Source organism: Oncorhynchus clarkii, chromosome 10 (assembly GCF_045791955.1).
Source record: "Oncorhynchus clarkii lewisi isolate Uvic-CL-2024 chromosome 10, UVic_Ocla_1.0, whole genome shotgun sequence".
Lineage (NCBI taxonomy): Eukaryota > Metazoa > Chordata > Actinopteri > Salmoniformes > Salmonidae > Oncorhynchus > Oncorhynchus clarkii.
In genome coordinates, this window is record NC_092156.1 from 60,763,504 (window position 1) to 60,824,451 (window position 60,948).

The 60,948-nt window shown below is 43.9% G+C and overlaps 4 protein-coding genes and 1 non-coding gene across 6 annotated transcripts; 2 read left to right on the plus strand and 3 right to left on the minus strand.

The window, feature by feature from the left end:
- The first annotated feature begins 7,851 nt into the window (after positions 1–7,851).
- Positions 7,852–18,384, plus strand: LOC139418889 (complexin-1-like). Its single transcript, XM_071168664.1, has 4 exons — positions 7,852–8,066; positions 8,945–9,062; positions 12,795–12,973; positions 17,155–18,384. Exons 2-4 carry the CDS (start codon positions 9,032–9,034, stop codon positions 17,347–17,349), a joined length of 405 nt encoding a protein of 134 aa, XP_071024765.1. The 5' UTR covers positions 7,852–8,066; positions 8,945–9,031; the 3' UTR covers positions 17,350–18,384.
- Positions 18,057–38,842, minus strand: LOC139418888 (tropomodulin-1-like). 2 transcript variants are annotated; one of them, XM_071168661.1, is made up of 11 exons: positions 38,435–38,761; positions 33,381–33,591; positions 31,702–31,858; positions 29,234–29,350; positions 27,279–27,368; positions 26,658–26,788; positions 26,121–26,228; positions 25,707–25,850; positions 23,062–23,206; positions 21,507–21,625; positions 18,783–21,055 (listed from the first exon to the last, which is right to left on the minus strand). In XM_071168661.1, exons 2-11 carry the CDS (start codon positions 33,504–33,506, stop codon positions 21,053–21,055), a joined length of 1,140 nt encoding a protein of 379 aa, XP_071024762.1. In that variant the 5' UTR covers positions 33,507–33,591; positions 38,435–38,761; the 3' UTR covers positions 18,783–21,052. The 2 variants fall into 2 exon arrangements, with proteins under 2 accessions (XP_071024763.1, XP_071024762.1); XM_071168662.1 differs by lacking the exon at positions 21,507–21,625 and having other exon boundaries at positions 18,057–21,055; positions 38,435–38,842.
- Positions 26,422–26,494, plus strand: trnaa-ugc (transfer RNA alanine (anticodon UGC)). The gene has a single exon. It is a non-coding gene; the product is annotated as a tRNA-Ala (tRNA).
- A 910-nt stretch (positions 38,843–39,752) lies between the features above and the next one.
- On the minus strand, positions 39,753–55,540 carry LOC139419697 (tudor domain-containing protein 7B-like). The gene is made up of 19 exons (XM_071169682.1): positions 54,246–55,540; positions 53,766–53,913; positions 53,270–53,507; positions 52,998–53,050; positions 52,469–52,710; positions 51,488–52,264; positions 51,139–51,275; positions 50,672–50,861; positions 48,977–49,088; positions 48,315–48,520; positions 46,432–46,566; positions 46,218–46,301; positions 45,879–46,013; positions 45,610–45,714; positions 43,623–44,039; positions 40,909–41,030; positions 40,483–40,643; positions 40,115–40,236; positions 39,753–39,866 (listed from the first exon to the last, which is right to left on the minus strand). The coding sequence occupies exons 1-19, from the start codon at positions 54,444–54,446 to the stop codon at positions 39,768–39,770; spliced, it is 3,684 nt and encodes a 1,227-aa protein (XP_071025783.1). The 5' UTR covers positions 54,447–55,540; the 3' UTR covers positions 39,753–39,767.
- A 1,774-nt stretch (positions 55,541–57,314) lies between these two features.
- On the minus strand, positions 57,315–59,319 carry LOC139419698 (stimulated by retinoic acid gene 6 protein-like). The gene is made up of 2 exons (XM_071169683.1): positions 59,176–59,319; positions 57,315–58,264 (listed from the first exon to the last, which is right to left on the minus strand). Exons 1-2 carry the CDS (start codon positions 59,303–59,305, stop codon positions 58,020–58,022), a joined length of 375 nt encoding a protein of 124 aa, XP_071025784.1. The 5' UTR covers positions 59,306–59,319; the 3' UTR covers positions 57,315–58,019.
- Positions 59,320–60,948: the final 1,629 nt, after the last annotated feature.

Consider the following 60,948-nt stretch of genomic DNA (forward strand, 5'->3'; position numbering starts at 1 on the left):
TGACGACGAGTATGAAGTGAGGGCCAGCCAACGAGAGCGTACAGGTCGCAGTGGTGGGTAGTATATGGGGCTTTGGTGACAAAATGGATGGCACTGTGATAGACTGTATCCAATTTATTGAGTAGGGTATTGGAGGCTATTTTGTAAATGACATCACTGAAGTCGAGGATTGGTAGGATGGTCAGTTTTACAAGGGTATGTTTGGCAGCATGAGTGAAGGATGTTTTGTTGCGAAATAGGAAAACAATTCTTGATTTAACTTTGGATTGGAGATGTTTGATGTGAGTCTGGAAGGAGAGTTTACAGTCTAACCAGACACCTAGGTATTTGTAGTTGTCCACATATTCTAAGTCAGAGCCATCCAGAGTAGTGATGTTGGACAGACGGGCAGGTGCAGGCAGCGATCGGTTGAAGAGCATGCATTTAGTTTTACTTGTATTTAAGAGCATTTCGAGGCCATGGAAGGAGAGTTGTATGGCATTGAAGCTTGTCTAGAGGCTTGTTAACACAGTGTCCAAAGGGCCAGAAGTATACAGAATGGTGTTGTTTGCGTAGAGGTGGATCAGAGACTCACCAGCAGCAAGAGCGACATCATTGATGTATACAGAGAAGAGAGTCCGTCCAAGAATTGAACCCTGTGGCACCCTCATAGAGACTGCCAGAGGCCCGGACAACAGACCCTCTGATTTGACACACTGAACTCTATCAGAGAAGTAGTTGGTGAACCAGGCGAGGCAATCATTTGAGAAACCAAGGCTGTCGAGTCTGCCGATGAGGATGTGGTGATTGACAGTCGAAAGCCTTGGCCAGGTCAATGAATACGGCTGCACAGTATTGTTTCTTATCGATGGCGGTTAAGATATCGTTTAGGACCTTGAGCGTGGCTGAGGTGCACCCATGACCAGCTCTGAGACCAGATTGCATAGCGGAGAAGGTATGGTGGGATTCTGAATGGTCGGTAATCTGTTTGTTGACTTGGCTTTCGAAGACCTTAGAAAGGCAGGGTAGGATAGATATGTCTGTAGCAGTTTGGGTCAAGAGTGTCCCCCCCTTTGAAGAGGGGGATGACCGCAGCTGTTTTCCAATCTTTGGGAATCTCAGACGACACGAAAGAGAGGTTGAACAGGCTAGTAGTAGGGATGGCAACAATTTTGGCAGATAATTTTAGAAAGAAAGGGTCCAGATTGTCTAGCCCGACTGATTTGTAGGGGTCCAGATTTTGCAGCTCTTTCAGAACATCAGCTGACTGGATTTGGGAGAAGGAGAAATGGGGAAGGCTTGTGCGAGTTGCTGTGGGGGGTGCAGTGCTGTTGACCGGGGTAGGGGTAGCCAGGTGGAAAGCATGGCCAGCCATAGAAAAATGCTTATTCAAATTCTCAATTATAGTGGATCTATCGGTGGTGACAGTGTTTTCTATCTTCAGTGCAGTGGGCAGCTGGGAGGAGGTGTTCTTATTCTCCATGGACTTTACAGTGTCCCAGAACTTTTTTGAGTTTGTGTTGCAGGAAGCAAATTTCTGCTTCAAAAAGTTAGCCTTGGCTTTTCTAACTGCCTGTGTATATTGGTTTCTAGCTTCGCCTGAAAAGTTGCATATCACGGGGGCTGTCCGATGCTAATGCAGAACGCCATAGGATGTTTTTGTGTTGGTTAAGGGCAGTCAGGTCTGGAGAGAACCAAGGGCTATATCTGTTCTTGGTTCTAAATTTCTTGAATGGGGCATGCTTATTTAAGATGGTGAGGAAGGCTTTTTTTTAAATAACCAGGCATCCTCTACTGACGGGATGAGATCAATATCCTTCCAGGATACCCCGGCCAGGTCGATTAGAAAGGCCTGCTCGCTGAAGTGTTTCAGGGAGCGTTTGACAGTGATGAGTGGAGACCGCTGACCCATTACGGATGCAGGCAATGAGGCAGTGATCGCTAAGATCTTGGTTGAAAACAGCAGAGGTGTATTTAGAGGGCAAGTTGGTTAGGATGATATCTATGAGGGTGTCTGTGTTTACGGCTTTGGGGTGGTACCTGGTTGGTTCATTGATAATTTGTGTGAGATTGGGGGCATCAAGCTTAGATTGTAGGATGGCTGGGGTGTTAAGCATGTTCCAGTTTAGGTCGCCTAGCAGTACGAGCTCTGAAGATAGATGGGGGGCAATCAGTTCACATATGGTGTCCAGCGCACAGCTGGGGGCAGAGGGTGTTCTATAGTAGGCGGCAACGGTGAGAGACTTGTTTTTAGAGAGGTGGATTTTTAAAAGTAGAACTTCAAATTGTTTGGGTACAGACCTGGATAGTAGGACAGAACTCTGCAGGCTATCTTTGCAGTAGATTGCAACACCGCCCCCTTTGGCCGTTCTATCTTGTCTGAAAATGTTGTAGTTAGGGATGACTACCGAACTACCTAATACACACAAATCTAAAGGGATGGAATAAGAATATGTTCATATAAATATATGGATGGTCATGACCGAGCAGCATAGGCAAGATGCAATAGATGGTATAAAATACAGTATATATACATATGAAATGAGTATGTAAGATATGTAAACATTATTTAAGTGGCATTATTTAAAGGGACTAGTGATCCATTTATTAAAGTGGCCAATGATTTTGAGTCTGTATGTAGGCAGCAGCCTCTCTGTGTTAGTGATGGCTGTTTAACAGTCTGATGGCCTTGAGATAGAAGTTGTTTTTCACTCTATCGGTCCCAGCTTTGATGCACCTGTACTGACCTCGCCTCCTGGATGGTAGCAGGGTGAACAGGCAGTGGCTCAGGTGGTTGTTGTCCTTGATGATATTTTTGGCCTTGAGCATGCACCCTTGTGGTGCCCCGTTGTCGAGGATCAGCAAAGTGGAGATATTGTTTTCTACCTTCACCACCTGGGGGCGGCCGGTCAGAAAGTCCAGGACCCAATTGCATAGGGTGTGGTTGAGACCCAGGGTCTCAAGCTTAATGATGAGCTTGGAGGGTACTATGGTGTTGAATGCTGAGCTGTAGTCAATTAACAGCATTCTTAAATAGGTATTCCTCTTGTCCAGATGGGAAAGGGCAGTGTGCAGTGTGATGGCGATTGCATCGTCTGTGGACCTATTGGGGCAGTATGCAAATTGAAGTGGGTCTAGGGTGGCAGGTAAGGTGGGGGTGATATGATCCTTGACTAGTCTCTCAAAGCACTTCATGACGACAGAAGTGAGTGCTATGGGGTGATAGTCATTTAGTTCAGTTATCTTTGCCTTCTTGGGTACTAGAACAATGGTGAACGGAAAGGCACTGGAGCAACGAACCGCACTTGCTGTCTCTGCCTGGTCGGTTCCCCTCTCTCCACTGGGATTCTCTGCCTCTAACCCTATTACAGGGGCTGAGTCACTGGCTTACTGGTGCTCTTCCATGCCGTCCCTAGGAGGGGTGCGTCACTTGAGTGGGTTGAGTCACTAGGGTCAGTCTGTTATATCTGGAGTATTTCTCCTGCCTTATCCGGTGTCTTGTGTGAATTTAAGTATGCCTTCTCTAATCCTCTCTCTTTTTTTCTTTCTCTCTTTCTTTCGTTCTTTCTCTCTCTTGGAGGACCATGCCTCAGGACTACCTGGCATGATGACTCCTTGCTGTCCCCCGTCCACCTAGTCGTGCTGCTGCTCCAGTTTCAACTGTTCTGCCTGCGGGTATTGAACCCTGACCTGTTCATCGGACGTGCTACCTGTCCCGGACCTGCTGTTTTCAACTCTCTAGAGACAGCAGGAGCGGTAGAGATGCTCTTAATGATCGGCTATGAAAAGCCAACTGACATTTACTCCTGAGGTGCTGACCTGTTACACCCTCGACAACCACTGTGATTATTATTATTTGACCCTGCTGGTCATCTCTGAACATTTGATCATCTTGGCCATGTTCTGTTATCAGACTGGCCACCCTTCATAGCCTGGTTTCTCTCTAGGTTTCTTCCTAGGTTCTGGCCTTTCTAGGTAGTTTTTCCTAGCCACCGTGCTTCTACACCTGTATTGCTTGCTGTTTGGGGTTTTAGGCTGGGTGTCTGTACAGCACTTTGTGACATCAGCGTATGCAAGAAGGGCTTTTTAAATACATTTGATTGATTGATGGCCATCTTAAAGCATGTGGGGACAGCAGACTGGGATAGGGAGAGATTGAATATGTCCGTAAACACACCAGCCAGCTGGTCTGTGCATGCTCTGAGGACTCAGCTAGGGATGCCGTCTGGGCCGGCAGCCTTGTGAGGGTTAACACGTTTAAATGTCTCTCTCATCACAATAGCTGCAGGACGTCCGGCCGAGCTGGACCCGCCCTCGCTGGGGAGTGAACCCTTTACGCATTGCAGTGGAAGCCCAGCTAGGCAGACAGGCAGGCAGTCACACCTACTCCAGAGACCACAGAGTGCAGTTGATTGACACTAATATCAAAGCAAACGTGCCCTCCTCCTCAGCTCTGCTCTACTTCAGGAAAAGCACATAGAGTCAGAGAGAGAGGTGTCCTTCAGCTCTGCACAGATGAGGGGAATTGAACTAAGAATATCATAGGGAGTGTGATAGTACGAAAATGAATGTGTGCACTACTGTAAGTTGCTATGGATAAGAGCATCTGCAAAATGACTAAAATGTATTTGTGAAATGTACAATTGATTCATATTTCTCAGAGTGCAATGATACTGAAAACACTACAGGCTCCCACAACATTTTCCCACAATGTCAAATATCCTTTACTGATAATCAGAGCTTTTTACACAGGACTAAAAGCAACATTTCTCACATAACCAACATCTGTGTTAGCAGTCAATTAGTGAAATGGTTCAACCTCTCCCTCTCCTCCAACATTCTACAATACAGCTCAATGGAACTCCTCGAACCCTCCTCTCTGGTGTGAGTTCCGTAACGGAGGGATGTCATTTTTACAGCACACGAGGGTTCTATATAGAGAATGATGGATGTTTGTGTCAGTGTGCTTCTACCAGACACAGTCCCAGTGTCTTGATGAATGAATGGATTCTATGACAGCCCTTCTTCTAACCCTCTACTGTAGTCAGTTATTAGTATAGCTGCCTGGCTCTGAAGACTCACAGTGGGGCTTGGTATATAGGCACTAGCACTAGGCAGTGGGGCGCAGGCAGCATGTCAAGCACGCAAAGACGAAGTCACCCTTGCAGGGGCTGTTAAATAATGCAACTGTTGTTTCAGAGAGAGATGGAGGGGGGGGGGGAGTGAAGAGGGGGAGATTGAAGAGATTGAAGGAGAAAGGGGGAGAGACCGAGAGATGGGGAGAGAATGAGAGTGAAAGAGAGACAGAGAGAGGGGGGGGGCATGGGGGGGAGATAGAAGGAGGAGAGGCTGAGATAAGTGTGGCTGAGATAAGTGTGTGTGAGAGAGAGATTGAAAAGATATATAGAAAAATAAAAAAGAGAGAGAAAGAGGGGGAGAGAGAGGAAGAGAGAGTGAGCAGAGATTGAGAGAGCAGATAGGAGCAGATAGGAGATTAATAGTTAATTCATACAGCAGCTTCTGGGCATGTGCAGTGTTTTAGGAGACCTGTTTCTCCTCTCTATAGGGTTATTTAGGAGACCTGTTTCTTCTCTCTATAGGGTTATTTAGGAGACCTGTTTCTCCTCTCTATAGGGTTATTTAGGATACCTGTTTCTCCTCTCTATAGGGTTATTTAGGAGACCTGTTTCTCCTCTCTATAGGGTTATTTAGGAGACCTGTTTCTCCTCTCTATAGGGTTATTTAGGAGACCTGTTTCTCCTCTCTATAGGGTTATTTAGGAGACCTGTTTCTCCTCTCTATAGGGTTATTTAGGAGACCTGTTTCTCCTCTATATAGGGTTATTTAGGAGACCTGTTTCTCCTCTCTATAAGGTTATTTAGGAGACCTGTTTCTCCTCTCTATAGGGTTATTTAGGAGACCTGTTTCTCCTCTCTATAGGGTTATTTAGGAGACCTGTTTCTCCTCTCTATAGGGTTATTTAGGAGACCTGTTTCTCCTCTCTATAGGGTTATTTAGGAGACCTGTTTCTCCTCTCTATAGGGTTATTTAGGAGACCTGTTTCTCCTCTCTATAGGGTTATTTAGGAGACCTGTTTCTCCTCTCTATAGGGTTATTTAGGAGACCTGTTTCTCCTCTCTATAGGGTTATTTAGCTTTTTTGTATATTTTTATTATTTTCTGTTAGATTTTTCTGTCCCATGTTCTCCCTTGAAAAATGGGATAGCCTGGTAAAATAAAAGTAGAATAAAACGTTTAGTAACCTTGTCTGGTTGTCTTACGCTCAATTAGCGTAATTGAAATGATATGCACCAATGCATCAAAATGAATTGTCATGCATTTTATTTTGACGCTCATTTGACTTATAAACGGAATGGTTTCAAATAACCGACCGCAGACAAACGAAATGGAAAACACGCTTGTTGGCCCTGTGTATCCTTTTCGAAATGCGGAATGAATGTACCTAACCAAACCCCATGTATCAACACAAAGAAGACACACTTATTCCGTTTCAGATAAGAGTAGGATAAAGGTAAGGTGAAGAAATGGTTCATGACATTTTAAATCGTTTTCTGAATAGCTTTGGAGCCTGGTCGGGAATGTAAATGAAAAGGGTTGTGCCAAACATTCGCTGAAGTGCCTTCCATCCATTCGCTATATTTGACAGTGGCTTTTAAGCATTAACCAAATTCGTACTGGTCTCATGTAGTGTTGTTTTCATGCAGGTTGGCACAGTCACATTGACTGGAGGAAAACACAGGGAAATTACCATTACTATTAAATGTCGGGGTAATTGGATGCTTGACAAGAACATGACCCTGTTTTATATTTCGTTTTATATTGGATATTCGGTGGAAATTCGTTTTTTAAAATCTCGACAATAGCTATTGAACCAAGCATGCCAAGACTATGAAAATGTTATATTCCCGAATCAGTGGTGAATGAAGAACAATCTACGCCTTTTTTGTTGATAAAAAAATATATATAAAAATATATATATACATTTCGGATTTCCAGCGTGCCATGAAAACCGCTTATGCAGCAGCATTTCACCCTGCATTTCAATGCTGGCTTGCCTCTGAAGCTAAACAGGTTCGGTCCTGGTCGCCCCTGGATGGGAGACCAGATGCTGCGGGAAGTGGTGTTGGAGGGCCAGACTTCCCTCTGGTCTAAGGAGATCTCAATGCCACAGGGAAGGGGAAATTTGTCCTGCGTAGGGAGCCGTCTTTTAGGTGGGACATTAAACAAGACTCCTGACTCTCGGTGGTCATTAAAAATCCCATGGCACTTATTGTAAGAGTAGGGGTGATAAACCCGGTGTCATGGCTAAATTACCAACCTGGCCCCATTCCATCATGGCCACTTAATCATCCCCCTCATTCCTAATTGGCATATATCACTCCTCACCTCTCTAGCTGATGTGCGGTGAGCGTTCTGGCACAAAAAAATGGTCGCCGTGCATCACCCAGGTGGGTGCTACACATTGATGGTGGATGAGGTGTTTCCCCCAACTATGTAAAGCGCTGTGACATATCCACTCCAATGAATTAACGAGCTACTGAAATGGTGCATGACGTGAGTTACCTACAGAAGCCTACGTAAGCTGAAGTGTGCATTCACCCTACTTGCGAAAACATTTAGGTCAGACTTTTGAAGATATATATATATAAACTCTCTGATAAATCTATCTCTCTCTCTCTCTCTCTATATATATATATATATATAGCTAATCTGGGGTATCTAAGTGGAAGTTTGCCAAACAGTGTAACCTAGTAGCCTAATCTTGTGTAATAGGGGCAGCAGACGTTTTGCAGTAGGTTTTTGTCAGTGAAGGCGTGGGACGTTTGGGAGAAGGTTGGTCGAACTCCCATGTGATTACCCTCCTCTCCTCATCATCAGACAGCAACTGCAGTTCCCTCCTCTGACGCGCGTGCAGTCGTTGTGCAGAAGCCAGGAAGACGGTGGAAATACAGCAGGGATGCTCAAAGTGAGCATCTAAGGATCTCCACACCCTCTTCATTTCGCGACAACTTCCATATTTTGCCAGGATAACGTTGCTATTTTGAGAGATCCAAGGCGCTCGGAAAGGTAATCGCATGTCCCGATCGCAAGACACAAGAGATGTTGATGTTGTGGGACGAATTGGGAGCTGTCCCCCAAAAAATGGTGCTGAAATCGCTCCGCGCTCGAGAAAGGAAGTGATTTTTGCTGTTGCTTTTGTAGCTGTGTGTGGGTTCAGACAAGGTTATGTGTTGGGAATTTAAAAAATATATCTTTAAAAAAACGTGATCGTAGGCCCTATTCATTTCAAATTAGCCAGGGTTGGGATAATGATTAGCCTACTTGGGACGTCGTAGGCTACAACATGCGGTGCATTTGGGGTTTGAACCATATGACTGAATCCGGACAATTGAAAGTTTGACATTGAACGCGGATTATGGGCTCGAGGAATTGATTAGCCGTATATATTTCCCCTTGATCAAATGAACCCTGTTATAGGCATTGGTGTGCTATATCTTGTCTGGTAGCCTATGCTTACACGAGGCTGCTTCTTCCCATTTGAATTACCGTATAGGAAAGCTAATTGGCCCCATGAAACGTACTAGGCTACGCTATTGCAGGTTACCAACGTTGGGCCGGTTATTTACGACACCTGTGCCGTCAATATATAGCCTTTTCACAAAATATGTCACAAGAAAACCGCTCTAAATGTACCCTTTTCTGACCTTCACGGAGCTCTCTCCGTGGAATCCACCCCGTCAGAATAAATTCCTAAAATAGAGTGGTTTATACATTTGAGGTTAGCATTACCCGGAGGAGGTGTAGCCAACAACGCATCTTGTTTGTAAATCACAACACCATTCACTTTGCAAACTAAAAGGAGGGAGCATCCACACTGCCATTGACAGAGAAAGTTAGTTATGGGTCAATATAACCACTCAACCTCTACTGTCTTAATTTCGAAGGTTTCTTTCTTCTGGCACCTGGGCAGCATCTGTCCTGTCTGACGTGAAACTGTGAATCTGAGGGGAGGCAAGACTTAAAGCATCATCATGAATTTTGTAATGAAGGCAGCTATGGGAGGTAAGTTGATTAATGCGTTGCACCATTACCATAGTCGTGTCGGACACTCAAAGGCAATGCAGCATATACAGTACACGGGATGGGAAAGGACATTACGTGTGACATTCTTTCAATTCTATTCATTATTTCTAAGTTAATGAATAGGTATATAGTTATAAACTATAAGCTATATCCATATTATTTAGACTTATATTGTCCCTTTATTATTATATGGGTATGGACAAAACTGCTGTGGACTATATTATAAGAAATGTTAAGGTCAAACGTGATAAGTGAACACCTAGTGTAGAAAAATGTAATACTGTACATCTGTGGTACTTTTTCATCATATTTGCTGGGGTCTTCTGCATTGTTAGGGGCTTCTGCTGCACTGGCTGAGCAGCCTATGGAAAGGGTGTGTGGGAGTCGAGATTGCGAGAGGTAGCCGACATTTCTCATTGAAATGCAGGACCAACCACCAACTTCTGCATCGCCCCGTGCTCTCTCCAGTCTCCATGATACGAATCCTTAAACAAACAGTAGCATTGCCCCTTTTCACATAGCAGCATTTAAAGTGTTTGACTGTAGATGCACACAGCTATTCTGCTTTACGCTCATATAATCTGGCCTGTTATCTATTGGAATATCAACCTAGTCTTTTTTTTATTCATTTAACTCATTCAGACGTGACTAACTTCATTTCTCTTACAGTTCACTTTGAGATGCCTGTCACAAATATAATGTGGCTTGTCAGCCAATACGTTTAAACAAACAACTTGAACTAATCTGCCCCCTTTATAGACCACTTGAACAACAGAGCCTGAAGGCAGAGGAACAGTCATGACAGTAAAGCACAAAGGGATGAACTTAACCTTCTCAACAGACACATCAATGAATTAAATACACCAGTCAATAAATAATAATTAAAAAACAATCACAACGTAATCAACAACTAATTATTATTGCGTTTTAAATATATATATATGGCATGTATCCACAAATCTCATCTCTTGACTTCCATATGTCTGAACTCTTATTACGTCCCTGCACGATGTCTACGTCACCTGACAGAAAGGAAAAAAAGCAATTTCACACTGACAATCAAGCTGCAGGTAGCTGGTGACAGACGTCTGTCAGAATCCACCACACTGACTCCGTCACCCAGTGTGTTTCCCAAATGGCACCCTATTCTCTACGTATAGTACACTGCTTTTGACCAGGACCATATGGCAATAGGCTGCCATTTCAGACATTCTACCGCCGCTGGCGGTGTGCACTTGCACCCTTCCCATCATGGATAGACGTGCTGCATTCGGATTTTGGCTGGAGAGAGTTTCCACCGTTGTAAAATCCATGACGGGATGTGATCATAGAGATCAGCACTCTGGGACATTTTGTGAATACAGGCCGTGGATGCCGAAACTGTATGAGTTGGATAGAGTGCACGCTATTTTATGATAGCACATATACACTCAATGGAATCTAGGCCAAGGTGTGTCTCATTGCTGACTTGGCACAAACCTGATCAGACCAAGACCCGGCGTGCCATCATGACCGAGGCAGCAACTCAAGATTCATATGAGGAGGATCTACCATATAGTGGAGCTCAATGGGAAACATTGGAATGGAAAGGAAAAAAGGAACATTGAAACACACAAGATTATGAAAGACTAACAGCCAATCTGAAAACAACCTCTTTTTCCTCTAGCTAGCCTATTTCCCTTTTGGTGTCTGCCGATCGGAAGGGACCAGCTCTGATATTTGTAAGATCCAGTATAACGGTGGGGCTTCAGTCCACCTAGACTTCCACTGAGCCTAGGGGAGAATCAGCCATATTTCTCACCTCCAAGAAAACCTACAGTTTTATTGAGCCTGCAGGGAATCTGTCCTGCTTGTGAAGGGTACTGTACTGCCGAGGGGCAACGAACAACGCAGTGGAGGCCTATTTCCCTTTCCTCAACAGAAAATAGAACGGAGGCATCTTCAGATGCTCTTCTAGCTCGATAATTGACTGAAAGTCAAAGCTAATCTCATTATTCGAAAACACTTAGATTGTGTCAGGGAGAGGGTGCCCTCACTGCTTCCTGTATCTCCCCGACTCCCTCCCTCTGTACTGCAAAGCAAATCATTTCCCTCCGTGAGTGTGTGACCTTGAGTTCCTCCAGTGCACAGCCCAGAATCTATAAATAATGGATTCTACCCCAGCAATGTCAAAACGGTAGAGACAGTAGAACTGTAAAAGCCGAGGAGTGGGATGACGGGGGAGGATGAAGAGGAGGAGGACGGAGAGGAGGGGGAGGAGGGAGAGCAAGATGGTTTATGAGACGACGCACAGTTACACAGTTTCATAAAAAGGGCCCTCTTTAATCCTTAATCTAATGTGCCCGACCACATAAAACACTTCTTCCTCTTCAAAGCACATGATGTTCAATGAAACAGAAAACACACAATGCAGTCATCATCAGAACACGCCACCAAGACCCAGAGCTGGCTATTTATAACTACTGCTCATATCAACTCACAATACAAACTCAGAGAGAGACACAGAGAGACACAGAGAGAGAGAGAGACAGGGAGAGAGAGAGACAGAGCGAGAGAGAGAGGGGGGGGGGGGGGGGTGATGCTGCCTATTACTAAGCACAGCTTTTTAGCACTGCCGATACTAACCTGGACTGGATATAGCCTGGTTAAACCAGATGGAACACTCTGCCGAGTGTGCTCCCCAGTGAGTGTATGGTGTTCAGTTTGGTTTAACCAGGCTATATAACCTGGATTCTATCTGATCAGGGAGAGAATGTAGATTTACAGTCAGCTCTATAAGCCCTGACCGACCATCTACAAGAGCAGCAGTCTCCCTTTTCTCCCTCCCTCTCCCTCTCCCTCTCTCTCTCTCTCTCTCTCTCTCTCTCTCTCTCTCTCTCTCTCTCTCTCTCTCTCTCTCTCTCTCTCTCTCCCCGTTTTGCTGCAGTTCTTTTTTATGCTGATGAGCAAGAAAAGGAAAAAAAACAGACTAGCAGCTCGCTCCAGGGACACAGCAGTCTCCTGGAATTCCCTCTTTCTAGCTCTCTCTCTCTCTCTTTCTCTCTCCCCCTCCCTCTCTCGCATGACCAAGCATGCAGTCGTGAGGCACAGCCGGGCAATACCTCGGACTGTAACGGTTCTGCTCATTTGGCGGAACGCTTGCGACTGTGACGTAACATTTTTTTCCCCCCCTGACATTCAGCATTCCTCTGCGTTGAAAAAAAACAAATCTTGTGTTACGAATGAATGGATCCACAGGAGAACACGACATAGTTTCTCATTATATGAGGAACACCGAAACAGTTACATATTCTGTGCTGGGGGAAAAAAATGACAAGAGTGCTACCTCCTTTAGTCCTGGGACCATGTTCTTGTCCATGTCCCAGTAATCAAAAAAAAATAAAAAAACTTGAAAGTGACAACATCACTGATTGTAAGTCGATTGACAGTTGCTCTGGATAATGTGTCTGTGACTAAAAATGTGTGTAAATGTGGTCTGTTTGGGCCTACTCTACAATATGACAGTCTACGTTAAAAGTAAGTAAGCAAGCCTGTCTGACAGTTGTCAATGGCCGTGTCCGAGAGCGTCAAACCATGATGCATTGTGGGTAAATGGCGACTGACTGATCTACAAAATAATAATGGGTAGTTGTTTATGATGCAAGGTGATTTGTCAGTCAGTCTGCGGTCGGCTGCACTGTCGAACAAGCCCTTTGTCTCTGTGTCACCCAGGGGGGCCACCTGATGTGGGCAAGATGATGGGAGGAGACAAAGAGGAGCCCGACCCCGATGCAGAGAAGAAAGAGGAAGAAAGACAAGAGGCTCTGAGGCAGCAGGAGGAGGAGAGGAAAGACAAATATGCAAAGATGGAGGTGGAAAGGGAGTCAATGCGACAAGGCATCAGAGACAAGGTAAATGAAATGATAAACAATACATGTGACGTTGAACAGTTATACACACTACCTTTCTATCAACTGGCAATTTTAGTTCATGTTGGGCCCCAAGTTTTTTCTTCACCTCTTGACCTGAGCTGGAAAAACTCCCGGGCCCTAGTTCTTATTGAAAAATAAGAATGATGAAAAAATCAAGTAAATTCACAAGGCCTATTTCACCCATACTCTATCAAGATGTTACAACACACAGCTTTGACCTAGTAAAGTAGCTTTGTTGGCTTATTGCACTTGTGGGCAGGTTGCTTAGGAGTCAAACCTTCTCAAACAGCCTAAATGCACAAAGAAAAAAAACATTGGAATTACTGTAAGGGAAGTGAAAATGAGTTTGGCCTGACGTTTGGCCCGACGGTATAGAGCTGCTAGCTATCCTGTTTCCACACTGGCAGAGGCCCCAGTGAGAGCAGGGGTCAGCTAATGGAGCTGCAGTCGAGGCCACTGTTCACTCGCTTGACAGCATCGGGAGGACACTGGAGGATGCGTTCTTCTAAGACCTTGTTTTTTGGCTGCCCTCCAACGAAACCATTTTCCCTTTTCATGGCACCCCCCCCCCCATTTTTTGGGAAGTTTAGCACAGATTGTTTTCACTTTTAAAAACGTTTCATACACGACGCGGCTCGCTCGAGGCGCTCAGCAAAAAATTGAAGCTCATTTTTAAATGAAAGAAAAGAGAAACTATTGTAAAATAATATTTAGGCCACCGGAAGGACTACATTTCCCATGATGCAACGTATTTAAAGCGGTGCTCCTCTTCAGCTGCCTAATGCACTGCTGCTGCATGGTTGCTAGCGGAGGTTGCTATGTAACCACTAGCCACCACAGTGCAGGAAGATAACAGCTAGGGAATAGAGACTCTGAAAAGCAGAACGGCAGAGGCAGCCAAAGACAGGATGACCTCAGCCTTCCAGCCCCCTCCCCCCTATCCTCCATCCTTCCCCATCTCACCTCTCTCTCCTCTCCCTCATCCTCAAGGTCGCGCTCTCTCCTGAATTCTCTCAACGGACTATGATATCAAGGTTGATGTCAGCTTGGTAGCACTGGCCTACACTCTTAGAAAAAGGGTTCCAAACGGGTTCTTTGGTTGTCCCGATAAGAGAACCCTTTTTGGTTCCACGTCGAACTCTTTTGGGTTCCATGTAGAACCCTCTGTGGAAAGGGTTCTACATGGAACTCAAAAGGGTTCTACCTAGAACCTAAAGGGTTCTACCTGAAACCAAGAAGGGTTCTTTAAAGTGTTCTCCTATGGGGACAGCCAAAGAACCTAGATGGCACCTTTTTTTTCCCTATGAGTGTAGTAAAACACAAATAAAGACATATTTCTAAGAGACTGGGAGAGGCAGAGGAGAAGAGTTGTAACAGCTCTGTTTTTGGAAGGAATAACAAAAATGCATATTTTTTTTGACAGATCCTAAAAATAACCCAAAAAGCACAAGGGCGCTAGTAACAGCTGTGCACAATATGTCAGAGGAAGGAGAGTTGGGTTTCTGTTCTGAGAGATGCATTAATTAGCACAGATTTGTGTTTTCACCCTCTCTGTCACACACACACCACACACACGCACAAAACTCTCTCTTACTTCCAACAGAGTGGGTGACATCACATCTCCAAGTTTCTGTTATTCAAGTTCGAAAATAGATTTTTTGTAACATATTATTACGTAGGTCTACCGTACAACAATGGCTCACACCACATTTGGTATTGAATCCTATCCTCAATGTCCTGTAATATATAGCCCTGGAATAGCCCTTATCCAGGGTTCCTCACAGGGTGTGCAGTTTGGTGCAGTAATACACCTAAATCAAATAATCGAGGTCTTCAGTCTGGACCTTGGCTAGCTGAATCAGGTGTGTTACTGCAGGGTTGGAACGAAAGCCTACACTTCCCTCCCAGTAGTTTGTTCAAAAAACCTTCGGCGGATTGGCAGAAGATGATCCAAAAACAACATTCTGCTTGCGCAGTAAAGAGAGCGAGTTTTAATACATCTTTTCCATTTTTGAGTTTCTTTTAGTTGCACAAGATGACATGCCACGCATTCTCCTAGCACAGTGAGAGCACAATGACTGTTATTTTGGTCTAACCCCAGAGGCCTGTTCCAGTCAGTGACTTTGATTGAATTACAGCTAACATGCAATCAGCATCGAGGTCACAGACCCCAGTAACGTGAGTGGTAACATTACAGCATTAGAACAGAATGGGTGTGTTCGTGCGGTAAGCCTAACGAAGCCGGTTGTAGACAAAAGTCGGGCGAGTCAAGTCGGGGGGGGGGGGGGGGGGGGGGGGGGGGGGTGCATCTGCGATAGCCCGAAAGTCGGACAACTGTAGTGGTTTTTCAACTGCAAGGCAAATATCAACATTGCAGTGTCAACGTTGTTGCTATTGTTTGTTTCTTTTTTTCTGTATAAATGTCGAAATAATATACCCCCATATCACACACACGCACACTGAAAACATCATGTTTGCACAATGAATTGGTTAGAGAGCGGTCTCAAATATCACTTTCATTTATATCCCATGTAGCTTTAGAAATCCTGGCAAAGTGTGTTCCTGTTTCAGTCAAATTTTGGGCCACGTTCACGCGGGTTAAAAACAAAAAACACCCTAGTGATTGGTTGACAAATAGTGCCTCCCACAATGCAGGTGATGAATGCGTGGTGCAGTTGGTGAGAAGGTGACCTCATAAAAAACTACATGAGCTTTTACCAGTAGCTGAGGAAGCCAAGCCAGTAAACAAAAAAAAAAACATATTACAACAGATGTGATAATTGCGTTGTTTGCTCTCTAACCCATTCGATCATACGCCACCGGGATCATACGCCACCGGGATCATACGCCACCGGGATCATACGCCACCGGGATCATACGCCACCGGGATCATACGCCACCGGGATATGCAATCAGGTCGTGACAACAAAAAGACAAGTCACTCAGTGGCGGAATAAATTCAACTACACAAATACGCTTGTTTCATCAACAAAATCTGTCCAGTGAAGAAGCCCACAAAGCAAATATTACATACACACAGTTATCTCCCGCTGTTTGTCTCCTGCACACACACAGTTATCTCCTGCAGCATGGTCAAGCAAGTTCATGTTTGACAGTTTACTAAACAACTACTGATTTAGAACCACAAGAGTTACAGCAAGTCAGCACAAAGACAACAGGAACTCAGCTATTCCAGCCCCATTTCAACGTAAACAACATCATGTGGCTGTCCATAGTACTGATTTCTGTGTGTGTGTGTCTGTGTGTGCGTGCACAAGTAAAACCCTTTTTAAAATTATTACTCACCTTTCTTGTAGACTAGTTGAACACCAATGCCATCATCCTCTCTTTGATGTTGGCAAACCGGTCTATGGCTCTGTCATATAGCACACTTTTAGTTTTTGTTGTCATGGGCTACATAGCTAAAATGCTTGCTAGCCTGACTTCCTCTCATGGGCAACAATGAACCAGCTAAGTTAGCTCGCTAGTTAGACTACTAGGCTACATCTCGACTCATATTGAACTTCAATCATCTCAGGCCAGTGGTACAACATTAATTTATGGTTAGATTTGAATCGCCTTAATAATTATTGGCCTGTGCAGAGAATTAAGTGAAAACCACAAGTCAAAATCCCCATCTCCATCCATGGCTTAGGAAAGGGCCAATTTAGCAAGCTAGCTACTGCAGGACATCAACACAAGCAGACCAGAAACAGACACGTTTATCTGAAAATTGTGTTTTTTGATTGGTCTGAAGCCAAATTCAAACTGGCCTCTCTTGCAGGGTGTTTCGCTGCACTAGGATAACCCACAGTTGAGCTCAGCTCAAAGCTGATTAGCTAATTATTTTATAATTGTTTGATCAAGGGTGGCCAAATGCTTGCTGGCATCAATCAATCAACTTATACAAAGACAACATGTTATACTCTTTTGGTCCAGACAGTATCGGATACATGGAATACACATACTGAGACAGTCATTAAAAGAGGGAGACAATTCCTGTCTCACTCCCCACCTCCCTCCTAACCACGTGGCGTTCATAAGAAGTGTATTTTCGGGGGTTAATGTTATTATAACGTTGCACTCCGTTTTCTCCTGAGGGCAGTCTGACACAATAATATTAACGTTACCATAATGCTAGTATCATGTTGTTTTTCCAGTACGGAATTAAGAAGAGGGAGGAGGCTGAGGCCGAGGCCCAGGCTGCTATGGAGCAGTCTGCAGAGGGCAGTCTGACCCGTCCCAAATCGTCCGTGCCCAAGGGCTGCGGAGACGATGATGACGAAGAGGAAAGCATCATGGACACGGTCATGAAATACCTCCCTGGTCCTCTCCAAGACATGTTGAAGAAGTAGCCGAGCAAAAACGTTGTTGGGAGTTACATTAGGTTGTTACGGTACCTTCTAGGTGAGAGTTTTAGATTACTTTTCTGCCCCCCTGCAGCGGAGAGTTAGCACCGGAAATTAACATTAAAAAAACATTCCTCGCTTCACCTGTTTTAGGTTGGTTGGAAAAAATGATACATGAAAAATAATCGTACCGTGCGTCTGTCTAAAAACAAAAACATCAGAGAATAACACTATAAGCCATATTTTATCTTTATAGGACGTTTGAAGAATCATATCATGATGTTAGGGTAATGTTTGGTTTTGTCTATGAGGTTTATGTGAAAATGTTTGCACACACGTAAGTACGTATATATGTCCACATACTGTGTCGTCATGTCTTGCCCGGTGTAGCCATATGGTCATGGCGTAGGTCTAAACTCAATTTTATATTCAAATTCTGTGTACCTTATGTCTTTGCATGCTATTTTGTCAAGTCAAGTTGTGAATATGTACAATATCCTTTTTTTCCTCTCTTAGTCACGCAAAAATATATGGCAATAACTCTGATTTTGAATGTGGTTAAATTATCATAAGGTATGATGTAATAATGGTTATAAAATGCATTCAGGAATTTCATTTACAGTTTTTGGACGGGGAGGATAACCATGGTGTAGCAGTGCCACTTAAAACATTATGCTTCGACATTAAACCGGAATTAAACAACAACGCTATCAGGATTTGCTATAACATTTATTTCTTTTTAATCATGATTTCTAAAGCTATTACAAAATCTGTGACGACTGGAGGGCTAGCTTTTCCATCACCTGAATAAAAAGGGAAATTGCTGTTTTCCCACTGGACTGCCAGAAGGTTGGTCAAAGTCGGGAATTTGCGAAGAACTGTTAAAGAATGAGGAGGGTAATAATGCTTGATAATTCTGTTGTAATTGGTTGTGGGTTGGTTGTAAGAATGTTATGTTGGTAATCAGAATGGAATGCTATCAGCAATAAAGGACCATCATGTATGTTCTGCTTGAGAATGAATAAAACTGGTTCACAGACACAATGGGTTTTTTTTTCTTCTCCCAATGCTGTGGGAGGTATGTATTTTCTTTAGATAAATTAAACACATTATTTGAGAGGGATAGGTTACTTTACAATAAATATTAACATAGGATGCAACTAAAAAAAGTTATCAATATTTGGGTATTCTTAGCAGGAAATATCAAGTCCGCCACCAATCCAAACGGACCAAAGCTTCTTACTTTGGCAGCAGCTGTTGATCCCGTCATGGCACAAGTCTCATTGGGGGTCTGGCTGACTGGAATTATGTAGTTCTCTCAACCTTCCCCTAGAGGGCGGTGTTATAATTCTCAACCTCCCCCAGAGGGCGGTGTTATTCGTGGTTTGGTGCATAGGCCCAGAAGCGTAAAAACAGTACAAATATCACAGTACACAATACTTTCAACCCGATTTATCCATGAACAAAAAAACAACAATAATGTGAACTATCTAACAAAAACATACTCAATACTCAAGCAAATACTGTAGAGAAGAAACAACAGCCAGGCTAGGGCAAGGAGAACACAGTCATATTCAGCAGTAGTTCATACGGGGATGGGTTGTTGTACACACCATAGTTGTCCCTTTTGACCATACAGTAATATACCTAATCAGGAGCGTGATGCTCTTTGAATCTGAGGGGGCACGTAATCCCCCTCATCCATCCTTCATCCAATATAATATATATTGTTTATTTTACATGGATTTAATGATAGGATATTGAATTTAGTCATCAGTGCTCCCCTGACACCCGGCCACATAGCAACAATACCCGAAGGAGTGTTCATTAAGGAATAATCTCATAGGACCTTACAACAGGCAGGAAAAGTTGTTTGTCTTCATGCTTTTTCTTGGGCTTTGATAGGCTACAGTGATGACAGTGAATTCTTAGTTTGCACACTTTTTGGGTTGCAGACTCATTCAACTAAGAGCATTTCTACCAGTGTAACTGGAAAAAGGGGAGGGGGGAATGCTGCAACTCCCTTTACTGTGTAACTCAAGTAATAATTTAACATAATCGATCATAACTTGCCATGATGACAAGTCATCACATCTGCCGGGTGTAAGTACTGATTCAGTCAACCCACCCTCATAGAGACAGCCACTAAGAGATGGTCCTAGATCAGTTTGTCCATCAGTGACCAATACACTTGTGAACAAACTTCTAATATACACTGAGTGTACAAAATATTAGGAACACCTTCCTTATGAGTTTGACCCCCTTTGGCCCTCAGAACAGCCTCAATCGGTCTGGGCGTGGACTCTACAAGGTGTCGAAAGCGTTCCACAGGGATGCTGGCCCATGTTGACTCCAATATTTCCCATAGTTGTGTCAAGTTGGCTTGATGTCCTTTGGGTGGTACACAAGGGAAACTGTTGAGCGTGAAAACCCCAGCAGCGTTGCAGTTCTTGACACACTCAAACCGGTACACCTGGCACCTACTACCATACCCCGTTCAAAGGCACTTAAATCTTTTGTCTTGCCCATTCACCCTCTGAATGGTACACATACACAATCCACGTCTCAATTGTCTCAAGGCTTCAAAATCCTTACTTAACCTGTCTCCACCCCTTCATCTACACTGATCTGAAGTGGATTTAACAAGTGGCATCAATAAAGGATCGTAGCAGATATCGACTTCGTCACAAAACTGATCTAGAACCAACGCTTAGTAGCAACCTCTCTCTGTGTAAGGTTTGTCTGAGAAGACTTAAACTGACTTGAGATCAGTAATACTACAGAATTTACACAATAGCGGACAAACTGATCTAGGACCAGCTTCTAGTGGCTGTCTCCATGGGGTAAACTTGGACAAACAAACAACTTTACACCCCAAAGTGTTTTTAAATCTGCAACAATTCCTCTGAACATAGCTTCTATGTAACCGTTATGTGCCTTTGCTTACAGACAGTGTGAGTTGCAGACTAAAAACGTATCTTATATGAACCTCACACTGAAAAACATTACGTTAAGTGGTTGCGAAATGCTGAAATACATAATGTGGTACTAACGTCATAACCAAGTTAAGTCATTTACATTTGAGTCATTTAGAAGACGCTCTTATCCAGAGTGACTTACTGGAGCAATTAGGGTGAAGTGCCTTGCTCAAGGGCAAATTGGCAGATTTTCCCCCACCTAGTCGGCTCAGGGATTTGAACCAGCGACCTTTCGGTTACTGGCCCAACGCTCTTAACCACTAGGCTACCTGTTGCCCATGGCACGTGGTACAATATACATTATGGTTGTAACACCATTTAATCTTCCACCACCACAAGTTCATCTCCAGTAAACAAACTAACAACAAAATAAATACTTTCTGAATAGGTGGGCGGCTTCTCTATGTCACAATTACCAGATAATATAATTACCGAAGATATCTAAACCAATATCAGTAGAAAACTGTGAGAGGAACAATAGTACAATAGTAGATCAACTCCATGCCACAGTAGGAACAAGGTTTGCCAACGGCCCTGACTTTCGAATTGGAACGATTTCGGTCATCGCGGAGGGGTCGAGGTTAGGGTTGGGGCAAGCAGGGGTTGATGGGATATCTGTCGGAGGGCGTCTGGCTGAATACGGGGCTGGGCGGGGCCGGGCAGCGCCTGGCGGCGCTACACGCTTGTCCGACACTTGGGGAAGATGGGACCGCCTTCAAGCCTTCTCTTTCTTACTGTTGTCAGAGAAGAAAAAATAGAAGTTAGACCAACTATTAAAACATATCAGTACCTTCTGTGTCTTCGGTAAAATCACGTTTTATTCAAACACAACAAATACTTGACTCAAAGGAATGGCAATGAAGGAAGAGTTTGAAGTAAGAAAATCAGCTTGAAAGAAAGCAGAAAAAAACCTGTTCCAAAGGTTTGTAAAGAGGCAGTTTAGAATAAAATAGCTCTAACTGCAAAAAGCCCTTAAGCAATCAGTCCTACAGTGAAGACCCACTTAAGAACTCAAGAGCTACTGTAGAAAGATTGCCAGATCTGCCACTGTTGGGAAGAGAAGAGATGACGAGAGATGATGAGGAGGAATGGAAGGCACAACGCAGGGAGTTGTGGGTAGAACTCAAGGAAAAGAAGCAAGAGAAGGCTGAAGAGGTAGGACGAGGACACAACGGCTGTCTTTACTTTCTTGGTCTTGGTGAGTTTCGGCTTGAACTTTTTACCAAATGCCCTCTCCAGTTCCGGCACGGACAGAGTGAGAGTAAAGGAACCGTCCGAGTGATGATCGGATCGGATTACCCGAGCTGCAACACAACAGTGGTAAACACACAACACACACACACACACACACACACACACACACACACACACACACACACACACACACACACACACACACACACACACACACACACAAGCACTATGAGTGACCAAGACGAGAGCGGCTCATGCACATCTTTGGTGGAAGAGTCACCGAGTAGATAGAACTGGTACCATGCTGTGTTCAAGAGAAATGTCATCATGATGCAAAACAACCCGATGACACACTGATGTCGGTGCGCAAACTAGGTCAATAATTTCGTTCCAAGAGATTAGTATAAGACCATCTCTTATTTTTTTACAGCCTTTTGTACAAGACCTGACATGTCTTTGATCATGTGTTCTGGACCCCAAAAGATGTAGCCTGATGACTCACACTAAGTTCTCCCGCTGCTCTGTCGTTCGCTATAGACTTTAGTCCGAGACTGCCGTCACTGAAGTCGTTTGCGGTGATGATGGGCGTTGCACTAAACAAAGTCATCACCGATTGGATCGTCTCTAACCAATCAGATTATCCAAACCAATGATGAATTTTCAAACCGCCACTTTACCCAACTGTGTCCTGGCTCTGGCCCAACCCATGGGTTTCTGGACCAATCAGACGGCCCCGAATGTGTTTGCATTCAGTGATGGGTCGGGGAACTACTCAGATCCAGACTCATTGAGGAGAAATAAGGAACGTCCTACAGCGTGGAGCGGCACAGCGTTTGGCCAGAGTAAGGAGTCTGGGTAGCCAGGCAACAACACAAGTCCCTGAATAGACCCATTTGAGTGCACATCCCAAATGGCATCCTGTTCCCTATATAGTGCAGAGCCCTACTGTACAGGTTAGTGAACTATAAATGGAATAGGGTGCCTATAAAAAGGGAATAGGGTGCCACTTGGGACGCAACCCATGTCTCTAGTGGTGTCTCAGCTGTTGTGAGGGATCACACTGGGAAGTCTGGGAGCGTTTCACTGGAGCACCACTTTAGTACTAGTGATGTCATCTTCCAGGAAGGGATCCAAACAGCCGAGCATTGTGATTGGCTTGGCTCCTCCCATTATTTAGTTACGTTAAACAGTGATGGTGAATTAAGATGGATTACTACTGGGTCTGGAATTACATCTGACGCATGCTCTGCACCTTCACTAGCAGGTTTTATTAGTTCAACGTTGTTTTGGAAAATGGAGTGAGTGAGTGAGTGAGTAAACATCTCAAAGATTGTGAGTGTCGATGGGAGAGAAACAGTGAGTATAACAGAGCGATTTTAATCTATTGTGAGTGAGTGAGTTAGTCTTTGAACCTCAATCTCAGTCAGGTTGTTAGCATTAGGGCTAGCAGAACTTCCATCTCAGTCAGGTTGTTTGCTTCAGCTCGAGCAGAACCTCCATCTCAGCCAGGTTGTTAGCATTAGCATTAGCAGAACCATCATCTCACCCAGGTCGTTGTTGTTCATCATGGCGTTGGAGCCCCTCAGCCTGGGGCCCTGCTGGGTAAAGTGGTAGCCAAACTTCAACAACGTGGTGTTCTTCTCCAGCATGCTGGCTATCTCCATCTCCACCTTGTTACCTAGCGGTTGGCTCTGGAGGAAGGGGAGCGGGGGAATCAGACCTGGATTCAAATAGCATTTGTTTCCTTACAAATTGAGCTGTTGATTGAGCCTGTCTGCTCTGTCAGATGGACAGCTTAAATAATTGGGGTAAAAACTGGACATAGAAGGAATCACCCATCGGGTAAAACTGGTTGAAATGACGCCATTACAAACCAATTTACAACCAGACATTACGTCGTGTAAACCAGTAAACCTAGGTGATTTTCCAATGTCCTGTTTGAAATAACTGGTTACAATGCAGCCTTTTCTGGTTGTAAAATGGAGTCATTTCAACCAGCTTGTCCATGACTCAGCACAATTAATAAATGGAGGCAAAGTTGTTAGTCATGTGTCTAAATATAAAACCTTACGGAATCAAAGAGATTCAGCACAGTTTATGTTAGGAAAAAATGATTCACTGGCAAGAGGTAGCCCAGCGTGGGCAAAACTGGTTGAAATGAGGTCATTGCAACAACCAGATTTCAACCAGTTTTGGCTGCAATCTGGTTAATCAGGTTGCAAGGATGTCCTTTCAGCCAGTTTTGCCCACTGGGAAGGAATAACGGCTACTAAGTGTTCGCACTAGCACCAATATCACACCACAATGAATCAATTGAGTGATTAGCTTTTTACAATCTGACCCTGTTGAAACAGTAGACTCAAGTGGTCCTTGTGATGTCTTATTGTAACTGGCTGGGCTGGGCACTGTGACAGCAAAAATAGGGTGATTCCTCATGAAACCAGGACAAAATAAATACCGTGATTTCATTGGGATTTTCACGAAATGTTTTCCATAGAAAGGTCCTTTGGAGGAAGGATTGTCGACACATATTTGACATTTGTATCTTTAAGCATCATTGAGAAATCATTTGTAGAAGTTGTAATATTTGTGAAATTTTGGCATTACCCAGGCCTCCTTTCCACTGTCTGTCAGTAGAATGGACCCAGGCCTCCTTTATATTGTCTGTCAGTAGAATGGACCCAGGCCTCCTTCACACTGTCTGTCAGTAGAATGGACCCAGGCCTCCTTCACACTGTCTGTCAGTAGAATGGACCCAGGCCTCCTTTACACTGTCTGTCAGTAGAATGGACCCAGGCCTCCTTTACACTGTCTGTCAGTAGAATGGACCCAGGCCTCCTTTACATTGTCTGTCAGTAGAATGGACCCAGGCCTCCTTTACATTGTCTGTCAGTAGAATGGACCCAGGCCTCCTTTACACTGTCTGTCAGTAGAATGGACCCAGGCCTCCTTCACACGGTCTGTCAGTAGAATGGACCCAGGCTTGCTTTACACTGTCTGTCAGTAGAATGGACCCAGGCCTCCTTTATATTGTCTGTCAGTAGATTGGACCCAGGCCTCCTTTACATTGTCTGTCAGTAGAATGGACCCAGGCTTGCTTTACACTGTCTGTCAGTAGAATGGACCCAGGCCTCCTTTACATTGTCTGTCAGTAGAATGGACCCAGGCCTCCTTTATATTGTCTGTCAGTAGAATGGACCCAGGCCTCATTTATATTGTCTGTCAGTAGAATGGACCCAGGCTTCCTTCACACTGTCTGTCAGTAGAATGGACCCAGGCCTCCTTTACATTGTCTGTCAGTAGAATGGACCCAGGCTTCCTTCACACTGTCTGTCAGTAGAATGGACCCAGGCCTCCTTTACATTGTCTGTCAGTAGAATGGACCCAGGCCTCCTTTACATTGTCTGTCAGTAGAATGGACCCAGGCCTCCTTTACACTGTCTGTCAGTAGAATGGACCCAGGCCTCCTTTACATTGTCTGTCAGTAGAATGGACCCAGGCCTCCTTTACATTGTCTGTCAGTAGAATGGACCCAGGCCTCCTTTACACTGTCTGTCAGTAGAATGGACCCAGGCCTCCTTTACATTGTCTGTCAGTAGAATGGACCCAGGCCTCCTTTACATTGTCTGTCAGTAGAATGGACCCAGGCCTCCTTTACATTGTCTGTCAGTAGATTGGACCCAGGCCTCCTTTACATTGTCTGTCAGTAGAATGGACCCAGGCCTCCTTTACATTGTCTGTCAATAGAATGGACCCAGGCCTCCTTTACATTGTCTGTCAGTAGAATGGACCCAGGCCTCCTTTACACTGTCTGTCAGTAGAATGGACCCAGGCCTCCTTTACACTGTCTGTCAGTAGAATGGACCCAGGCCTCCTTTACACTGTCTGCCAGTAGAATGGACCCAGGCCTCCTTTACACTGTCTGTCAGTAGAATGGACCCAGGCCTCCTTTACACTGTCTGTCAGTAGAATGGACCCAGGCCTCCTTTACACTGTCTGTCAGTAGAATGGACCCAGGCCTCCTTTATATTGTCTGCCAGTAGAATGGACCCAGGCCTCCTTTACACTGTCTGTCAGTAGAATGGACCCAGGCCTCCTTTACACTGTCTGTCAGTAGAATGGACCCAGGCCTCCTTTACACTGTCTGTCAGTAGAATGTACCAATAACGATTGTGCTGTATTTTATTGTACCTGGTTGTCGATCTTGAGTTCCTGCAGGGTTGTGTTGGACTGCAGTGAGGCGATGAGAGCCAGGATACCCGTCCCTGTGATGAAGTTGGATTCTATGTTCAGACTCTTCAGTGTGGTGTTCCCCTTCAGCATCTCTGCCAGAGCCTGAGACACAGCAAATGGGGACAGTATATTTATACGGGCTATAATTAAACCCATATCTGAAATGCCATCATTTTCCCCCCATCTATATTTTTGACCAGGCCACAGGCCCAGGTATCAAGGCCATGGGAGGCCATTTTGTTTTTTAAACTGAATTTCCAGATGGAGATGACTTCGAATGAAGACTTGGAGATGTGTACATTCACATCGTCTGATGTAACTGTTACAGTATGCGTGTAGGGGATTTGCTCCAGACACAACAGCAATACTCACAAAGGCTACGGGATCATTACTCCTGGTTCCCACGAGGCTGAAGCGTTCCACTGCAGTGTTCTCCGTCAGGGCGTCTGCATAGGCCTTCAGCGTCTTCACTGGAATGTTCTGGAACACAAGAGGCTTCAAATCAATAAAGCCACACACACACGTGCCACTGTTTAAATCGGACTGACTACAAATGCATTTGAAAAGACTGGAGAATAACCAAAATCAAATGTTGACTCCAGGGTAGAGGTTTGCCCTGACCTCTTGTAGTCAGACTGAGAATAGTGTGGTACATGTGTGTCTCCTATGGGGGTCCCGTGTGGCTCGGTTGGTAGAGCATGGCACTTGCAATGCCAGGGTTGTGAGTTCGATTCCCACGGTGGGGACCAGTACAACAAAAAGTTGGAAAATATATGCACTAACTATTGTAAATCGGATAAGATCGTCTGCTAAATGACAACAAAAAAAATGTACAAATGTTTATGGTAGGAGGACATCATATAAATCAATTATACTGACTTGTGCATGTGAATCAATATAATGTAGCACCTTGATGTTGTTAAGGTTGACCTCCAGCAGGTCAGGGTCGTTCCTCTGCATCCTCAACAGCGTCTCCTCCACGTCAGTAGAGTTGGGCTGCTCATCAGGCACAGGCTTATACTGAGTACACTGGATAACGCCTACAGGAAAATATGTTAGTAACAATACCTATATCATGTAAATCAGTAATAACAATGGCACTCGAGGCGTTGAAAGAAACAAATATGATTTGCAGCACTCAGTTTGTTTGGCTGAACCAGCATGTCTTTACATTATATTATTTAACGTCAGAAAGGTTGCAACGGACGACTGTAAAAGTCAGGAAACAGGAACATTTTTGTCCAGTTCTCTTTGAACCTTTGACGTTGGTTCTGTTCATGTTTGATTTTTAACTTCCCTGAACTGTCTGAAACACGGACGCTTTGGTGCCACTCTTTATTAAATCCACTTGAAAAACAAAACCCCTAATAAGTACAATACATGGTAGGATAAACAGATGAATCATCGTTAAAACCATGCCTGAAAACTTTGGCACTTACAGGACACACACACACACACACACACACACACACACACACACACACACACACACACACACACACACACACACACACACACACACACACTTACTGTTAAGGCCTTGTTTGTTGACTATATTGCTGCTGGCCAAAGCCTCGTAGTACTGCTGGTTACTCATCAGAGTGTGCATTCCCAAAATGGCTGGAGGGAGGGAAGAGAAGAGATGGAGAGACGGACAAAAGGAGCGAGAGAGAGAACGGGAAAGAAAAATTAAGTGAGAGATGTGGAGAGAGAAGGAGGGAGAGATGGAGTGAGAGAGAGAGAAAAATAAAGTAGAGAGAAACAAAGGAGAGAGAGAGAGAGAGAGAGGGGGAACAGAGACAGGGAGAGAGAGTATACATTGTGTCAAATGACGTGAACACTGAAGGATAAACACCGAAGAGTTGACGTGGGTGTGAGTGCCAACGCTCTCCTTAGTTCGGCACATTGTGTTTACTTGGCTAAGATAGCAGACAGGACACCCACAAGTGGGCCTTGAGAGCTGCCTTGTTCAAACTCGCAAACATCCAAGCCAAACTATCGGCTGGCAAAAAATCTCACACACAGCAGTAGATAGTCGTCCCTGTCATAGCCAGACATACAAAAGAACAACACGTGCGTCGATGCCAGCGTCTGCAAGTCATTATTAAACACATGGTTTAAATAGCATTGTGTCACTGTTGCAGATGTCACACAATGCAGACATTATTCTCCCCGTCTTGGATGGCCTCTGCTGCCACATGAATCGCAGGAACATGCTTGACTAGTCAATATGTTCTTGATTATCGCAAAGATCCCTGTTTTAGCTTTCATTTTAATCTTAGTTTTAAATGTTTTATCTTTGCTTCCCCCCCCTAACCCCCTCTTTTGCTGTACAGAGTCCTTGTGTTTTTGAAAAGCGCTTTAAATCAAATGTATTATCAGTAGTAGCAGTAGTTTTATCTTGTGTCCAGTTTGATGGGAAAACTCGAATAAAAATGTGCTTTCTGGACCACCGTAGATGACTTGGAGCCAGTACAAATGAACAAAATGAGAGTGAAAAGAGGGCAGTTCAGCAGAAAAGCAACGAAAAAAGAAGCAAGTGTATTATTTTCATCTGTCAGCATGACAGAGAGTGTGAGAACAGTTAGTTATCTTTGAGATAAACAACGGAGAACGAGCGGTCCATTTTAAGCAGCCGTGAAGAGTTAGTTGGAAACTCATCATGAGCAGGCTGTGGATTAATTACAAACCATTGGATATGTCTGGGAGGACAAAAACAAACGCTGGCAAGCAAACCACTTGTCACTAATTAACACTAACACTTAGGGAAGCGGAGAGAAATACAGGCCATATAACGTGCAGCTAGTGTTAGGGCCGGGACGATTGCAATATATGAACCAGGAGCACCGAGGCAAAAATGAAAACACGAAGCATTCCAAACTCTTTGGTCCTTTAAAAAAACCTGTTGTATATAACATTTCATGTGCTATAGCTTGGAAAATAAATAAATAAATAAGACTCTGGATGACAATATAATGAGGTTTGTTTCCAACATTAGGTCTGTCTTCCTAAAGAAGTTACATTCGCTTCGTGTTTCTGTTTCCCTTGCCCACGATGCCAACGACTACTGCTATCGTCCCGGCCCTAGCTAGTGTGTGGGCTGGCAAATACCGCGGCTGCTTGTCACAAAGCCCAGAGAGAGGGCAACCATGGTGTCCAAACAGCAGTGAGGAGCAGCAATGGAAGGGGTGATGACGATGACAGGATATGGAGGGGGAACAGGGAGAAGGAGGAGAAGAAGGGTGGGATCACTAGACGGGACAGAGGAGAGTTAGAGAGGAAAGGAGGACGTTACTGACGGAGGAGTGAACCGTGAAGCTGATTCCGTGTCCGGGATCGTTCTCAAGTGACTGTTTGGTTAGCGTGGATTTAAACTTATTCGCTGAAGAAGGTGAATCGACTGGAAATAAAACAGGAACGGTGATAACAGAAAAGATGTCGGTCTGTAAATGGGTGTGCGCACGTGAAGGTGCGTGTCTTTCTACCGGCAATGTCGCAGATCTCAGCGTCGCTGGCGTTGGCCAGTGCCTCCTCCAACTCTGGCTCCAGAGTTACGTTCTCCATGATGGGGTCCACCACCTTCTTAGGTATAAAGACTTTACCTGGAAGATAGAGGACAATCGTTAACACAGTACATGCCACTATTCATCTCAGCCAGAAGAGGACTGGACACATCTCAGAGCCTGGTTCCGCTCTAGGTTTCTTCCTGGTTCCTGCCTTTCTAGAGAGTGTTTCCCTAGCCACCGTGCTTCTACATCTGCATTGCTTGCCGTTTGGGGTTTTGGTCCGGGTGTCTGTAAAGCACTTGAAGACCTTCTCGAGTTTTACCCAGCCACGTCTGACATGTAGCGCCCCGCGTCGCGCTGCCCCGGCCAAGCTGCCCCGGCCAAGTCTCAGAACACCGGAACAGGATTATGTGAATGAACACTGAGGGGAGGAAGGCTGCAGTGACAGGCTGTGTGTGTGGTCCAATTATCGGCCGTTCTCCCAAAGTTTGCAGACTGTGCACTTGTCTTGCACACTCCCTGTCATGGAAGGAATCGTTGGCTGGATGGGAGTTGATCCATAACGGGAAGTGTGCAAGTGCAGACTTTGGGATAAGAGAGTTGGGACGTGGCCACAGTCCACCGTTAGATCAGGGACCATATGTATCTGATGTAGGATCAGGTTCTTCCCTGTCCATGTAATCATATTCATTTGGATCTAAACTGCTAAACCGATCATAGATCAGCACTCCTATTCTGAGACACTTTATGAATACAAGGTCTGAGGTCTTATTCATAGCCGTCACAGGTCCAGGATCAGCTACAGCAGTGTCTGTCCTCCTGGCCTTGATTGTAGCCTGGATGATCTGTTCTGGGGTCTGACGAACCAATGGAACCAGTGGAGCCGTTCCAACTTTCAACTGGAAAGTCACCTCAACTTCAGGCTAGCTGCTGGGTGCCAGGATGTAGCAGGATGTTCGTCTCTGTGGTTGGTCGGTACCTGTCACCTATCAGGCTTGGCTGAGACACAGTGCTTGCTTGAGTGTTTGAGATCGACTGCACAGAATCAGTGATCTACAAATCACCTTGCATCCCAAATAATACTCCTTGTGTGATCAAGATTAGAGATTCCGGGCCTTACCTCGCTAAAACTGATCTGGCGGACACACAGAGAGACAGGCTGATACCCAGCAGGCTACATCTACACCTGAGTAGATCTGGGATGAGTCAGCTGGCACCAGGCCCTGCTTTCTACCTGGATACGTCCAGATATAAGGAAGGACGAACTAGAGGACTCTGTTGCGGCTGGCCCAGTTTCCCAGAACCAGACTGTCTGAGATCATAATTGGTCTGATAGGTAGGCAGACTCAGCTCAGGCAGTTTCGTAGCTGGATATGTCCAGACAGATGCAAGAACAGATGAACCAGCATACAGACTGGCTTGCGACTGGTCCAGTTTCCTAGAACAAGCTATTGTCTGAGACCACTGATTGGTCCTGATGGATGTAGGACTTTAGGCCTGTAGTTACATGGCTGTAATGTTCTGAAAGTATTAGTATCTCGGCACGCTGACAGTAGGGTTCACCTCACAAGGTTATTATCACAGCTTGCATGTCCCTGGCCACGGTCCATGTTGGCCTCCAGCCACTTCTCCTAGCCAAGCTAGACCCTATCCCCTATCCCTTCTGTTCATAGATCTGACAGGATTTCATGTAAACAATATGTAACCCTTATTTTACCAGGTAGGTTGACTGAGAACACATTCTCATTTACAGCAACAACCTGAGGAATAGTTACAGGGGAGAAGAGGGGGGGGGGGGTGAGTGAGCCAGTTGTAAGCTGGGGATGATTAGGTGACCGTGATGGTATGAGGGCCAGATTTGGAATTTAGCCAGGACCCCTACTCTTACGTTAAGTGCAATGGGATCTTTAGTGTCCACAGAGCGTCAGGACACCAGTTCAACGTCCCATCCGAAAGACAGCACCCCACACAGGGCAATGTCCCCAATCACTGCCCTGGGATCTTTTTTTTAGACCAGGAAAGGAAAGATTGTCTCCTACTGGCTCTCCAACACCACTTCCAGCAGCATCTGGTCTCCCATCTAGGGACCAACCCTGCTTATCGTCAGAAGCAAGCCAGTAGTGGGATGCAGAGTGGTATGCTGCGGGCCGATAGGGGGATGGATTCACCCCACAAGTAGAGATTATGCCATATTGGTAAAACCTATCTGGAGTATGAACCAAAATGAAACTGGGCTCCTACCACACTTCTCAATGAGGAAACATGGAATTTTAGATTACTTCCTTGACTGAATTGAAATAGAACTGACCCCAACCCTGGTTGGGGGTCGGCACGGCACAGCGTTATGCCAGTGCTCAGATCAGATCTAACAGGGAACTACCTCTCTTCTCTCCAGTGAAGCACAGGCCTATAGTGGTATTCTATCATGCTGGGAACTGCGGTCATACCTCTCTTCTCTCCAGTGAACGGAACCAGGTCCTCCTTGTCAGGGTGTTCCTTGGCCTGCTTCTCCAGGTGGGCTACCAGGTTCTCTCTCTGGAAGGTTCCGGTCGGCGCCTTCTTGGTCTGATCCTTCTGCCTCATCCCGGCCGGCAACAGGGCATTCTAAAGACAGGAAGGATTTATCATTGGCCGATAATGTTAACAAAGGGTTGTACTTACACTAGGTAAGAGGGTATTCTAACTACAGGGAAGGATTGTCATTGGCCAATAATTATAGCAATGGGTGGGATTGCACTTGTTTATACACTACATTTTTCATCCACTCTCGTGGGATAGCCGAATGTAACAGTGAAAGGACACACACACCATCACTGTGTTAAAATAACACTAACCGAAATAACAAAGGCAGTTCCCAGACCCAGATAGCTATTCTTAGACCGCAGCACGCTAAACCAGGTCCATATTATAGCGATAGACCGATATCTTGTCTTAGCTTTCAGCACCTATTAGTGCACTGGCCGCTTACAGACAGCGTAGTATTTATACCTGTAGTATTTATACCTGACATATCAGTTTAACTCTTTAACGTGGCTCTGTGGGAGATCTGGATGCTATCGTCAAAAGTCAAGGAAAGACGACAAGCACCACCCACCCACACACCCACACACCCACACACCCACACACACACACCTCTAAGCATGGGCTGGCTCTCCTGGTATTGTAAGCAACCAGACTTGTTGTGAGCCGTCGACCATTCATCATAACCCTATTACAGCTTGTGTCGTCAACACCTCGATGGAAGAGCTACTTATGAATAAATATGAAGTCAAGCACCGCCGCATCACACAGTATTATAAATATATGATAGGCATAACTTAACATATATTATAAATAACAGATGAGGTCTAAACTCTGAGAAGTTGCTGTTTTTCTCAACTTTCCCTGGGAAGTTGGTTTGAGGATCACTGTATTGTTTAGACCTAGAACTGCATATTGAATTGAATATACAGGGAGATGATATATAGGCTAATTTATGTTATCAACGTGATAAGACAGGTTAATATGTTGGTGCCCTATAAGAATGTCAAAAGGTTCAGGGAAAAAATGTCAGTAATGAAATCTGAAATCAATCTGACCGACTTGCGCAACGTCGTCATCCAACAACGCTTCCAGCTGAGATCTCCTCCTGACCAAGTTGGTTTGAGTGTCATTTGTCAGTCTTAGTCTTTGGGAGAATCTCAATTGCAAATTCCTCACATCCTCGCTTCCATCTTAAAACCCATTGGATGAGAAAGCCAGAGGTCCCGCCCCTCAGACCATCTCCTCCAATGGGTTTTGAGGAGGTGAGGCGAGAGGACGCAATTGAGATTCTCCACGTCTCTCAGATGTCACCCTAATGCTTATATAGTGAGCTACTTTAAACCAGGGCTCTGGTACACCTGTAAACATTAATATCTGAGCGTTATACCATGATCTACTGCATAGAGGGTTGCATGTTTGATTTAAGGATCCTTTTGTAGTCCTAGATTTTTTTACGTGATAGCGTGATTTAATGCACTATCCTGCTACCGACCTCTCATCTCTGTTGAGCTCGTTAAAAGATACATGTTCTAGATTGCGTTGGGATCGAGCTCCAGATAACCAAGACACACACACACCAAGATGATCAGCGTTTAAGACTTACGTCGGGATCTAACTCCTCCAGCTCATCCTCCAGCCTCTGTAGCTCTTCCTCTGAGAGTTTCTTCAGTAGTTCATCCTCGTCCACGTCCCTGTAGTTCACTACTTCCTTCTTATAGGAGGTGGACATGGCAGCGCGATAGAATCCCAGCGACTCCCCAAATAACGTAAAGAAAAAGGCAACTAAGTGCCCAGCGATGTTTTCAAAAGGAAGTCTGCAAGAACGTGGACGACAAAAACAAACGAGACAAGGTTTAGTCAACATGATTTGATTGGTCAACCAGCTGGATCCTAAATTAGGCCTACTGTACATCCAGTTAGACCTACTAACTGAGTCACAAGGCAGACCTACTGTACATCCAGTTAGACCTACTGAGTCATAAGGCAGACCTACTGTACATCCAGTTAGACCTACTGAGTCATAAGGCAGACCTACTGTACATCCAGTTAGACCTACTAACTGAGTCACAAGGCAGACCTACTGTACATCCAGTTAGACCTACTGAGTCATAAGGCAGACCTACTGTACATCCAGTTAGACCTACTGAGTCATAAGGCAGACCTACTGTATATCCAGTTAGACCTACTGAGTCATAAGGCAGACCTACTGTACATCCAGTTAGACCTACTAACTGAGTCATAAGGCAGACCTACTGTACATCCAGTTAGACCTACTGAGTCATAAGGCAGACCTACTGTATATCCAGTTAGACCTACTGAGACATAAGGCAGACCTACTGTACATCCAGTTAGACCTACTGAGTCACAAGGCAGACCTACTGTATATCCAGTTAGACCTACTGAGACATAAGGCAGACCTATGGACATCCAGTTAGACCTACTGAGTCACAAGGCAGACCTACTGTATATCCAGTTAGACCTACTAACTGAGTCATAAGGTAGACCTACTGTACATCCAGTTAGACCTACTGAGTCACAAGGCAGAACTACTGTATATCCAGTTAGACCTACTGAGACATAAGGCAGACCTACTGTACATCCAGTTAGACCTACTGAGTCACAAGGCAGACCTACTGTACATCCAGTTAGACCTACTGAGTCATAAGGCAGACCTACTGTACATCCAGTTAGACCTACTGAGTCACAAGGCAGACCTACTGTATATCCAGTTAGACCTACTGAGTCATAAGGCAGACCTACTGAGTCATAAGGCAGACCTACTGAGTCATAAGGCAGACCTACTGAGTCACATGGCAGACCTACTGTATATCCAGTTAGACCTACTGAGACATAAGGCAGACCTACTGTACATCCAGTTAGACCTACTGAGTCACAAGGCAGACCTACTGTATATCAAGTTAGACCTACTAAGTCATAAGGCAGACCTACTGTACATCCAGTTAGACCTACTGAGTCATAAGGCAGACCTACTGAGTCATAAGGCAGACCAACCAGCAAAATCCAAACACCACATTGATCCAGGAAATTAGAGATTATTAACTATTGGTAAACACCAATAACGTGATGTGTTGGATAAACACTGAAAAGTGGGCCCTTGACTTACAGAAACTAACTTGTGTTGCTTAACGGTCTGGAATGTCCAGAGATGTTTGTGCCTGGTGCCATTAAAATATTTAAAAAATGCATTAAGAATGCTGTTTGCCGGTCCAACAACACTTCAGCCAAATACCTTAAGGCAGTTTTTCCCCAAACGCTGGGTGGGGTCGGTTCTTACTTGTGGGTTGTGTCCCAAGCCCAGAGCATGGCTAGAAACATCCCTTACCCTCCAATGTCTGCAGATCTGTAAGGTTTAATCAATATAGTGGAAGCTTCACCACCACATTGCTTAGGCCCTATACCTACCGAGACAATTCAGATCTGCAAACATCAGAGGTTTAGGAGCAAGGGGGAGGGAGCAAATTGGGACAGGCTTGATTGGTCACGAAAAAAAAAATGCTACAATCTTCATTTGGGTCAAAATAGACATTTGAGAACGTTGTACTTAACTTCCGACAGTAGTCTACTTGGCTTTACAACAAGAAACAACAACTAACTTTCGGTGAGGATCACGACATGTATCATGACCGCAAAAAAACATTTTGAAACCACTGCTTTAAGAAGATAGGCCTACAGTACTTTTCTTTCAACAAGGGTGTATTCATTACGTCTTAAAACGGAAACCGTTTAAGAAGCAAACAGGACAAAAACGGGGAAGGACCTACTTGAATTTGTCCAATAGAAACTCATTTTCGTTGCAAAACGTTTTCCATTTGGAGTAAACGGTTTCTGTTACAAAACGCTTTGCAACAGAATTGGAGTAATGAAGCCTGGCCTGCCTCCTAAAATCTGATGGGGAACAGCTGATAAAAACAGCTCCCCTGTCACTCCCAGTCTGCTGGCAAACAGGAACATATTTATAGAGAGGCCTGGTTTCTGCTGTAACAATGCATGATTATGAACACAATGATGGTGTCTCGTAGTTTCCTAGCTCATGGTTATCGTACTACATTTAATATACAGTTGAAGTCGTAAGTTTACATACACTTAAGTTGGAGTCATTAAAACTCGTTTTTCAACCACTCCACAAATTTCTTGTTAACAAACTATAGTTTTGGCAAGTTAGGACATCTACTTTGTGCATGACACAAGTAATTACTCCAACATTTGTTTACAGACAGATTATTTCACTTATCATTCACTGTATCACAATTCCAGTGGGTCAGAAGTTTACATACACTAAGTTAACTATGCCTTAAAACAGCTTGGAAAATTCCTGAAAACGATGTCATGGTTTTAGTAGCTTCTGATAGGCTAATTGACATCTTTTGAGGCATCTGGAGGTGTACCTGTGGGTGTATTTCAAGGCCTACCTTCAAACTCAGTGCCTCTTTGCTTGACATAATGGGAAAATCAAAAGAAATCAGCCTCAGAAAAAAAATTGTAGACCTCCACAAGTCTGGTTCATCCTTGGGAGCAATTTCCAAATGGCTGAAGGTACCACGTTCATCTGTACAAACAATAGTACACAAGTATAAAAACCAATGGACCATGCAGCAGTCATACTGTTCAGGAAGGAGATGTGTTCTGTGTCCTATAGATGAACGTACTTTGGTGCGAAATGTGCAAATCAATCCCACAACAACGGCAAAGGACCTTGTGAAGATGCTGGTGGAAACAGGTACAAAAGTTTCTATATCCACAGTAAAACGAGTCCTATATCAACATTACCTGAAAGGCTGCTCAGCAAGGAAGAAGCCACTTCTCCAAAACCGCCATAAAAAAGCCAGACTACAGTTTGCAACTGCACATGGGGACAAAGATCGTATTTTTTGGAGAAATGTCCTCTGATCTGATGAAACAAAAATAGAACTGTTTGGCCATAATGACCATCGTTATGTTTGGAGGAAAAAGGGAAAGGTTTGTGTAACCGATGTGAAATGGCTAGCTAGTTAGCGGTGGTGCGCGCTAATAGCGTTTCAATCGGTGACATCCCTCGCTCTGAGACCTTGAAGTAGTTGTTCCCCTTGCTCTGCAAGGGCTGCCGCTTTTGTGGAGCGATGGGTAACGATGCTTCGAGGGTTACTGTTGACGTGTGCAGAGCGTCCCTGGTTCGCGCCCGGGACAGGGCGAGGGGACGGACTGAAGTTATACTGTTACACTTGCAAGCCGAAGAACACCATACCAACCGTGAAGCACAGGGGTGGCAGCATTATGTTGTGGGGGTTCTTTGCTGCAGAAGGTACTGGTGCACTTCACAAAATAGATGGCATCATGAGAAAGGGAAATTATGTAGATAAATTGAAGCAACATCTCAAGACATCAGTCAGGAAGTTAAAGCTTGATCGCAAATGGGTCTTCCAAATGGACAATGATCCCAAGCATACTTCCAAAGTTGTGGCAAAAAAGTCAAGGTATCGGAGTGGCAATCACAAAGCCCTGATCTCAATCCTATAGAATATTTGTGGGCAGAACTGAAAAAGCGTGTGCAAGCAAGGAGGCCTAGAAACCAGCTCTGTCAGGAGGAATGGGCCAAAATTAACCCAACTTATTGTGGGAAGCTTGTGGAACGCTACCCGAAACGTTTGACCCAAGTTAAACAATTTAAAGGCAATGCTACCAAATACTAATTGAGTGTATGTAAACTTCTGACCCACTGGGAATGTGATGATAGAAATAAAAGCTGAAATAAATCACTATTTTGACATTTCACATTCTTAAAATATAGTGGTGATACTAACTGACCTAAAACAGGGAATTTTTTACGAGGATTAAATGTCAGGAATTTTGAAAAACTGAGTTTAAATGTATTTGGCTAAGGTGTATGTAAACGTCTGACTTCAACTGTATATGTAATAATTTAGCAGAGGTTCTTAACCAGAGCAACTTAGTGCACTCATCTTAAGGTAGCTAGGTAAGTCAACCACATTCAGCACAAATTGTAATACATTTGGCTAATACAAGTGACATTCAAGAGCTCTACACTTGTTGACCTAGGCCTAAAACCTAAATCTATCGAACAATGCCTGAATTGACAATCTTTTCAAAGTTATTTAGAGTTCCCAGTTGATCGAATACAATAATACTTATGTTCACTGCAAACAATGTTATACTATATTTGGAAAGAAAGAAGAGGAGTTGGGAGATAAGTTAATGTTTAGAACGCTTGTAATTGTCCTTTTCTGGAGTTGATATAAAGCAGGCCAGGCAGCAAATAATGCGAAGGTTTTTGTTATTGGGTAGTAGGCCTGCAATACGTTAGTATTATTTTAAAATGAAGTACACTTCGATTGTTCTTTAACAAGCCCTAGGTTAACAAGATAGGTGGGGAATTTATACAGCTGTCATTCATAGGCAGATTCGATGACGGGTGAAAATGCGAAGAACGCATAACTTTGCATTATTAATACATTGTTCTTTCAAAGTAAAACAATACTTTTTAGTTTTTTCCACACTTCGAGTGAACACCAGTTACTTTGAAGCTTCAGTCTGGGTTAAATCATGGAATATGGCAAAAGATCTTTATATGCAAATTATTCGTTAAACGTTGTATTTAAGGACTTTTCTGCTAGAACAAGAAGTTATTTCGTATGCACGTACCTCCTCCACTGCTTATCCGGGCTATTTATAGCGAACGGGTCCCGCTTTGTGACAGTTGAATACTTTGACCAGATATGGATTCTTTTAGGGCCAGTCGAGTCACACTAGAGTCGCTTCATACAAGGAAAGTAAAGTACCGCGCAACCAAGCGGGAAAAAAAGTTTGATATCCCAACGGATATCCTCGAATGTTGTCAACGGCAGCCGAATTGAAATCCTTAACTTTGCTTACAACTTGTCCTTCAGTGGTTCGCGTAATGTAGTAAGTACAACACTCCCACAAAGGCAAAGTGAACTCTCCGACCGCTACTCCTCCTCACCCGGCGCTGCCAGTCAAGTGATGTCACACACTTGTTCTCCAGGCAAGTGCGCTACATGGCCATCAAATGATACAAGCGCCATTTACGTTACCAGTAGTAGACATTACCTGTGAATCAGAACAGCAGCAAAAACAATAGTGCGTTTATCGTAAAGAATAAAAACCTTCGTCTTTGAATACAATTTCGTATATTTGTTTAATTTATCTAAATTCATAACACAACTCTCCTTTCATATTCCACTTACGGTATAAACAGCTTAGTAGCTGTTATTGGTAATGAATATTACAATGTATAACAAAGTTGTGCTTTTTAATTAACAATTTATTCAGCCAAGTCTACATTCATCCATTTGAGCCACTTCCTTCAAAAGTAAAGTTAGTAATGTGGGATATCACACACAAAAAGCAAAATAAGTGTCAAAGTCAAATAAATTTCACGCATTTCAAAAGTCAAGGTATTGAACAACAAATTACATACAATTGACTTAAATATATTTAAACTAAAATAATAATTTAAGTAAAAGGCAAAAAAATCACAAGTTAGGACAAACAACTTAAAAGAGATCAACTGCAAAACCAAAAGTTGGCGATGAATAATAACTAAATCAGTAAAGAACTTTCTACGCAAAGTATTTGACAGTAGATTGAAACTGAACAATAAAGGACACTTTTTTTTACATTACACTTGAACGACATACCCTGCTAAGGAGATCAATGGGGTGGGTACTGTTGTTTAATACCTGTCTCTATATACACACACACACACACACAGCAAATAGATTCACCCCCCCATACGATAAGAAAAATCAGTTCTATGCTTCACACAGTGCTAAGCTGATAGACTGAGCTCCTGCATAAATTCAGGCTCCCCAATGACCTGGGACACTCTGGCAGATCTTTGTGACCTTCTGGAATAAGTGAACGGGATACCAACAGTTATATGCTACAGCCAGTGGTGTGCATCATTTCAGCATATGTGATATACTCTGGCAGAGTCTGTCTGTCCAGTCCGGTTCTACGCGGCGGTACTCTGCTCCTCTGGAAAGTCAGCCATGATGTTGTGGACCCAGATGTCTGTCTCCTCCCGAGAAGTGTCCACCAGGTACACTATCATCTTGGAGCATATCGGAAATAAGTCAGTGTTTACATCCAAAATGGCACCCGATTCCCTATGTAGTGCACTGCTTTTGACCAGGGCCCATGGTTGTCTGAAACAGACCCTGGTCAAAAGCAGTGCAATATGTAAGGAATAGGGTGCCATTTCAGAGACAACCAGTGACTGTGCTATCCTTTTTGAAATTTGTGTTGCTACTGGCTATATGTATTTTTGTCATTCTCAAATAAATTCAATAAATCAATCACCTTCCTGTCCCAGGGAAGCTCAGCCTCCACCACACACTCCACCTGGGCCACCAGGGGCTTCTTCTCTACGTGGTTCCGGAACACAATGGACGCCGCCTCCGACCACACACACTGCTCCGCGCCTGGAGAGGGAAGAGGGTTTATTCGATTTTATTAAATCTTTATTTATCCAAGTTTGTCTGATTGTCTTTTTTTTGTTTGTGTCTTTTGCAAGAAGTGTTCAAGATAGCAGCAAAGGTTAGAGGTCAACATGATAGAAATACACTGTTGATAAACTACAAGTCACCAGTCAGACTATTCCAACAGAGAATTGCATGTCCGACACACATTCATTATATGCAGAGTATTACCCATTTTCCTGTACTCACCAGCCAGTTGTGCGGTGATTCCCTGGAAGGGCAGCTGTCTGAATGACTCAATGAGGGGCTGAAGCAAGGTGCAGCTAACCAGCTCGTGTTTACCATAGTCCAGCTCGTACACAGACACCAGGCCGCTGGACAGAACCCTATTCACCAGCACACGGTGCCAACTGTGGGCACAGGGAGAGGTCAGAGGTCATACAGACCCCAGGCGGTTGGAGAGAACACCCTTGACCAACAGCGTCAACTACGAGGGAAAAGGGTGAACGAAACATTCATGCATTTACTTGACACATTTGAAGTTGATATAGTTGCCTCAGCCATGTGAAAACAACACAAAACCCATAAATCATCTAGGACTAAAAACACAATAAAGTCAACATTGGTATGAAACCAAAACTGTGGAGGCCTCCAAAACCTAATCTGTCCACTCACTTATGGTCCACCTTGGCGGCATAGACCTCTCCTTTCTGTACATCTCCGGGCCCCGGCGTCTCCTCCCTCTGGTTGTAGTAAAGGATCATCTCTCCCATCAGCACCACCAGCTTGTACAGGTCCTGAGTTTGATTTGACACATTTCAAATATACTGAACACAAATTTAAAAACATAACATGCAAGAGTTACAGTTCATATGAGAAAAATCAGTCAATTTAAATAAATTCATTAGGCACTAATCTATGGATTTCGCATGACTAGGAATACAGATATGCATTGATTGGTCACAGATGCCTAAAAAAAAAAAAAAAAAAAGGGATCTCAGGGATCACAGTATTTTGTGCATTCAAATTTCCATGGATAAAATGCAATTGTGTTCGTTGTCCTTAGCTTCTGCCTGCCCATACTATAACCCCACCATGGGGTACTCTGTTCACAACGTTATCAGCAAACCCGCTCGCCCCCACACCATGCCATACACGTGGTCTGCGGTTGTGAGGCCGGGTGGACGTACTGCCAAATTCTCTAAAACGACATTTGAGTCAGCTTATGGTAGAGAAACTAAAATTAAATTCTCTGGTAACAGTCATTCCTGCAGTCAGTGTGCCAATTGCACGCTCCCTCAACTTGACACTTCTGCACCTTTAACTGCACCTTTTAGAGCGGCCTTTCATTGTCCCCCTGAACAAGTTGGATCTGTGTAATGATCATGCTGTTTAAATCAGCTTCTCGATATGCCACCTCTGTCAGGTGGATTATCATGGCAAAGGAGAAACGCTCACTAACAGGGATGTAAACAAATTTGTGCACAAAATTTGAGAGCTTTTTTTTTTTTACGTATGCAACATTTCTAGGATCTTATTTCAGCTCATGAAACATGGGACCAACACTTTACATGTTGCATATATATTTTTGTTCAGTGTATATAGTTGCCTCAGCCATGCAGGTTTTTTCTGGATCAAAAAAGTGGCTTAGGTGTTTGTTGAGCGTGGCAGGGGGGGCGTGTTCGACCTGGCTGACATTTTCTAACATTTGTCCATGGAGTGGAGACATTTTTGCAGTTTTAAAGCAAATTTCCTGCAATTCTATACATTTTTCCATGCAGCTGAGATAAATATTGCAGTTCACTGCAAATTTCATGCAATTATACATATTCTGCCTTGAGCTAAAATATATATTTTTGCTGTTTTAAAGCTAATTACCTGTAATTCTAAAAAAAATTTAATGGCTAATATGGTGTTCATTTGGACAAACAAAATAAAATATATACTGCTATATTCATTGTTGTTTTAACTTTCAATTCTCCGTCTAGCTTTTATTTAGGGGATTGTCAGTACTCAAAGATTATATCCCCCAAAAAGATATAGCACCATTATCTTTTCTACATACTTTGTGGTTTTAGTCGTCTTAGTTCACACTGAAAGCAATACTTTTTTTACAGTTTGGACTTCGGGCGGCCCTCCCAAGGATTTCATTGGCAGAGAAATCCCTGTCACGCGAGTTCAACAATACAGACTAAAATATACCAACACACGATCTCCAAGACCAAACAAAATCAATGTCTAAAGACTAAGCTACTCCATTAACCTCTCGTGTAGGGGGCAGTATTTTCACGTCCGGATGAAAAGCGTGTCCAAAGTAAACTGCCTGTTACTCAGGCCCAGAAGCTAGGATATGCATATAATTGGTAGATTTGGATAGAAAACACTAACGTTTCTAAAACTGTTAAAATGATGTCTGAGTATAACAGAACGGATATGGCAAGCGAAACCCTGAGGACCCTGTTTTCAATGGCTGTCACTTTTATTATAAGGCAAAATCCTCCCAGATTGCAGTTCCTAGGGCTTCCAATAGATGTCAGTCTTAAGAAAGAGTTTCATGATGACTTTTGGAAAAATGAGCCAGAAACTGTAGTTTTTCTAGGTGGCTCCCATTTTGGCTGTAGTGTTTCCAAGCGCATGGAAGAGAATGCGTTCTTTTGTATTTTTCTCCGGTAAATACAATAACGATTCTCCATCTTAAATTGTATAGTTTATTTACGTATTAGGGTACCTAAGGTTCGATTATAAACGTTGTTTGTAGAAGTTTATTAGTAATGTTTGGGATTCATTTTGTATGCTTTTGATGGAGGGAAACTGGGTGGATTGACTGAAGCACGCCAGCTAAACTGAGTTTTTACGGATATGAAGGACATTATCGAACAAAAGGACCATTTGTGATATAACTGGGACCTTTTGGAGTGCCAACAGAAGAAGATCAAAGGTAAGGCATTTATTATATGGCTATTTCTGACTTTGGTGGCGCACCTGCCTGGTTGAAATATGTTTTTCATGCTTTTTGTATGCGGGGCGCTGTCCTCAGATAATCGCATGGTGTGCTTTCGCTGTAAAGCCTTTTTGAAATCTGACACAGCGGCTGGATTAACAAGAAGTTAAGCTTTATTTTGATGTATTACACTTGTGAGTTCATGAAAGTTAAATATTTATAATTCTGTAGTTTTAATTTCGCGCTCTGCAATTTCACCGGATGTTGGCCAGGTGGGACGCTACCGTCCCACCTGCCCATAAGAAGTTAACAATTTCTCTGTAGAGTCCCAAATGGCACCCTTTTCCTTACATAGTGTGCTACTTTTGTGCAAATGTAGTGCACCATGTAGGGAATAGGGTGCCATTTGGGATGCACAAGCCCTTGACAACTCTCTTGAACTGGTTACCTGCCATGGCTGCAGCACAAAGTGTCCCGGGTGACAGGCCACAGACACGTAGACGTCCATGTTCTGGCCCGCCTGGGGAAGCTCCAAGAGAGGGGGCAGCACCAGCTGCTTCTCTCCCCAAGCGGAGGTGACCAAAGTGGGGTTTGACATGTCCCCGGCACCATCCAGAGGGCTGGGGGTGTTGGTGGAGACAGGGATAGGGCTGCAGGCTGGGCTGTCGAGGGTAAGCTGATCCACCATGTTGGCGACCACGGTGTCGAGGAAACTGAGGGTAGGGAGGCCGTCCTTCTGGGGTCCGGGTTGCTTCCATAGGTCAGAGGTGGCCATCTGGTGGTTAACACTGTTGGTGACATCCTGGGAGCCCTTAGAGGTAAACAGGTAGATGTGCACCAGCTTGTCCTCGTCCAGCGTCGAGATCTATAGAAAAGGAGGGTTGAAAATTGCTTGGACATGGACATGACATAGGAGAATCAATAACATTCCATTCTAAAGTTCAGCTTGGAGAGCTACAGTGCAAAGGAGAGTTAGAAAGCTTGAAGATCTAACAGTACAGAAGGAAAACCAATCCTTCATTTTATGAAGCTTTTTCCTTTACAAACTGCTTTTATATATAGGTGAAGAGAGGGTTAAAAATCAGTCCAAGTTAGAGGCTTTCACGTAAAAAAAAATTGTTTTTATGATTCACAAGTTCGACATTCCAGTGTGCCTACTTTCAGTTTGTGGCTTCTGAAAGCTGATGAAAGCTATGCTAATGAGGACAACTCTGTGGCCCAATTCTTCCATTGCGCCAGCTGTGGATCACACCTGCTTCTAATGTCTAATCAACTCTTGTCTGTCTATGCATCACTTTTTTCAAGCATTATATATTGCTGCTCGAGGCAAGCAAATTCAATAGTTCTGTGTCTAAAAATGTGCCGACTGCAGTTTCCTCCCAAAATACATTCTGAACATTCTGTTCAGTTAGCTGTTACCACACCTGCAGTACAAAAACGGTTGATACAGAGCACTCGGGAAGTATTCAGACCGCTTCACTTTCTCCACATTTTGTTACATTACAGCCTTATTCTAAAATGGATTAAATAGTAACGGTTTTTCCCTCAATCTACACACAATACCCCATAATGACAAATCAAAAACAGGTTTTTAGAAATAGAATAGAAGAGTGGCTTCTGTCTGGCCACTTTATGATAAAGGCCTGATTGCTGGAGTACTGCAGAGATGGTTGTCCTTCTGGAAGGTTCTCCAATCTCCACAGAGAAACTCTAGAGCTCTGTCAGAGTGACCATCGGATTCTTGGTCACCTCCCTGACCAAGGCCCTTCTCCCCCAATTGCTCAGTTTGGCTGGGCGGACAGATCTAGGAAGAGTCTTGGTGGTTCCAAACTTCTTCCATTTAAGGATGATGGAGGCCACTGTGTTCTTGGGGACCTTCAATGCCTCGGCACAATCCCGTCTCGGAGCGCTATGGACAATTCCTTCGACCTCATGCTTCGTTACTGTTGTTATGCACGGTCAACTGTGGGACCTTATATAGACAGGTGTGTGCCTTTACAAATCATGTCCAATCAATTGAATTTACCACAGGTGGACTCCAATCAAGTTGTAGAAACATGTCAAGGATGATCAATGGAAACGGGATGCACCTGAACTCAATTTCAAGTCTTATAGCAAAGGGTCTGAATACTTATGTAAATAAGGTAAGTATTTTTTATCAATTTGCACACAAAAAAACAAACTGTTTTCACTTTATCATTATGGGATAGTGTGTGTAGATTTATGAGGGAAAAAAACTATTTCATCAATTTTTGAATAAGGCTGTAATGTAACAAAATGTGGACAAAGTCAAGGGATCTGAATACTTTAATTGGATCTGTGCGTGTGATTGACATACCTTCACGCTACAGTCCATAGAGTTGAGTACAGCACCTCTAAGCCAGAGAACAGCCTCATATATACTTTAATTGGATCTGTGTGTATGATTGACGTACCTTCATGCTACAGTCCATAGAGTTGAGTACAGCACCTCTAAGCCAGAGAACAGCCTCAGGAGTCCAGACCCCCACCTCCAGCTCTACCAGACAACACTTGATCGCCTAGGAAGAAAGTAGTATACTTTAATATCCCATAGGGACATTTACTTGCGACAATGTAAAGGAACGCATGGTGTACAGATAACCTATCGCAAACTGTACATCAGACAACAGGAGAGAACACAAGGGATCAATCATCAATTAAGCCAGGGGTCTTTCCGTCCAACCTGTGGTGGGATGACCATGAGCTCGTGCAGGAACGAAGGAGGGATCTCTCTCAGCTCTATGACCTCTACAGAGGCCGGGACTCCCAGGTCCACAAATTTGATATCTAGCACTCTGCTACCATGGAGGTTGGTGATCTGACAGGGATACAGACATACTGTTTGGTTAAAGCAAGCACAGCGCAAAATATAACAGAGCAGAGAATTGGTTTGTAACGCATTAGATTTCACTATTAATTTATTTTGGGGTGAAAAGATATGTCAGAGAACATCCCTTTGGGATAAGTGTTCCTTCCATGTCCCCAAGTCTTCCCCCATGTAGTTTATTCTCTAGTCTCCTACCTCTACTCTGGACCACCTTCCTTTGTACCGGGCCAGGCAGCACTTCCCACAGAACGGAGTGGACACCAAAGACTCTGACGTCACCTGGCAAAGAGACGATCAACAACATATTGTAAATCCCATAACATTATTAGGCTGTGTGTGTAACAGCAATTCCCCCCCCCCCAAAAAAAGAAAACAGAATGGTGAAACTATCCCAACTGTCTTCGTGTACCTGGGTTATGAAGAAGGCCTCGATCTTATCCAGGATCTCATTGAGCTTGACCCGACCTCGGGAGGGCAGCTGGCAGAAGATGGTTCCGTCAGAACACACGTTGGTCACAGACACATTCATATAGGTACTGTTGACCTGGAGGAGAAACCAGACACATTCATATAAACTCAGCAAAAAAAAGAAACGTCCCTTTTTCAGGACCTTGTCTTTCAAAGATAATTCATAAAACTTCACAGATCTTCATTGTAAAGTGTTTAAAAACGGTTTCCCATGCTTGTTCAATGAACCATAAACAATTAATGAACATGCACCTGTGGAACAGTCATTAAGACACCAACAGTTTACAGACGGCAATTAATGTCACAGTTATGAAAACTTAGGACACTAAAGAGGCCTTTCTACTGACTCTGAAAAAACACCAAAAGAAAGAAGCCCAAGGTCCCTGCTCATCTGCGTGAACGTGCCTTATGCAAGTGTAACAACACCTGCACAGGATCGGTACATTCGAACATCACACCTGCAGGACAGGTACAGGGTGGCAAAAACAACTGCCCGAGTTACACCAGGAACGCACAATCCCTCCATCAGTGCTCAGACTGTCCGCAATAGGCTGGGAGAGGCTGGACTGAGGGCTTGTAGGCCTGTTGTAAGGCAGGACCTCACCGGCAACGTCACCTATGGGCACAAACCCACCGTCGCTGGACCAGACAGGACTGGCAAAAAGTGCTCTTCTCTGACGAGTTGCGGTTTTGTCTCACGAGGGGTGATGGTCGGATTCGCGTTTATCGTCAAAGGAATGAGCATTACACCGAGGCCTGTACTCTGGAGCAGGATCGATTTGGAGGTGGAGGGTCCGTCATGGTCTGGGGCGGTGTGTCATAGCGTCATCGGACTGAGCTTGTTGTCATTGCAGGCAATCTCAATGCTGTGCGTTACAGGGAAGACATCCTCCTCCCTCATGTGGTACCCTTCCTGCAGGCTCATCCTAACATGACCCTCCAGCATGACAATGCCACTAGCCATACTGCTCGTTCTGTATGTGATTTCTTGCAAGACAGGAATGTCAGTGTTCTGCCATGGCCAGCGAATAGCCCGGATCTCAATCCCATTGAGCACGTCTGGGAACTGTTGGATCGGAGGGTGAGGGCTAGGGCCACCCCCCCCCCAGAAATGTCTGGGAACTTGCAGGTGCCTTGGTGGAAGAGTTTGGTAACATCTCACAACGAACTGGCAAATCTGGTGCAGTCCATGAGGAGATGCATTGCAGTACTTAATGCAGCTGGTGGCCACACCAGATACTGACGGTTACTTTTGATTTTGACCCCCCCCCCTTTGTTCAGGGACAAAGTGTTCAATTTCTGTTAGTCAGATGTCTGTGGAACTTGTTCAGTTTATGTCTCAGTTGTTGAATCTTGTTATCTTCATACAAATATTTACACGTTAAGTTTGCTGAAAATAAACAGTTGACAGTGAGAGGACATTTATTTTTTTGCTGAGTTTAGGTACTGTTGACATGGAAGAGAAACCAGACACATTCAAACTCCATACTTAAGAAATAAGGGATAACATGGCACTACATATTCATGAACGCCTAACTGAGAATAAACCCTCATTACAGTGAGATTGAGGTAGATTACTTAACACGGTAAGAGAAATCAGGATGGGAACGCATGCATTTCAGATGGATGAAGGACAGAACACAATATTGCATGTGCTACCTACTGCCGGTGTGCCATAGAACAAGGCCATTAACCTGGAAATGTGCTCCAGTCCAAGGCTGACCCTGTGCTGCTCTCAGCATGCTGTCTCCACGTCCTTTCCATGCAAATTGATCAAATGTGCATTTAAAGGAAAAATGGATACTCTAGAAAACCTATAACAACCTGTAAAGGGTTCTCCATGGCCTTGTCCTGCAGAGCCTTGAGGCAGACAACGTTGATGTTGACCTCATCATCGTGCGACGTGTCGTAGAGCACCACCTGGGGCGGGTCAGCGTCGTGCTGCAGCAGCTCCACAAGGAGGATCTTACCTACGGCCAGGGACTCCAGGGTCTGCAGCACAGAGAGCTCCGAGCTGAACTGCTCCAGACCTACACGCAGAGAGGGAGAGACGCAGAGAGGGAGAGACGCAGAGGGAGAGACGCAGAGAGGGAGAGACGCAGAGAGGGAGAGACGCAGAGGGAGAGACGCAGAGGGAGAGACGCAGAGAGAGAGAAAGATGGTGACAGCAGCGTGAGGAAGAGAGAGAAAAGAGCGAGAAATATGGGAGAGAAAGAGATGGAAAAAGAGCGAGAGCGATTAAAATGAACCTCTTGCCCCATATTACACCCCCGAGGTACTTAGATTTGAGAGGATCCCTAAAGGACCAAGAAAGCGGATTAAACACACCAGAACGTGGAATACCACTAACTGTAGTGACGTGTAAATAAACATTACATTTAGCTAACTGCTTGTATTCTCCATCACACAAACTAATTATTTTCATGGACACACTGTAGTTGCGATGCTCAGAAGAGACGGGGGAAATGGGAGTTGAACTTGGTTACCAGCTAGTGTACAGGTAGTCGCCTGGAAGGGCAGCTTGAGGAAGTCTTTCTGCAGCTCCAGTAGTTTGGTTCTACTGAGGACCTCAGAGAAGCCATGGTCCACGTAGTACACCTGTAGAGCAACAACAACAGTTTGGTTATAAACAGGGTCTTGAACTTTCTGTGGATTGAAAACATTCAAGGTACAGTCTTCTAGTAGTACACCTGCACGGTTGGTTACTGAGAAAACAGGATGTTTAAGTTGTCCACTTAAAACACCTGAGGGGCGACAAATCTGGTTAAACACAGGGCCATGTAGGTGATGTGGACTGGACACCTGTAACTAAGTCTAGCATAGGAAGGGCCAATAAAACATCCTCATTATTTCCTGCTTCCCATGATTATTATTTTTCACACTATACTTTAACTTCTCTAGGGTAGGGGGCAGCATTTGGAATTTTGGATGAAAAGCATGCCCAAATTAAACTTCCTTCTACTCGGGCCCAGAAGATAGGATATGCATATAATTAGTATATTTGGATAGAAAACACTCAAGTTTCCAAAACTGTTAAAATAATGTATGTGAGTATAACAGAACTGATTTGGCAGGCAAAAACCTGAGAAATCCATTCAGGAAGTAGGATTTTTTGTTGTTGTTGTAGTTTTCTATTCAATGCCATTACAGTATCCATTGACTTAGGACTCAAATTGCAGTTCCTATGCCTTCCACTAGATGTCAACAGTCTTTAGAAATTGTTTCAGGCTTGTATTCTGAAAAATGAGGGAGTAAGAGCAGTCTGAATGAGTGTCGTGTCACAGTGCTTTTTCATGCGCCGACCGAGAGAGTGCCTTTCTTGTTTACCTTTTATATTGACGACGTTATTGTCTGGTTGAAATATTATCGATTATTTAGGCTAAAAACAACCTGAGGATTGAATATAAACATCGTTTGACATGTTTCTATGAACTTTACGGATACAATTTTGATTTTTTTGTCTGCTTGTTGTGACTGCGTTTGAGCCTGTGGATTACTGAAGAAAGCGCGAGCAAAACTGAGGTTTTCGGATATAAAGAGAGACTATCGAACAAAAGGAAAATTTATTGAATAAATGAATGTCTTCTGAGTGCAAACATATGAAGATCATCAAAGGTAAGTGATTAATTTTCTCTTTCTGACTTGTGTAACTTCTACTTGGTTGGTTACTGTTTGTAATGATTTGTCTGCTGGGCTATGTTCTCAAATAATTGTAAGGTATGCTTTCGCCGTAAAGCATTTTTGAAATCTGACAGTGGTTGGATTCACAAGAAGTTAATCTTTAAACCTATCTTTTCTGAATTTTTATAATGAGTATTTCTGTATTTGAATTTGGCGATCTGCAATCTCACTGGATGTTGGCCAGGTGGGACGCTAGCATCCCACATACCCTAGAGGTTAAAATCCAACTAAAGAGTTGGCAGAAAAGTATCCTCATGAGGCCCTTCTAACCCATTACCACACACTTCTCTTTCTACTGCATTTTAATTTATTATTTTACCTTTCTTTTAACTAGGAAAGTCAGTGAAGAACAATTTCTTATTTTCAATGACGGCCTAGGAACAGTGGGTTAACTGCCTTGTTCAGGGGCAGAACATCAGATTTGTACCTTGTCAGCTCGGGGATTTGATCTTGCAACCTTTCGGTTCTCATTGAGCTTGCCTCTCCAAGACTATCCTTACCTTGACTTTGTCGGTCATGACCTCACAGACTTGGGCCCTGACGACCTCCTCGCCCCCCTCCACTTTGACGGCCGCCAGTTCGCCAGCTGAGGGGAAGGGGAGGAGCCTCTGAGCGCTGAGCTGGCTGTAGACGGTACTCATGGATTCCTCCATTGTCTCCAGGGCCTGAGAGTAGCCCTCGCCTATGTACCTGAGTAAGAAGAGGAAAATTCCCATAATTTTCCGAAAGTGTTCAAGTTTTTCTGAAATCCAGGTTGGAGGATTTCCAGAAGCAACAGGAAATATTGCAGGGGAGGGAATCTTCTAAACAGGAAATTAGAGGCTTTAGGCTGCAAAATGCCCTGAAAAGTTAACGAAATGCCCTCGAAATTGCGGTGTCGAAGACAAAAAAAAAAAAAAAAAATCCCCTTAAATTTCACCAGAAATTTCTCAAAATAAATAGTAAAATGACCAAAGAAATAAGCTACCTGAGGATGACCTGGTCGGTGCTTCTTGCCTCCACCACCAGCACTGAGGGGAACTCCTCCTTGGGGAGCAGCAGAGGAGGAACCATGGGGGTGCTGTTGAGCTTATAACCCGACGGAGAAGACGAGGTGCTGCTCACCTGCATGTCCAAACAACACACCTTAATACAGTTGTGCCAATGTGTTCTCTACCAGTTTCTTCTACTGGACCCGGCTCATGTTATTTGGGAGGGAATCAATTTCAAGAGTCGATTCCCGACTCGAGGAATCTGAAATGACTCCGATATATGATCTCCTGAATAAATTATGAATAAATTAAATAACATTTCTGGAGTGGAACAGGCAGCCCTACCTTGGCCTTGTACTCGGTGGTGGGGCCGTAGAGGATGGCCTTCATCTTGTTGTCGGCCATGGGGTACTCCACGGTGCAGATGTCTAGTAAGAGAGACAGGTTGGACAGGATGTCCTCTGGGAAGGGGACCTTGAAGGTCTCCTGGTAGAGCTTGGGGAGGGCGTGGGCCCACAGGCCGTGGCTGTATTTAGACAGCAGCTCCTTCAGTCTGAGGCGCGCCTCCTTAGGGATGCTCACCGCTGTAGGGGAGAGGGGGATTGGGGTGGTGGGGGTAGGGGAGGCCATCCGTGTGGGGGAGGTGAGGAAGGGAGGAGTAGGGGAGGTGGGGATGAGGGAGGGGGGAGTAGGGGAGGTGGGGGTAGTTGTTGGCTTCCATGAGGGCGAGGTGGAAGTAGGGGAGGGTCTCCACAAATTACAGGTGGGCGTAGGGAGTAGGTAGGAAGGAGAGGGATTCCACAAGGTAGAGGGGGCAGTTGGAGAGGTGGAGGTATGGGTCAGGGAGTGCTTCCACGAGGGGGCCGGTGGAGTGGGCAAGGTCTGACTCTGGTTCAAGGAGGGGTTCCTCGGTGAGAAAAATAGAGGGGCCAGTTTCACTGGGTTGGCAGTGACTGGTTTGACTGGAGCGGTAGTGATGGGTTTGGCTAGGAGGGACGTGGCTGGTTTTACTGTATAAGGAGCCGTTGGGGGTTTGACTGGTGAGAGAGCAAGGCTGGAGGGTTTGGACTGAGGGGGGTACACCAGCCTATCTGCTCGATTGGTACTAACAGGCTTCTCAACCTGAAACACAAAGTGTCAATCGATGCATCAAAGTGCATTTTTAAAGTACATAAAACACTACAGTAAAACAGTGCGACTTTCTAATGTTCTGTAAATCTGTGGGGGGAGAAAGAAAGTGGTAACTATTCTATAATCTCAAAACATTTCCTTTTGTTGCTGATAGAAGGGAAACAAAGATAATATGATTTTCCACTAGATACTTACTAAACAGATGTGTGTCCAGTTCTCCATGTCTATGACTGCTTGGCCAGGTAGGTCCTGTTTGTGCATGTCCCGGTACACAGAGGGCAGCTTGGAGAGCCACAGACCACTGCAGTACTTCTTCAGCACCTCAGAGATCCGATTCTGCACAACCTGGGGGTTGTAGTCTCCCGGCTGAAGGGCTTTGGGCGTCGGACGAGGGACGTTACTGATGGTAATGGAGAGAGCTGGGAAACTGGAGAGAGCTGGGAAATAGGATGAAACGATGGCATGTTATTAATACATAGTATACCAGCCACAGTCATGTTCAGTAGGGTTAAAACGGTTTCAAATGTTTTGTACAGTAACACCACCACCACTAAAGTGTTCAGAGGACACTAACCAGATGCCCTCCAGGGGGAGACATAGCATACACTTCCTAGGAGAAATATTCTTAGTCTGGGATTTCAGACAAAATCTCCACTATGAATCTGCTGTCATGCAATTAGCCAAATCTCCAACTGGAGAAAGATGGGTCCCACTTGAGACTTACCAGGAGCTTTTTGGGTGGTATTCGAAATGTGATGGTTGACTTGTTTCACCAGTCTAGAAGAAAAGGTACATTTCTTGACTGGTCTGAAGAAAGATAGAGGGATAGTAACATCTGGTGGTATTATTTGAATACAGAGAAGACATTTGTCAATAACATTAAATAAAATTACATTGAATACGGTATAACGTCACAAACCACCTACACCTTACACATTGGTGTGTGTTAATGCCCTCCACACCTCTCATACTAAAGCATGTGTTCCTTCCACTCACCTCTCACTCGGTTTCACCTGAGTGATGGGCTCCCTGTTCTGACTCTGTGGTGCCGAAGCAGGGGGGTTGGCCCGCTCGTCATGCTGGCTGTACATCTTCCTGATGTCTCCCCCAGCACTGAAGCCTCCACAGATGTTGTAGCTCCGCGGCCGTGAGGGTCCCATGGAGGAGTTCGGCTGGCTCCAGCCAGAGCGCACTGGAGCACGGTCGGGCTGACGCAGGGACGTCCGAGGCTTCTCTGGAGACGAGGGGAGAGATGGAAGGGGTAGATGTCAGTGATGATAGCATCCTGCTTCACTTTTTCACTCACTGATTTTATTCACATGTGCAAAGAATCAGGAGTGAGAGGAATATCATTTTTTGTCTGAAAGGCCCTTATACTTAGCTTTTTGTTGAAATTCAAGTTCTCAAAGGAATAGTAAACTGGGCCATCAAGGAAAGACATTCAGAAAAGAGCCATTCTCAGATGACGGAGACAAGGACAGACGAGACCTACCATAGAACACAAAATTTGAAACCAATTTCGACCTCATCCGACAGTTCAGCATCTGGGATCTGCCAGGTGCCCTCTTGCTGGACTTCTGACGGGCGACCAGCTGAGCGATGTGGGCCGTTTCTTGACAGACTGCAGCGAAGCACATTATCTACAGGAGAAATATGGAGAGTACAAGCTCATACAAAGTGACACATATTGGCTTAAAACCTAAATCTGACTAGCTCAACTCTCCTCAAACTCCAAGAATGTCCTTCCTCCTGAAATGTGCACGTCTTCACTTCCCTTCATAGATTTAAAAGGAAAGTGGCCAATAGAAAAGGAACCGGCTGGTGTAAGGGATATGCTGCTTGCTCCTGCGGGGCACAGGCAGATTTCACACCTAGTCGGCTCGGGATTCAAACCAGCGACCTTTCGGTTACTGGCCCAGTGCTTTTTATCACTAGGCTACCCCCCCCCCGTTTATTGGGAGGTAGCCCTTACCTCCCCCATGCGATTCTCCATCCTGACCACGGAGGGGATACTGCGGAGGAAGCACTCCAGTGAAGGGTAACCCAGCTTTCGGTCAGGGATGAACTCCCCCGTCAGCGACCTGTATTCCCCCTGCAGCCGCGTGATGGACACCCCGTTCTTATTGGCCTGGAGGACAGCCCGGAGCATCTTCTTCATCAGATCGTCAGACATCCTGACACCTGGTCAGGAACATAATGAAGGCCGCTGTCAGTGTCAACACAAAATTAGTCCCGTTAACTACTTTGTATTGCAGCGCCATTTTGTTCCTTCTTAAATACAAATAAACAAATGGAGCCAGCTTAAATTATGACTAGAATGAATGTCCAATCCTTGCGCTAGATAGTCAAGACAGTTGTGTTCTACAGTCACCAAACACACGATTATACACACTTACCACGTCTTCAACTACTGAGACATGTGCTGCTAGCCAACTTAAATACTTGAGCTGCGGATATGTTAGCTAAGTTACCGTTGCCTAGAAATAACCAACTCAATAACTAGCTAGCTATACGGTCGCCCACTTAGGCTACAGCTTCCCAGTGTTTGTTGTTAGCCAACTAAACAAAAGTAGCGATTGCAGCAGAGATGTTTAGAAAGGTTACAGAAGTTTGCGTTGATTGTAGGTTGAACTGGATGAATAACGTTAGTGCGGCACTTGTCATGGGAGGCCGCCGATCTTTGGGCGGTCAAACATGTTTTTCAAAGTAACTTTTCCTATAAACATCCAATGTCAGTCCTTACACTATAATACTGTCTACGAATATACTATACAGCCTTAACGTTGTTGGCGAAAACATGACAGCTAGCTAGCCAACGTCTGCTAACGTTAACTAGAAGTTATTGTAACGAAAGTACCCAGGCTTCAAACTAACGTTAGCTACATGGCTATTATTAACAGTCCAAGGACATATAATACGTTGTATTTCATATTGGCTGGTTAGCCATACTGATTACCTGGGACTGTTATTAGCTTCAATCAATGAACAAACTTTGCTGAGTCACTGTCTCCCCAGAACTGTTCTCAAATGAACGTTCGCGCACGAGGCGCCCACGTGCCCTCAAGTTCAGATGGTCAAATGTAATAATTATCGGGAATCACGGCAGCTTTTAGTAAATATGTGATTTATTTTATTGTAAGACATTTACACAAATGTAATTATTTATTTTCAAGTCAAAGATACTCAATTACAATCATTGATGCAACCGATATACAGTACGCGTGGAATACTGCTGGAAGTAGTTTGGGGGTGCAGATTTGTTTTTGCATGTGCTGAAGACTTCTATATCACTCTGCTAATACATGACTAGTAAAGGCCCAGCGTACTACTTTTGTGATGTTTTTTTTTTTTAACTATGTGGAAACTGAAATGGTCTATTCATTCCTTTTCGAAGACACTCTTATCCAGAGCAACTTACATTGTCATACTGGTTCCCCATGGGATTCAAACCCACAACCCAGCGGCATGCTCTACCAACTGAGCCACATTATCACAAACCACTTGATGTCTCAACGTACTCAATTACTTTGTTTTTCTTCATGGTGATGGAAAGTCTACAGGCACAAACCAAGATGATTATTATCCATATATATATTTTTAAATGTAATGTTTATTTAACTAGGAAAGTCAGTTATTAAGAACAAATTCTTATTTACAATGACAGCCTACACAGGCCAAATTGTGCGCTGCTCTACTCCCAATCACAGCCGGTTGTGATACAGCCTGGAATCGAACCAAGGTGTCTGTAATGACGCCTCAAGCATTGAGATGCAGTGCATTAGATCGTTGTGCTACTTTGCATGACCAGCCTATGTACAATACAGCAATGTACATTTACCTTAAGTGGTTTTTAAGGATGGTAAATTAATACTGCATAAAAAGGGGTTGTTTTCCATGTCATTTGATCAATAAAAATATTTAATTTGATGTGGATGTTTTGTGTCTTTGCCCATAATTTTGCACCTTTAATGTGAGGACATGGTTTTGTTCTTTCTGTATCCCATTAGAATGACTATTGAATCCTGCAAGATACTGTTCATAATTATACAACTAGCTTATTTGCCAAAGCAGAGGTGCTGAAACATATTTTTTTTGCTTGAGCAACAGACATCTATATTAGTCTGCTAATACTAGTAAAGGCCCAGTGCACTACTTTGTGAGAAGAAAACATAATTTAAAAAAATACCTTTTTAAAATGTGTATGCAGTACCAGTGAAAAGTTTGGATACACCTCCTCATTCAAGCTGTTTTCTTTATTTTTGCTATGTTCTACATTGTAGAATAATAGTTAAGACATCCAAACTATGAAGTAACACATATGGAATAATTTACAAACTAAAAAAATGTTAAACAAATAAAAATATATTTTATATTTGAGATTCTTCAAGGAAGCCACCCTTTGCCTTGATGACAGCTTTGCACACTCGTAGCATTCTCTCAACCAGCTTCACCTGGAATGCTTTTCCAACAGTCTTGAAGGAGTTCCCACATATGCTGAGCACTTGTTGGCTGCTTCTCCTTCACTCTGCGGTCTAACTCATCCCAAACTATCTCAATTGGGTTGAGGTCGGGTGATTGTGGGGGCCAGGTCATCTGATGCAGCACTCCATCACTCTCCTCCTTGGTCAAATACCCCTTACACAGCCTGGAGGTGTTTTGGGTCATTGTCCTGCTGAAAAACAAATGATAGTCCCACTCTGCGCAAACCAGATGGGATGGCGTATTGCTGCAGAATACTGTGGTAGCCATGCTGGTAGGTGTGCCTTGAATTCTAAATAAATCACAGACAGTGTCACCAGCAAAGCACCATCACAACTCCTCCTCCATGCTTCACAGTGGAAACCACACATGCATCGATCATCCGTTCACCTACTCTGCATCTCACAAAGACACAGCTTTTGGAACCAAAAATCTCAAATCTGGACTCATCAGACCAAAGAACAGATTTCCATCGGTCTAATGTCTATTGATCGTGTTTCTGGCCCAATCAAGTCTCTTCTTATTATTGCAGCAATTTGACCAGAGGCTGTCTCCTCTGAACAGTTGATGTTGAGATGTGTCTGTTACTTGATCTCTGTCAAGCATTTATTTTGGCTGCAATTTCTGAGGCTAGTAACTCCAATTAACTTATCCTCTGCAGCAGAAGTAATTCTGGGCATTCCATTTCTGTAGAGGTCCTCATGAGAGGCAGTTTCATTATAGCGCTTGATGGTTTTTGCGACTGCACTTGATGAAACTTGTTCTTGAAATGTTCCACATTGACTGACCATGTCCAATTTGTCCTATCATTTTTCCCAGTAGGAGTAATTATGTAGGTATTTCCGAATTTATAATGCATTAATCATATTAGCCTAATGGTTAGAACATTGGCCCAGTAACCGAAAGTTTGCTGGATAGAATCCCCAAGCTGACAAGGTAAGAATCTGTTGTTCTGCCCCTAAGCAAGGCAGTTAACCCACTGTTCCCTGGGTGCCAAAGATGTAGATGTCAATTAAGCCAGCCCCCGGCACCTCTCTGATTCAAAGGGGTTGGGTTAAATGCAGAAGACACATTTCAGTTGTTATCCCCATTTCCCATGATTCATCACATACAAAACAATGCATTGTAAGAGCTTGGCCTGTAGTATCAAATGTAGCACCCATGAGCCAAAAAGGTGTCCTCGAAATGTGTGTAGGCCTACTAAATGTTATGTCACATTATTGTCCTACACTATTTCAGGCTGCGCATGTATAAGCCATGAGCAGAATCAGTCAGTTAATGCCTGCCCATTGGCCGTCATCTGATCTGATGTAACTGCTGTGGCTGTCGTCTCTGGTGCCTGTCCCATCTGTTCGGTCTGAGAGGCCAGCAGCCAGGCTTGGACCACAGTGTCCTGGTGGTCAGTGGGACTGGAGGAGGTCCTGTTCTTCCTCAGGAGGATCAGTCGTGGGTTCTTCATCAGGGTGTAGAGGAGCATCCATCGCCGCCTGGCCCGACTTCCACAGGCTGAATCTACAACACAGTGGTATTAGAGAGAACTTCCACAGGCTGAATCTACAACACAGTGGTAATAGAGAGAACTTCCACAGGCTGAATCTGCAACACAGTGGTATTAGAGAGAACTTCCACAGGCTGAATCTACAACACAGTGGTATTAGAGAGAACTTCCACAGGCTGAATCTACAACACAGTGGTATTAGAGAGAACTTCCACAGGCTGAATCTACAACACAGTGGTATTAGAGAGAACTTCCACAGGCTGAATCTACAACACAGTGGTATTAGAGAGAAATTCCACAGGCTGAATCTACAACACAGTGGTATTAGAGAGAACTTCCACAGGCTGAATCTACAACCCAGTGATTTTAGTGAGAGACTGACATGATCTACAAATAATTATTACGTGTCCTAGTGTTCATATTTCAGGTCTAAAATGTCACTTGTATGAGTTGTGAGGAGTCCAGGATCTGCTCATTTGTCTGTTTTGATAAACAGTCTGCGATGGGCTACTGAGGTTTGTCGTGGTGGGAAAAGTACATAATTGTAATACTTGAGTAAAAGTAAAGATACCGTAGTAGAAAATTACTCAAGTAAAAGTGAAAGTCACCCAGTAAAAGTCTAAAATTATTTGGTTTTAAATATACTTAAGTATCAAAAGTAAATAAAATTGCTAAAATATAAATAGTAAAGTACACACACCCCAAAAAACGACTTAAGTAGTACTTTCAAGTATTTTTACTTAAGTACTTTACACCACTGGAGGTTAGTATGATTTGTGCTCTCAAAACCTTCTGATCTCTCGAGGACTATTTAGTCTAATACACACTCACATGATGAGAAACTTCAACCTACACTAAATGATCTTTCAAACATCCCATTCTTTTGATCTGCAGCTGTGTTCATGACATCTTGACTTTAACTGACCTGGCAAAGGTGTGTTGTTGAACGTGGAGTACGATTCTGCCTCTGTGGTCCTCTGTTGTCTCTCCAGGAGAAGATGGCAGAAACACACCATGACAGGGTTGTTGTGGTAGTAGTGGTCTGTGAAAATCATCCCGATCCAAGTGCTGTAACCTGAAATAGACAGTCAAAGAGTTACATTCTATAGGACGTGTACTTGCCACACAATCTTTGTCATTCAAATCCAGTGAAATGCTGCCACCTTCTGTATAAATAAAATATGACGATGACGAACTATGTAGAATACACAAAAGAGAGCAAAGTCTAGGGTTGCAAAATTCCGGGAACTTTCAATAAATTCCCTGGTTTTCCCGAAATCCTGGTTGGAGGATTCCCGGAATCATAAGCCAAATTTCTGGGAAACCAGGAAATGTATTATTTAAATCTAACTTATATTTGCTTTGTGGTCTTTGTGTGTTTTTGTTATGTACAGGCTTCCTTCTTCTCTCTCTTTCATTTAGGTTAGTATCGTGGACCAACTACAATGTTTATCCATCCTCAGTTTTCTCCTATCACAGCAATTAAACTCTGTGACTATTTTAAAGTCACCATTGGCCTCATGTGAAATCCCTGAGCGGTTTCCTTCCTTTCCGACAACTGAGTTAAGAAGGACACCTGTATCTTTGTAGTGACTGGTTTTATTGATACACCATCCAAAGTGTAATTAATAACTTCACCATGCTCAAAAGATATTCAATGTCTGCATTTTTTTCTACCAATAGGTGCCCTTCTTTGTAAGGCATTGGAAAAAATAATCTGTGTTTGAAATTCACTGCTCGACTGAAGGACCTTACAGATAATTGTATGTTTGGGGTACCGAGATGAGGTAGTCATTCAAAAATCATGTTAAACACTATTATTGCACACAGAGCCAATCCAACTTATTATGTGACTTGTTAAGCACATTTTTACCCCTAAACTTATTTAGGCTTGCCATAACAAAGGGGTTGAACACTTTAATTTGTAATGAATTTGTAAAAAATGATACAAACATCATTCCACTTTGACATTATGGAGTATTGTGTGTACAGTAGGCCAGTGATACAAAATCTCAATATAATACATTTTAAATTCAGGCTGTAACATAGCAACATATGGAAAAAGTCAAGGGGTGTGAATACTTTCTGAAGGCACTGTTGAATAAATGATAATTTTTCAGAAAAATAGCATTGTCTTATTACATAAGCATGTCTATAGCAAAAACACAGTCAAACATACAATATCTTACTGTATGTTGATGTAATACACTATCTAGAACCTAAAGGAGCTATCTACGACCTAAAAGGGTTATTCAGCTGTCCCCATAGGAGAACCCTTTGAATAACTCTTTTTGATTCCAGGATGACCCCTTTAAGGGTTCAATGTAGGCCCCTTTCCACAGAGAATTCTACGTGGGACCCAAAAGGGTTCTACGTGGAACCAAAAAGGGTTTTCCCTGGAACCAAAAAGGGTTCTCCTATGGGGACAGCCAAACCCTTTTTTCTAAGAATGTTGTGTTACTGGCACCAGTGGATGTTGGTAACACTTTACATGACACATTATGATACAGTCATAACCATGTCATAATATGTCATAACAGCTGGATATAATGTGTCATAACCTGTCATAATATGGTCATAACACTTTCATGACACATATATGTAGACCTGGTGGGACATATATTGCGTTATTTTATGGCTGGTTATCACACCTACATAAGAGTGTTAAAACCGACAAAACCTACCACACAAGGCAAAA

Bases quoted from the DNA above. Each gene is read 5' to 3' on its own strand.
- LOC139418889 (XM_071168664.1), top strand. From the start codon at position 9,032: ATGAATTTTGTAATGAAGGCAGCTATGGGAG. The intron at 9,063-12,794 runs GTAAGTTGATTA...TGTGTCACCCAG, and splicing joins AATGAAGGCAGCTATGGGAG to GGGGGCCACCTGATGTGGGC. The intron at 12,974-17,154 runs GTAAATGAAATG...TTGTTTTTCCAG, and splicing joins GACAAGGCATCAGAGACAAG to TACGGAATTAAGAAGAGGGA.
- LOC139418888 (XM_071168661.1), bottom strand. From the start codon at position 33,506: ATGTCCACCTCCTATAAGAAGGAAGTAGTGAACTACAGGGACGTGGAC. The intron at 31,859-33,380 runs GTAAGTCTTAAA...TCCTGTCTTTAG, and splicing joins TGGAGGAGTTAGATCCCGAC to AATGCCCTGTTGCCGGCCGG. The intron at 27,369-29,233 runs GTAGAAAGACAC...CCCTCCCTCCAG, and splicing joins TGAGATCTGCGACATTGCCG to CCATTTTGGGAATGCACACT.
- LOC139419697 (XM_071169682.1), bottom strand. From the start codon at position 54,446: ATGTCTGACGATCTGATGAAGAAGATGCTCCGGGCTGTCCTCCAGGCC. The intron at 49,089-50,671 runs GTAAGGATAGTC...GTTGCTCTACAG, and splicing joins TCATGACCGACAAAGTCAAG to GTGTACTACGTGGACCATGG. The intron at 46,014-46,217 runs GTAGGAGACTAG...TATCCCTGTCAG, and splicing joins GAAGGTGGTCCAGAGTAGAG to ATCACCAACCTCCATGGTAG.
- LOC139419698 (XM_071169683.1), bottom strand. From the start codon at position 59,305: ATGATTTTCACAGACCACTACTACCACAACAACCCTGTCATGGTGTGT. The intron at 58,265-59,175 runs GTCAGTTAAAGT...ACTGTGTTGTAG, and splicing joins CAACAACACACCTTTGCCAG to ATTCAGCCTGTGGAAGTCGG.